Source organism: Thermobia domestica, chromosome 3 (genome assembly GCF_964235325.1).
Source record: "Thermobia domestica chromosome 3, izTheDome1.hap1.1, whole genome shotgun sequence".
Taxonomy (NCBI): domain Eukaryota; kingdom Metazoa; phylum Arthropoda; class Insecta; order Zygentoma; family Lepismatidae; genus Thermobia; species Thermobia domestica.
Window position 1 is genome coordinate 47,160,838 of NC_137456.1, and position 72,089 is coordinate 47,232,926.

The 72,089-nt window shown below is 36.4% G+C and overlaps 2 protein-coding genes across 2 annotated transcripts; one reads left to right on the forward strand and one right to left on the reverse strand.

Annotated features, from left to right (window-relative positions):
* Positions 1-1,417: 1,417 nt before the first annotated feature.
* On the forward strand, positions 1,418-34,043 carry LOC145681429 (TNF receptor-associated factor 3-like). The gene is made up of 7 exons (XM_081753074.1): positions 1,418-1,635; positions 9,702-9,866; positions 12,957-13,106; positions 18,318-18,768; positions 24,687-24,802; positions 26,181-26,336; positions 33,420-34,043. The coding sequence occupies exons 1-7, from the start codon at positions 1,522-1,524 to the stop codon at positions 33,594-33,596; spliced, it is 1,329 nt and encodes a 442-aa protein (XP_081609200.1). The 5' UTR covers positions 1,418-1,521; the 3' UTR covers positions 33,597-34,043.
* A 686-nt stretch (positions 34,044-34,729) lies between these two features.
* Positions 34,730-35,407, reverse strand: LOC145681764 (general transcription factor II-I repeat domain-containing protein 2A-like). The gene has a single exon (XM_081753376.1). The coding sequence runs from the start codon at positions 35,405-35,407 to the stop codon at positions 34,730-34,732; it is 678 nt and encodes a 225-aa protein (XP_081609502.1).
* Between the last annotated feature and the right edge of the window lie 36,682 nt (positions 35,408-72,089).

Genomic DNA, 72,089 nt, shown 5'->3' on the forward strand with positions numbered 1-72,089 from the left:
GAAAATTTGATACAAAAAGGGAAAATTTTGTGTCAGTTGAGGGAAATTTTCTTAAGAAAACCCACGTAATGCTTGGGCTCTAAACCAATCACAGCAATATTTTGCTTGAGCTCCGATGCATCGGAAAGCTTCGGTATAATTCGTGGAGCCGCTTCCCGAGCGCACACTTGCGGAAGCGTCAAACAGCTGAAATTAACTAACAATGTTGCCAAACTTTGAAGAAATAATAAATGAGTATTTTTTTAAAAAAACATTTAAAAATTAGCAATAATAACACTGCACAACAATAACCACTGTAACAATTACTCTAAAACGGTAACAATAACACGAATAGTAACAACGAAAATATAACGCAACAACAACAACAACAAATAATAATAATGACAAAACGGAACTTGGTGCCAAACCGACAACACTGTACTCTCGGGAGATGTTTTCCGTGTAGCGCGAGAGACGACACTGACAAAATTTGATGGGTTGGGGTTGACGACTGGAACACACCCTCGCGTTCTATTGGGTGGTGAAATAGATAGATCTAGATCAAGCTTCACGACTCGGTTCGAATACTTTTTTTTATAGTACGTCTGTCGTTCAGTCCGTTACTTCACACGATAAATTTTGAACGAAAGTAAATTTTTGAATTCGTTTTTTTTTTTTTAAATAGATAGTTGGAGCAATCATCTTGACCGAGTTCATTATTGAAGTAAATCCATTAAATCCTTCACAGATAACGACGACTTTAATGTGTTGCATAGTTTAAAATTCATGGCATTCCCTGCTTCTATGGAATGCGGACAACAGTAAAGTATTGTTGCTTGCACACAAAATAACACCAATTATGTGTTAATAAAATCACTCCATATTATAAGTAGACATGTCAGATTGTTCACTTAACCACTTCCATTGTAACAATTTACTGGAAAATAAAATCCAATGGGGCTTACGTAGTATCAGGCATATCTCAAAAACTTTAACATAACTCTAGCAACAGGACCATTGTGCTGATTTAACACACTTTTTTTTTTTTTTTTTTTTACGCAACGTACGTTTCGTGTTTCTCTGGTGAACATAATACAATTTTTGTATATCTAATATATAAAAACGTGTTACGTGTTTGGAAAGAAAATTAAAAGAGATTTGTTGTCCTGTTTCGTAAGGTTCTCTGGAGTGAATGGAATTCGTAAAAAATAAATAAATAAATAAAATAAACAAGAAATGAAACAAATATATCGTTTTTTCTTTGTTTGTTCAAAGAGATAATCGTGCCTTGTTATTTTTATCTCATCCTGGATATTATCTATGATAAAATACCAAAGTAAAGAATCATTTAATACGTCATATCGAGATGCGTTACACGAATTGCAATCTTTATTCACTAAACGTTATCTGCTTCCAACGTCAGTCGCATCAAGTTACAGCGTTGAACCATACACAAGGTGAACGAGAAGAAACAATTATTCACCTCGAAGTTGTATTGAGTGAAATTGTGTTTGGTTGAGGAAGAACTTCCTTCATAACATAATGATGCAGCAACAACAACAAAACAATGTTGCTGTAAACGGTAAAAGACCTCGCAAATACCGCCAAACTCCTTGTTACTTTTGTAAAGTGAAAATTCCAGAAAATGAACTACAGGTTAGTACAACAAATTCTTTATTATATATTTTTATACTGTAGTTAATTTTTGGCAGCTTAGTGAACTGTGAAAGCTGAAAGACATGAAAGTTCATTCCGTATCGATCTTCAAAAAAATTCTTGCATCGCAACGCAACGCTAAAAATGCAATAAACAATTATGACAGCTATGGTGATTATAGCAAAGTAAACATAATTTTGCCCTACATTGATTTAAAGCAATACGGAATGAAACACATGGGTAGCTCAAGTATGATTTATATCCGGACAGCATTTCGGGCGTTGTTTCCGTTATATTCCACAGAAATGTGTTACACATGCCAGCTAGAATGCTACGTTTTGTACTGACTTATAGGTATAGTCTATATTGCAAGAAGAAAGACTTGTGATGTTGGTTTAAATTTTGGAAAAAAATGTATAAATGAATCGAAGATAAGGAAGGTGAGGAAACACCTGTACAAAAGTAAGTGCCTCTACACATGTATGAGCCTATACTTTCCTTATCTAGCATATGTATTGTTTTGAAACTTTTGGAAACTTGCACGTTCGTTGAGAGCGGAAGTGACGAAACTACTTGACTCAGGCATTGAACAAGAGGACATTTCCTCTTCCTCGTTAATGTTGAACCACTTGTCAGCTTTCTTCATTTCTATGGATGGGTTTAGTAACTCTATGACGTACTTCCGGCATTATTTGTTTTCGGTTGTTTCCAAAGAGGTGCTCTACATATCGCACTGGCAATAGTTACCTTCTGTTTTAATCTATATGAATTATATTTGTCTAAATTCCCGAAGCAAGGAACTTTAAAGATTTAGTATATCATAAAGGTAAGTAAGGAAAAGGATAATACCTACACCAGGGGCGAATACAGGACGGACTCCTGGGGAGCACTTTGGTGAAATATTTTCAATTTTCTCTCTCCGCGGGATTTGTAACATTGATGCCTATGCCACTGAAGGAGGGAGAACACTTTGCTTTCTTTATCTATCCGCCATATTCTTTGGAGCCGAAAATACAAATTTCGGAACTTGCAATTTCTTTATAACCGGAAATGAAGAAATCACTCGACTCACCCATAGGGTATATCAGAGGTGCCCACAGGCGGTTTTTATTGCTCAAGTTACGCCCATGAGATTATTTGTGGGACAATTTTTCATTGTAAATGGAACAGTCAAAGTAGAGAATCGGTAATGTGGAAAGAAAATGTATATTTGGAGAATAGAATGGTAAATTTGATGGAAGAAATGTAAATTTTGGAGGAAGAATGGTAAATTTGAGGGAAGAAATGTAAATTTTGGGGAAAGAATGGTAAATGTGAGAAAAAAATGTAAATTTTGGGGGGAAGAATGGTAAATTTGAGGAAAGAAGTGTAAATTTTGGAGGAAGAATGGTAAATATGAGGAAAGAAATGTAAATTTTGGAGAAATGGTAAATTTGAGGGAAAACATGTAAATTTGGGGTAGGAATGGTAAATTTAAGGGAAGGAATGTAAATTTTTGGATAAGAATGGTAAATTTGAGGGAAGAAATATAAATTTTAGGGGAAGAATGGTAAATTTGAGGGAAGAAATGTAAATTTGGTTAAAGATATAAATTTGGGGAAGAGTGGTAAATTTGAGGGGAGGAATGGAAATTTGGAGGAAGACTGGCAAATTTGGTGGGAAGAATAGTAAATTTGGCAGGTTACACCCAACCATTTGGGAACATGGGCACCCCTGGCCTATACGACCAGACCAGAAACAAGTAACAAGTTCATGGAAGTAATATAAATTTAGAGGAGATAACTGTACCTTCAGAATTTCAGATAATGAAGGTATTTTAGAGCAGTCTTTAGCCTAATTTAAAAGGTGGGATAAATTTAAGAGGAACAGAATATCTAGCTCTCGGCTCGTTTAGTACCTTGATTGTACAGTACCTCTTGGTGGACGGCTGGCTAACATGCATGTTTTATGAGCGGGCGATCCTGGTTTCGATTTTCGGTGGAGGTTTCGATCTTTTTTTATTAAACTTGAACTCTAATTCTTGTCTGCTTTATGCGGCAATTACTATAGTTAAATTATCTGCATACGCAACAACTCTTGCAGTATCCTCCATATTATTTAATAATTTTAAGCAATGTCGATAGCAATGTTCCACAATACAGGATCACATACACATCCTTTGGTGATTTTCTTTTAAAAAAATTACAAGCCGATATTATTGTCGGTCTTTTGTCATCACAGTAATTTATAATTTTCAAAAGTGATTTCGGAAAATTTAAGTTAATCATATTGTTAAATATTGGCAGCCATAAGATATTGTCAAAAGCTACAGAAATATCTATAAATATTGCTGCTGTATGTTTATGATTTACGCTATAATTGTCGATTATATTAAATAATTTGTGTATTGCGTCTTCTGTGGATTTATTCTTTCTGAATCCGTATTGCATTTTGTCTTGATCTAGCTTGGAATTTGTTAATCTTGTTTACTAGTGTTTTCTCGTATATTTTGCCTAGAGTATTTAGAAGACAGATAGGCCTGTAAGATTTGTTAAGTGTTTTATCTTTATCTTCTCCTTTAAAGTAGTAATATGACGTTTGCTTTTTTTTTTTTTTAATTGTTGAGAAATTTTACTTTTGCATGTACAAGTTTAATAGTCTATAGATACAAGAGTTCAAAAACTCTTTCAGTTTTTCGAATATTTCATTTTTTATGATTTGGCTTTTTGTTCTTTTTTGAAAGATTTTTAATTATTATTTTTATTTCCTCATTAGTTATATTTTCTATTCCTGAAATATTGTCAATATTGTTAAATTTACTTCTTAGCTCTTTATGATATTCGTTTTCGTTATTTTAATTCATCTGGTAAAAAGGAGTACAAGAAGACGTTAGATCTTTCTTTCCAATTTTTGGTCATCAATCCATCCGGTTTCTTTATGGTTGATAATTGGGTTGGGAACTAACTTTTTAAGTAATATTCTTGTAAGGGAGACCTCATGGGTTGGTCTGTAAATTTTCTTTGACAATTTTTCCCTCATGAGCCTTGTTTTGCCTTAATAAGTGCTTTATAATCTTCTTTGTTTCTTCTATATTTTTTCAGACTCCTTTGTTTACTTAATTGATTAGATGAGTGTTGATAGCTTTTCCTAATTGCCTCCATTATGCTTTGTAATCTCTGAAGGTAAAGGTTCCAAAATAATTTTCTAAAATATTTGCCTTTGAATGAGCATTTTGCAAGAGTCTCCTTAATTGTATTTTCTATTTTATCTGTTATTTCGTTCGGGTTAGCCGTACAATTGATATTGGAAACATTTACATTCTTTGTAAACTTACCCCAATTTATTTTATTGATGTTATAATTAAGGCTTTTCACTGTTGGTTCACTTGTGTTTACATTTGTGTTCGAGTCGGCTAATGTGAATATATTTACATTATGATTGCTTGTAGTTGCACCTCCTATAACCATCCGGTTTTTTATGTTAAATGTTACGTCAATATGTCACCATTTTTATGTTTGTTTCTATATGTTAGAGGATATCTGGGTTTATTCTGCGTGTGTAATTTATGTTGCATTATAAAGTCTTCCAACTGGATTCCTTTGTCATCTAGTATTGAACTGAACCATAGTGGAGACACTTTCGTTGGCGTCTGTAGCTTATCATCGTGATAAGTATTGCATATATTGTGTAATGTATTTAGAAAGCCTTGAATTGGAAAGCTAAATTGGCAATATATACTAATTAATATGAAGATATGAATTTCCGTTTCAATTTCAATGCAGTATACCATGTACTGTATTTCTGTGAGATGTTAGCAGCTTTAATTGTCTTATCAGAGATGATTATTGCTGGCTTCGTTTACCTTATAAATTATTCCTGTTATAGATAAGTAGGAAATGTTTCCACGGCTCTTATATACTATAATTCTAATTTGATGTTTTTCAACTGCTCTTCTTAGTTTTAACATGACTGCATGGTTTTATTTTCATGGCTGGATGTTACGGTATCTTCACATGTATGTGGTAGTCAGGCCATTCTCTCTTACTATCAAAGCTCTTCTGCGCACTAGCCATTTGTTCGTAGATCTTCCTGAAATCCAGGATCTCGTCTCTTCTTATGTATACTTCATCGACAAATACAGAAGTACCTGTATGTCAGTTAGAATTTTATTACCTTTTAAATGAACATGATCAATCTTTTAGTATATTCCAAATATTATATCTCTAATTTTTTCACGTAAATTGCGTACAAGGACCCTGAACTCTGCAGTTAATAGCTTTGGTTCTTCTAAAGTCGTTAAGTTATAGAAACGTTCAATATTTTGATACGAATAGCTACAAGTTATGCTTTTCTTGTTTTCGTCAGTTTTGTTTTTTCGATGGTTTTTATTTCTTTCATTGATTTACTTGAACTTGGTATTTCTTCTAATCGTGATATAGATGTTTTTTTTTTTTCATTTTCCGGACTTGTTTTGAATTTAGTTAGGAATTGTTTGCATATGTTTTTTTTTGTTTGTTTACATTTAGTGTTATCTTCAGTAGAATGTAAGTTCTTGGTCAATGTGCCATCTTCACTTTCATTGCATTTGCTTATTGACTACTTTTCTAACTGTGAGTAGTGTAATTTTAGTTTTTGTTTTATTGCATTATCTGTTACATGAATGTTAAATTTTAAGTGTTTTATTTTTGTTTCATAATTTTCTATTATATTTAGAACATCCTGTGGCTCATATTTCCATCTATTCATTTCTATTGCCCCATATATATTTTATTGGGGTTTATGGTGCAAATATAATGAAATTTCCAGATCTTTGGATAGTCAAGCCAGGATGAAACAATGTAAATAAAGGGTGTTCTTGTTGTATTTTAGATAGAAATCTTGCTAATTCTTTATCATTAACTTTGATTTTATGTTCGCACTTTCAGCTAAATTAAATTCTTTGTCTGAGCTCACAACTTGTGTTGCGAATCCTTGCGGAAATGATCTAAGGTTTGGGTTTATGAATGTAACATCTACTTATCGCTTCTATAAATATTAATTTCTTAATTTCTTACTATTACCTTATTACCTGATATTCACTTATAGCTTTGCAATTTCTTTCTATCTAATCCAATTTTATATTTCAGTATTTATAGGAACGTCTGTTTTATTAATATTGCTTGGTTTAATTTTATTGTATCCATCCATTCTGCATTTGTCTCTTAGTTGTTTGGAAGGTGATTTTCTTTTTCCTCCATTGGTCCCCTAGGATTCAGTTGTCAATTTTGGGATACCTGCTTAGTTTTTATCTATAATTGGTTTTAAAGATTATCCTGTCACGAACGGCCTTCCAGGCAGAGTATTTAGGCAGAACAAGCCTTTTCCCGAAACTTACGAGGAATGGACGATGGGGAGTTGTTCTTGCAATCATTTTTTTTTTTTTTTTTTTTTTTTTTACAAGATTGGTATTACCGCAAAATACACATCTTGCGACTGAAGTGCTCTATTTTTCAATATGTTCAAAGTCCTGACATTTGTTATTTCTGGGAATACAAAAAAAAAAAAAAAAAAAAAAAAAAAAAAATGCCTGTGAGACACAAAATAATGTTATTGTTTTTACTATTAACTATGCATATAAAGCAGTAAAAATAATAATACTAATTTCCTATACTCACGAAAATGGGATACAAATCTTACAAACTGCTAAGCAAATTTGAATTTGTTACAGCAATTTGCGATTCAAAAACGCTAGTATATAAAAAGGTAACCAAGAAAGTTCTATCACTTTTTTACCCACAAGCTTCAAACATCGATATGTCACCTAAGAGGTGCCTGGAAGATCAAAAATAGTCCCCATCAGCATCGACGATCTTCTGCCAATGTTCTGGATGGCCATGAATTCCATCGCGATAAAACTTGGTGGACCGTGAAACCAAGAAGGTATCAAGTGCATTTTGCACCTCTACTAGGGATTTGAACTGACGTCCACTAAGGTGATTGTCCAAGGAATGGAACAGGTGATAATCGGACCTTGCAATGTTTGAGGAGTATGGCGGATGCAATAGTGTTTCCCATCCAAGGAGTAGAATGGTGTCCCGGGTCATCTTAGCCACGTGGATCTTAGCGTTGTCCTGTAACAGGAGGAATCCTTTGCGATTCAGAAGTGCTGGCTCCAGAGCATTGAATTTTTCTTGAATACTGCTCAACTGCTGACAGTATACAGTTGCATTGATGCTCTGATCAGCTGGTAGCAGTTCCCGATGCACGATGCCGCGAGCAGTCCAGCAAACACACATGAGGACCTTCTTCTGGTGCAGTGCTGGTTTCGGTTGTTTTGGAATCGGATGCTAACCAGTGATGACGGCGCCGTGGAGCTTGTACAGGACCCATATGTCAATACCCTGTCCAGAAATGGCTCCTTCCTCAGACGAGACAGCAAAGAAACACAGGTGTCTGCTCGCTTTGCCTTCTGACCCAGAGTTATATCATGTGGGACCCATCGACCCAACTTGTAGTGCTTCCCAAGTTTATGGAGGTGCTGCCGAATGGTTTTCCACTCATGCTGAATTGTAGTTGCAGTTCCTCACATGTCTGGCCACTGTTCGCCTCAATTGATGCCTGAAGATGTTTATTTTGTACATGTGTTGGTCTTGCGGCACGTAGTGCGTCTACGAGTATTTCGTCACCATCGTTAAACTTGTTAAACCACCGCTGCACTGTCCGCATAGTCATGACACTCTCACCAAAGGCCTGGGATATCTTCCGCCTCGCTGCAGCAGCGTTTGACCCCAGTTTGAACTCGTACAGCATACATGGCCTTATGACGCTCTCTGGATGTCCCATGTTTACTCTCCTTACGCAAGTTCACGGTGCAACTGAACTTCCACAGCCAGGTAGTATGTTGGATATACCCACACCAACAACTGACCTTCGCTTTATCTTTATTCACATTCAACTCACGTGTGAGGGCCAATTGAGCACAGACTTCCACAAAAAGCGACAGAACTTTGTTGATTACCTTTATATACATACAACCTATTACTAAGCTAATGGTCAACCTGGATGGGAATTGGAAATTACTAAAATAAAGTTGAAGAACACGTTGGTCTAACGTAGTTTAAAGTGTATTTGGCCAACTAACAATTTGCCGTCATTTATCCACAGTAGGCTAATAGGCGGTATGCCGGGAGTTAGTAATTGCAAAAATAAAGTTGAAGAACACGTTGGTCTAACGTAGTTTAAAGTGTATTTGGCCAACTAACAATTTGCCGTCATTTATCCACAGTAGGCTAATAGGCGGTATGCCGGGAGTTAGTAATTGCAAAAATAAAGTTGAAGAACACGTTGGTCTAACGTAGTTTAACGTGTATGTTGGCCAACTAACAATTTGCAGTCATTTATCCACAGTAGACTAATGGGCGGTATGCCCGGAGTTAGTAATTGCAAAAATAAAATAGAAGAACACGGTGGATTAATGTAGTTTCAAGTATATGTTGGCCAACCAACAATTTGCCGTCACTTATCCAACAGTAGGCTAATGGACTCTATGGCTGGAAGTTAGTAATTGCAAAAAAATAAAACTAAGGAACACGTTAGCCCAAAGTTGTTTAATCTGTTGCGCTAACCAACAATTTGCCATCAACATTTATCCAACAGTAGACTAATGAGCGGTATGGCTGGGAGGTAGTATTGCAAAAATAGAGTTGAAGAACACGTTGGTCCAACGTTGTTTAATGTGTGTTGAGCAATCAACAATTTGTCTCATTTATCCAACAGTAAGATAATGGCCCGTATGGCTGGAATTTGGTAATCGCAAAAATAGAGTTGAAGAACATGTTGGCCCAGCGTTGTGTAATATGTGTTGGCCAACCAACAATTTGGCGTTATTTATCCAACGATTTCGACCTCGCAGTTTCAATCAAAATTTTAATTCTTTTGTATGGACTACATTGGCAGTTGAGTTGGTTGGCAAATGCTCGGCAAAATGGTCAAATGCAACGTTGACAGATGGTTAGCTACTGTTTCCCCATCGTTGGGCCTATATTTTGTGCTGTATAGAAGTGAAAATGAACTCTTATTTAACAACCTTGTTTCTCTTTTTAATTCAGGAGCATTTTAAGAACTGTCAACAGGCCCCTGAAAGATGTTCGAATGGTTGTGGCAGCTATATCCAGAGAAGATACATGTTCCTACATTTGGAGAATGAGTGTGTGAATAGAAAGCGTGCCATATGTCGTTACTGTAACGAAACATTAACGGCTAATGCGTTACAGGTAAGTGTTTGCTGTTAGTCCAAGACTGAGCTCAAAGGAGGAATATTAAGTATCTGAGCCTTTCCCACAAGTATTATGTTTTTATAGGATATTTCATAGTTTATAAATCACATTTCATGACTTTCTATTAAGAGTTTTTGATTCCGTTCTTCATTTGGTTTTTTCTATACGTATGAGATAGCTCTGGATCACAACTTTCTTTCTTTTTTTTAATTGATATTATGTGAAAAGAAAAGAAATCTTACTAATTGTCTTTAAAAGAAAAGAGAGAAACGTTTCAATGGAGGTACAATGATTTCGTGTACAAGGACGAAAACATACTTACCCATGAAAAATTGGTATAGGGAAGACTGGTGTACTTTGGAACACTTTTGGAAATTATCATAATAAATTTATAGTTAATAGTATGAGCGTTTTCTTTTTATTGGATTCAGTTAATACTTCAATGCCTTTTGCACATGTTTATTCTCAGAACAATCCAAAAACTTACTTGAATTTTTGCTGGGACAACTCTATAAATTATGTTACATAGTGGACTATGATACGTATAATATGCTTTTGTACCTCAAACCATCCATCCTCTACCTCGGACCACACTTATAAAAAGAAAGTAAAATGGAAAGAAAACCTTGTATTACTTGAGTAGTTATTTGCAATATATGTGACTGTAATAAATAATTAAACATCGAGGTGACTCAGTGGTAGAGCGTTCACCTCCGGTGCTTGGGGTCCCTGGTTCGATCCCAGCTCGCGCCGTGTGGACTTTGTAGTGGACAAACACCGTGCTCGTGGGTTTTCTTAGGGTTCTCCCGTTTCCTCCCACTTTCTTCATTCCACCATTTCATTCATTTCTCATAATCACCGTTTCTTTTAACCTCACCGGCATAACCGTGGGACGTAAAACTGGAAGATTACATTTGATTTCATTTTCCATTTCTTGTATACAGGGTTTGTATGATAAGTAATGAGACCAGGTCTGGAAACATTGTTTTATTGATCTGATCTGTACAGGGACTTAAAAGCTTTCGAAGTACTCTCCTCTTGCGTCGATGCACTTCTGCAATCGATGTTTCCACGCTGCAAACGCCCCCTGGAAGTCAGCAGCCGGCATGTCCTTTAGAAATGTGGTCACGGCTGCTTGGATGGCTGTGACGTCTGCAAAACGGGTTCCTTTCAAGCGTGGCTTCAGCTTCGGGAAGAGGAAGAAGTCGGCCGGGCTCACATCTGGGCTGTAGGGTGGTTGTGGAAGGACTTCCACCCCAATCCGGGTCAAAAAGGAGGTCACTAAGAAGGCGGTGTGGGCAGGGGCATTGTCGTGATGCAACTTCCACCGGCTAGCGATCGCCGGTCTTTTCCGCTTGACGCTCCTGTGCAGTCTCTCAAGGACTTGTTTGTAGAAGGCGGCGTTGACGGCTTGTCCTTGGGGTACAAACTCCTTGTGGACCACCCCCACATTGTCAAAAAAAACAATCAACATTGTTTTCACCTTTGACTTCGACATTCTGGCCTTCTTGGGGCGCGGGGACGCAGGAGTGTGCCACTCCGCGCTTTGACGTTTCGTTTCAGGGTCGTACTGGAACACCCACGACTCGTCACCTGTTATGACGTCATCTTCAAAGTTAGGGTCACTGTTCATGAGGTTCAACAGTTCCTGACAACAATCAACACGTCGTTGCTTTTGTTCGTCAGTCAACACTCGCGGCACCAGTTTCGCACAGATTTTTCTCATTCCCAATTGTTCCGTCACAATCTTGTGCACTGTTGTGTGGTTCATATCGAGTTCATCAGCAATCAATCTCAACGATAATCGACGGTCTGAGTTCAGGAGATCCCTCACTTTTGCCACAGTTTCGTCCGTAGTCACTGTTGTCGGGCGTCCAGCCCTCTCCAGATCCTCAACGCTTTCCCGGCCGTTCCGGAACGCACTGTGCCAACGAAACACCTGGGCTTTGGATAGGGCTTCCTCTTTGTAGGCCTCCGTGATGAGAGAAAGCGTCTGAGTAGCCGTTTTCCCCAGGCGAACGCAAAATTTGATCGCATAACGCTGTTCGATGGAACCCTCCATGTTTGTTGATTTTCCGCCGTGACAAGAATGTTCACAAGGGCTTTGTCCAAGGCTTGTCCGCGCTCCACTAAGGCTCGGAGCCAACTGACGCGCGGTGCGTTGCTTTGCTCGGACCCCCCCCCTACATCCTCCATCACCGACAAACCCGCTCCAGCGACACGCGTGCCGCGGCGCGGCGAGTCTCATTACTTATCATACAGACCTTGTATAGTAGATACAAGAAAGCGAATGTATTAAACTTCCTACAAGCCAACGGATTAAAACCAAATTTGATAAGTTAATTCATATTACAAATACCGAATCCGATCCGTCATACTGTTTCAAAATAGAGGCTGTTTGAATTTTCTTTAAGTTCATAACTCTTTTAATTTTCGATCATATGATTAAAACAAAAATAATGCGATTTCTAATTTTGGTTTTGAAACACTTGAAGAGTTGTCTGAAAAGTTACTGAGTATTTTAATTTTCGAGAGAAAGCCACTTTGAGTTACCGCATATTGTTGTAAATTTGGTACATTTTTGTGTATGTGTTCAGTATCACCAACAACTTGTTTACATTTAAAATTTAGGAAACAAATAAAATCCCACACCAAAAATATACCTTCATTGCAGCCACATTCGCTCATTGTATTTCAATATGCAGGTTTTGTTGCATTTGTATTTTTCTGCTAATTCAATACGCAGTTCTCATTAATTTCATATCGTACCTCTTTCATTTAAATTGATTTTTAACCAACTCTGCACCTGTTGAAAATGTTTAGTGCACCTACTTTTTTGTTACTCTTAAAAGTACGTATAAAAAATATGCCTGTCCGAAAAAAAATTCAAAATATTTAAAAATATTTTCCGGTATTAGATTCAAATTATATTTATCTTCCGCTTATCTTCGCGACCTCCAGGTTGAGAAACCCCACAAATATTTTATATACAAATAGTATAAGGAGTGTTATTTCAGATTTTTTTTTAGTTTACACAACAAAATATTACTGTATTACACAAATATTTTTTATATTGTTTGTCTCCAGAAGCACTACTCCGTGTGTCTGCAAGTTCCAGTTCCATGTCCTAAGAATTGTGAAATTCGTTACGTGAAACGAATGGACTTGGAGAGGCATCTTGCGGATGGATGTGGAACTATAATCGAAACTTGTTTATATTCTGATTGTCAGTTCGAGGTAAGTGAATCAAAAGTATGCTAATTGATTTTTATTTAATATTCAAATTCCTTTGTATGATTATTCACAATATTTTCCTTGATCAAGATAACAAGTGCAGGCTAAACATTTCCATTATAATCTGTATAATAATTTATTTACATTGATATAACTACACCTGATATGGGATTTTCGTAAACAACAGTAACAAACGTTGGGGGAAGTTTAGACCCCTACTCATAGCAAAACATGAAAAACCAGTAGACGAACGCGAGTGTACAAATGAGTCATTTTGGAGTTATACCCCACCAAAAATTAAGTAAAATGTTAACAAAAAGTTGTGTAAGTCGAAAATGAAATGAAATCCTTCAGTTTTACGCATCACGTTTATGCCATGTAGACTAAAGCAGGCGATGATGATGAGAATGAATGAAGTGATGGTATGAAGAAAGTGGGAGGAAACGGGAGAACAGCGAGAGAAACACGTACATGGTGGTTGTCCGCTGCAAACCACACTTGGCATGAGCTGAGATCGATCGCGGACCGGCGCACCAGAGGTGAACGCTCTGATACTGAGCCACCGCGAGTGAGTAAGACAGTATTTTAGTTAAACAGAGATTATAATTTAAGACTTAATTATACTTTTAAGCTATGCCTCATTAACCGTATACTATATATTGTTGTCATACTACTGTCATACATGTCAGTTTTGGCTCAGTTTTCCATTTATTACTCAACATTTACAGTGAATGTTTAAAGAAGGAAACATTAACTGGAATTGGAGATTTTAAGATTAGAGGGCAGATCATTAACAAGATCAGGTATGCAGATGATACGGTTATTACCCCATCAGGATTCTGCCGCCTACAGTCGGACATTTGTCCATGCCTACCAGATGCCGCGGTCGGATTGCCGGCGACTTTCCGCGCGATTTTCGACCGCGACGAATAGTTACCTTGCTGAGCAGTCGGCAAACAGCCGGAAATGAGCATTAAATGCGTCGGCGCCGCCGTCGAAAAGACGCCGGCATAAGGAGTCGGCAGAGGGTCGGAAAGAAGCCTTTCCGACTGTTTTGCCGACTCTGACGCTCGGCAACAGTTGGCAAAGAGTCGGCAAAGGGCATTATATTTTACGATTTTCGACCGCTGGCCCCCTCGGCAGAAGGTCGGCAACTTTGAACAAGTCGATCGTCGTGCCACCGTCGACGGCGGCAATCACTCTTTCCGACCGCGACTTCCTGGTATAATTAGAACCGAAGAAGAACTACAGGAGATGATGGACAAAACAGATGACTGGAAAATAATATGGAAAGGAAATTAACATCGAGAAATCGAAAGTCATGGGAATATTCCATGGAAGTGCTCCCTTACGGGTCAGTGTAGAACAAATAGAACTTGAAAAGATAGATTATTTCAAATATTTGATAAGTATATTGACAAGAGACGTTTACTGCACCAAAGAGATCAGGTCAAGAATTACCATAGTTACAGAAGCATTCAACAAGAAAAAAAATCACTCTTAACTAGCAGGCTCAATATTGAACTTAGGAATACGTTGGTCAAGTGCTATATATGAAATACTGGACTGTGATTCAGAGACTTGGACATTACGGAAGTTAGAGAAGAAATATTTAGGGAGCTTCGAAATGTAGTGTTGGAGGGAAGATGAAGAGGACAAAATGGACGGAGAGATTAACAAACGAAGATATTTTCAAACGGATAGGAGAGAAGAAGACGCTTTTTAGCAAGCATTCTCTGTAGGAAGATGAATTGAGTTGGACATATCTTAGGAAGAAATTGTCTTCTTCATACCGCTATAAAAGGAAAGATGGAAGGAAAGCGAGGAATAGGAAGAAGAAGAACACAACTGATCGATGATTTAAAAAGTAGAAGAAAATGTTGGGAATTAAAAGAGGAAACTGAAGATCGAGAAACATGGAAGAAATATTTCCAGACCCAAACCTAAAATTAAAGAAAGAAAAAAAAACACTTCATTAGCCGCAGGACCTGCCAAAAGGCAGAATGTAGCATGGTTCTCGTATAGTATAAGTTTTTAGGTTTACAAACAAATCCTTTTTTCATTCTCTCGAAAACTACGCATGAGAATCCGCAATATGTTTCTTCAGCTTCATTAGTTCTATTGTTTGATCACCTGTTCCCTTCACATCAACAATTCCCCCATTACACATTCTGCTAGTCATAATGATCTTGGTGTTATCTTTGAATCGAAACTCGCCACATCTGACCACATCTCCTCAATACTTAAGAATTCAATGCGCATGTTGGGACTTCTTTATCGATTTACTGAACTACGCACTGTTTCATCCTTAGCAACTTTTTATAAAACTCTAATAGCGCCCAAGATCGAATACTGCTCTCCCTTATGGGCCATGGCTGCACCAACACATCTCTCTAGACTTACTTATATATATATATATATATATATATATATATATATATATATATATATATATATATATTTTTTCAATTCTGCGCTTTCGTATTCCCTCACTTCGAATATTACCTAAGGAGGAACTCTTGCTATATCTTAATATCCAGACTCCGGGAGTACGCAAAAATAACTCTGACCTGAAATTTCTTCATAAAATAGTTAACGGAAACCTGAGATCGGAAACATTACCTCAGGAACTATCCTGACGTGTCCCTCCCCGCATAATCCGAAACACCCACCCTAGGTTGGCAATTATACAGAGGTCTCTTTTTTACAGAATACCGAACTGTTATAATCATTTAACAACTAATGTGGACATTTTTTCGAGCTACCCAGTGTTTGAAAGAACAATTAAACGAATTATGGAAAAATAATATTACTTTTGCACTATTTGTTGACATTGTTTTTGGTGTTGTTGTTGTTGATTTCTTTTTTCTTTCTATTTCCTGTTTGTTAACATTTCCTGTGTAAAATGGCAAAGTTATGCTGTATCTGGGAATATGTTCAATAAATAAATAAATAAATAAATAAATAAATAAATAAATAAATAAATAAATAAATAAATAAATAAATGTGGGTCATGTTTGGATTTTTTCGTTAAATGCAAAAAATACACGTATTGTAGAATTTATTTACTATTCAATACTCATTGGTTTTCACAATTTTACTGAACTTATCTTTTGTGTTTAGGTAATGTTATCATCAATTTTTTTTACCTAATTCTGCCAAACCGTTCCTTTCAAATTTTACACGCAGGTTTATCATTAACGATAGCACAATAATTAAGCAACTCCGACCCAGGATTCACAGGTTAATTACTGCAAAATACACATTTTAAAAGAACTGAAAACAATCACACACTCAAAATGAGTTTATGAATGATTTTTATGAAAGTACTTCTTAATATCAAAACAAAATGATAGTAATAGATTAATAGATTTCATACTAATTGACAAAACATACAAAACGAATATTCTTTGCTTTTGAAGAATAATTTTATCAGGCTGGAAAAATTTAAATCCAACTGCCATCATAAAAGCTTCTTCGTTTAAGCGGTAGTTTTAGAATTAAATTATAATTCTAGTGAAACATTTTTTTTTGGTAAAAAAAAAGAAAGAAAAAAAGAAAGAAAAAAGAAAGTACAACTTGTTAGGACTTACATCTAATAATATTTTTGATTAAAAATGCTTAAATTTAAAATAGTTTATTACACAAAATAATTATACAATAATTACAGAGTACACAGAGAAAAATCCGTTCTCCGGACAGCGGTATATTGTACAAATATACAGTATCCTCTTGCTTACTATATAAATCTGTACGGAGCATACGTTATCCGTATGCTACATAGGCACTGCTCTTAGATGTTACATCATATCGTTGCAGGATGTCTGACATCTAACAGTTTTCCGTATATCACATGCATATACTTATGTTATCTTCGTCAGCTATATGTTATATACGTCCATTTGTATGTGAGATCCTGACCGCCTACATTGTTTCATACGGAAAGTACGTATAGATGGAACACTTATACGGAAAGTATTATAAAAATGCGTTTTCAGTTATACGTCTGCTGTATGTTAAGTCCAAAAACTACAGGAATTACGTACGTATCCTATCTTTTTAAGTACGTCACCTACAATTTTTTTCTCAGTGTATTCAGATATTGCAGAAAATCTCTCAAGTGTTTTGAAGTTTCTAAAACAAGATATCATATATACGAGGATAATTCAGAAAGTAATGTCTCCAAGGTGATATCTTTATTTGTGTTTGACAGATAGCACCGATACAGGTATCGGTGGAAAGCTTGCAATGCCAACTACAAATGATGGTATCATTTATCAACATAGTCTCCATTACGGGCAACACACTTGTGCCAACGCGAAACAAGGTTTTTCATGCCGTTGACGCAGAATTGTAGTGGCTGCTAACGACACCATTGCTGAATTGCTGCTTCTACTTACGTATCACAACTGTAGCGTTGGCCATTAAGTTTGGAGAAGAGCCAAAATTCACAGGGCACAAGATCCGGACTATAGACAGAATGATGCAGAATGTGAACCCAACACTATGCCAGCAGACAGGACAACTTTGAATTTTTTGGCGAAGGAAAGGAACGTGTGGCGGTACTCTATCCATTGACGCTTCGTTTCTGGGTCGTAATGGTGTATCCAAAGCTCGTCGCCGGCGATGAATGTTTCTGGACGCAAACCTTCCGCAGTCAGAAATTCAATGACAGCCTACTGTTTCAACTGGACGTCACCATTGGATATCACGGATTGCTCCATTACTCTGAAATGAGAAGAGATAGGAAGGTGAAACAAGTGACATTCTATAAACTAAACATCAGTGCATTAATAAGAAACAGTTCATAATGTTTGCAGTAGTTTGGCCGAGTACGGACTTGGAAGTATTAATTTCTGAATCACCCTCGTATATAAAGAACAAATTCAAGAATTGAGACTTTTACCTGAGTTTGCATAATTGACTCACTGTTTTCCTTTTTTTTTTTTTTTTTAAATAGGGAAATTTGAGCTCTTGGATTAAATCTAATTGGGAGATGGAGGAAAGTTTTTAAAATTTTGGAAAGTACTGGAGGGTTGACATCCCTCTAAAGGAAAGTTAGCACCCTAGGGTACATATGTCAGTAACTTAGCAGCAAATGAGAGTATCTAAGTTACACGTAGCTTTATGGTCGCTTAGGAGTAAGACGGAAGTGATATCTCAGATTTTGAGTGAAATAAACAAGTGAGTGAGCAATTCTTTCTTATGTTACAGGGCACACCATCTGCAGTGCAGAGGCATATGACGGAAGACCTAGCAGCTCACGTACATTTGGTCACATCAGATTTGCTCATTCAACGAGAGACATTAATTAACCTACAAAAACAATTCGAAGACGAAAGGGAATCCAGGCAACAATATGTAGAAAATGTTAATAGACATCTTATGTCTTTAAATAACACTCTAAAAGAAGAAAACGATGTCCTCAAAACGATGTGTGCTGAACAGCGAAAGGATATTCAAAGGCTACAGTCAATCGTCACAGAGTTAAGGCTTCGATTACAAGAAATCAGTGAGCATTGCCAAGGTGAAGTCAGAGTTGTGCAGGACAACATAAAAGAAGAAATCAGCCTTCGAACGAAAATGGACAATCAATTGAGGCAAGATTTGATGGACCTTAAAGATTCGTTCAATTTTTCACACAACATGAGTACAAAGGCTGTAGGTAAGATCTTGATGATATAAAAATTTTAAGGATTTCGCCTTTTGTTGCCATTTGTCTAAAATAAGGAGATAAGTATGAGCCCTTGGATTTGAACAGTTGTCTGAGAAGTCTACGTACTTGTCTCGAAAAATCTTAAAGGTTCACCGGAAACCAAATATACACAATGAATTTTACTGACCCAAAATTGTCATAAATTATTGAAATGAAATCTTTGAGTTTAACGTCCCACGTTATGCCTGTGAGGCTAAGGAAGACGATGATTAAAGTAAGTGAATGATGATGGTCGAATTGGTAGAATGAGAAAGTGGGAGGACACGGGAGTACCCTGAGAAAACCCACGATCACAATGTTGCCCCACAAACTTACTTGGCCGTGGATCAAATAAGAGACCCAACGCACCAGAAGTAAACATTCTACTACTGAGCTAGCATATTCCCTTTATAAATTATTCCCAATTCTTCAGACTATATGTATATGATGATCACAAGGCGAATGCTGGGATCGTACTCCGCCAATGTTTTCACTATATACCGTGATTCTAGTATGTCCGGGCTGATATGTGATAAATTAAATGCTGCAATATCAAAGCTAGGACAATATACACGTTATCAACCTATTACCGTCATTAGTTGACGACGAAAACCATACTGTATCTATATGAGAGAAACAAAAGTACTGAACCAAGAATGTATGAATGGCGGTTAATTATTAAAGATAAATAAGAGATATCTTATTCGATTAAAGTAATTGTTGGATATTACACTGTAAAAAATGAGGTGTTGAAACAACACAAAATGACTACCACTTTAGCGTGTTTCTTGTGTGTTAATTCAGCACTAAGACATCGCCTTCCGAGCTTATCAGAAATAACTCGTTACTACCTGATAGAATTTGCATTGGTATTTATCATTTAATATGAGCAAAGCTTTGCAAAATATCTTTGGCACTTATGCCAAGTAACGAATAATGTTCTATGTTTTCTGTAATCGGTCACAGTAATATTGTTGTAAACCTGCGAATCGTCTGACAACAATTACATAGGCAACAGTTCTGCCATCTTATGTTCATATATGCTAAGACACAGGAATAACAGATAAAGAAAACAGATGGAAGCACAGCTATCTATGTAACTGCTGTCAGATGATTCACAGGTTTACAACAATATTCTTGTGACCGATTACAGAAAACATAGAGTATTATTAGTTACTTGCTATAAATGCGAAATACGTTTCGCAAAATTTGCTCATACCAAACAATAAAAAACAATGCAAATACTTACAGCCAGTAACGAGGTATTTCTGATATGCTTTGAAGGCGATGTGGCTGGTGTTCGATTGTCTATACATCCCTTAGATCCTCTCCCAATATCCTTCTTCCACCCTTCGTCTTAATATCCCATTCCTAAAAGAGGGCGTACCCTTCTAAGAGGTTGCTAGCTTCCGAGCTAGCATTAAAAAAAAAAATGAATTGACACACAAGTAACACGCTAAAGTGGTAGTCATTTTGTATTGTTTCAACACCTAATTTTTTGCTGTGTACTATTTCTTAATCTAACTACTACAAAAGTATTGATAATAGAAAAGGAATAACTATTTTTATATAAACTAGGGGCGTAACTAGCGAGTACGTGAATGGAGAAACGCCTAAAAGGACACAAATTGGGGGGACGCGAATTTCGTGTTTAACACGGGTAACACACCCTAGTTGCGGGCCTGATCATACTGATGAAACCACACAATATTGTACTGATAGAATTTTAGAGTATTTCTATTTCTCTCTTCAAGTGAGGAAATTAAGCGAATATAATATTGAAGTTGTTTGAATTGTAGAAAATCAACCAAATATAGTGTTTGCTGGATGTGTACGGAGTTTGTGATATTAGACGCGAAACTTTAGCCCATTTCTGTGTTGAGTTGCGAGGTAGACTTCTCACCAGACGTCAAATTCCTTATTTAATTTGCATCAACCTAATACATAGTTACTGATCTGCCCAAGGGCGCCGATTTCTCTGTAAATTTGAGTTGAGTTGATATTGAGTTTAACGTCCCGTTCAGCAGCGAGGCTATATGAAACGTGGACCTACTAACTAACTTCGTTGGGGCTCAATCAGATACAGAAGGCATATATGAGGATTTTAAGACAAATCGCATTCAAATTATGCCAAATATTGTATATCCATTAATACAATAAGGGGGTCAACATTAGCTTTGGGGGGGGGGCCTCCTCGGCCCCCAGGATCGGCGCCCTTGGATCTGCCTCCCTGTTCTACAACTTTAAGTTGGAATAAGGATATACGAGGATAATCTCAAAAGTACACGATCTAACAAAGAAAACACTAAAAGTTTGGTAAAATGAAAAAAAAAAAAAAGTATCTTCATTTCTCAACTTAGTCTCCTACTAGCTCGATACACTATTCTCAGCAATGTTCAACAGCTTTGATACCCTGTTTATAATGAGAACTGTCGAACTACTCAAAATAGCCGTTAACCGCACACTCCACCTCTTCACTGTTTTGAAATCTTTTACCACCGAGCCACTTCTCCAAGGGGGTTAAATCTGACGAATGAGGTGCGATAGGAAGCAATTCCAACTTTAATTCATTGATATGAACTGGTACATTGTCTTCATAAAACAAAACTTTCTTTTTCGTCAAATGTGGCCGTGTTTTCTTGATTTCATCACTCAAACGCTACAATAAGTTCGCATAATACACACAGTTAATTGTTTTTTTTTCTTTTTAAAGATAATCAATGAAATTTATCCCACGCGCATCCCGAGAAACTGACGCCATGACCTTGCCAGTAGATGGAACAGTCTTCATTTTCTTTGGAGACGATTCTCCTTTCAATCAATTGTTTCGACTGTTCCTTCGTCTCAGGTGTGAAATGATGGACCCATGTTTTATCTATGGTTATGAATCGACGTAAAAACTCGGCTTTATTGCTGTGAAACATCGGCAAACACTGAACTGAAACATGTGGCCGCGGTGGCTCAGTGGTAGAAGGTTCACCTCTGGTGCATGGGGTCCCGGTTCGAAACTCTGCTCCGCCAAGTGAACTTTGTGATGGACAAACGCCGTGTGCGTGTTTTTCCTCGGGGTCCTCCCGTTTCCTCCTACTTTCTTCATTCCACCATATAACCATCTCCTGTAGCCTAGCCGGCATAACCGTAGGACGTAAAACTCAAAAATTTCATTTAATTTCATTTTGAATTGAAACATCCTCACGAAGCATTTTCTATTCCGTTGTAAGCAAACGCAACACCCATATCGCGCACGGCTTTCTCATGTCCAAATTTTCAGTCATTATGCAATGTACAGCACTTTTTGAAATGCCTACCCTGTCTGGTAACTCGTGAAATCTCAGCCCATGCTCATCCAATACCATTTTGTGGATTTTCTTCATCGTACTTCGCGCGGTCACCTCATTTAGTTGACCGCACCGATGTTTGTCTTTGTAGCTAGTACAGCCTCGTTTAAACTCCACCACTCAATATTTTACTATTGTAAACGAAGGAACATACTCCTTCAGAGTAGAATCTAGCTCAGCTTTTAATATTGGTTGGACTGAAACCTTTAAATGAAAGTATTATATCACATAACGATGATCCATTATTTCCATGTTTATAAATTTGTTGAGAATGTTCACTATCGATAGCTGCCACAACAAAAATAAACAACGTAGCGTCTTCAAACTTCAAATTTAAGTTTCATAAGGTTGATGCTTTTGACCAGGTCAGATCGAGTACTTCTGGGACTACCCACGTAAATGAAGAGTATTCTTGGAACGTTGAATCCATATCAGAAAACCTTTTTCTATTATCTCTTATCGTTCTCACTGTACTACCTGTCAACAGTTGAACGGAGAGGCAATCGTTACGTAAGATTTATATTTATGCATAATATAACTTGATAGTCTAAAAACCATTTACCTCTTTGTTCCAAACTTATCCATTTTGTTTCAAGGTCAAATTAACAACTTTTAGTTACTCTATACGTTACGCATTTTTGATGAAATGTAGTACATTACCGTCAGTAGTTCTGCTAGAATATTATTCTGCTATAAAGGGCGAATGGAGTTCTATCTCATAATCAGAATTCTATTTACAGGGAAGGGCCCAGACAATTTTCCACTCTCTTCTCTTACTGTAATCTCTCTTCCCAACCAAGGACGCCGATCCTGGGGGCCCGGGCCCCCCACAGCTCATGTGGGCCCCTTTGTATTTTTATAAATATGTATTTTTCTTGTTATATGTATTTTTTTATGAATAACCCCCCCCCCCCCAAAGTTACAGAGAAATCGGCGCCCTTGTTCCCAACCTGGAAAAGTTTTCGGTTCTTCTTAAACTTTTTTTTCAAAACCTCTTTCATCTTTCCTGTATAATATCAATAATTTTTAACTTTTCTTTATTCGATTTATATTTAATTTCTTCTCTATCACTTCTCCAAATAATAAAACATAAAAAGAGGTAGAATGTTTCATGGATACTCCGTCAGGGAATACGGATTTTTTTTTAAAAAAAAAAGAAAAATCAATACATTGCATCAAGGGCGCTCATCAGGGGGCAAGGTGGGGCGCTTGCTCCCCTTTAGAGGAAATTGTGCTTCGGAAGATCGAAAACCCAATAGATATTTTAGAATAGTTACCGCAAAATTTGAGACTACATTTGAAATGTCGCTTATACTTGCTCCCCTTGGAAACCACAACATGGGTGCCCTTGTATTGTATTATATTCTATTTACCATGGTGAAAGAAGACAAAATTTATCTGTTAGAAAATTCAGAAACTTCATAGATTTTTATGTTCTCCCTCTACACGAAAATTGCCAATAAAATACTGCATACAATCATGTAGTCTGTCAGAAAAATGGAGGGTTCAGCAGAAAGATCTTCCGGATTTAAAAGAGAAAATAAAACTGGAAAATACAATAACAATTACATTTCTGTTTATATTGCTACAGAACAACGTTTATCATTTGTCCAATTGATTGTTTTCATGATCCACTCTCCGGGAGCATCCCCCAGGAAGTTTTCAGGCGTGAATATACCGTTAATATTGCCTCATATCTCGGTTCTAATAGCATAATTAGTTTCTTAACTGTGACCTTTGTTTAGAGACGTGAGCTTTTACGTATGGACATTCACAAAGACAAAAGAAATACATAGAGACGTGAGCTTTTACGTATGGACATTCACAGACAAAAGAAATACATAGAGACGTGAGCTTTTACGTGTGGATGTTCACAAAAACAAAAGAAATACATAGAGACGTGAGCTTTTACATGGATATTCATAAAGACCAAAAAAAAAAAATACATAGAGACGTGAGCTTTTACGTGTAGATATTCACAAAGACAAAATAAATACAAAGATAGAAGCCTAATGAGCAAACCAGGTGTGCAATGTTGTCCATGTAGTGAAATGGGACAATCTGGAAATGTTTTTCGTAGAAATGCCGTTTGAAGATTTAGTTTGCTGCTTAGCGACGATGCTTGCCAAACGCCGTGATGTTCTGCGGGTGATTTTTTTTTTTTTTTTTAAATCTTAAAGTTGAACCTGCTTGAAGTTTCTAACCCATCCAATTATCTTATCAGGAACTCTATCGTGACGATCTATTTCAGATGAGTTCGAAAATACCGTAGCATTTCAATCACAAGGGGTTTATTTTAAAGAAAAATACTAAACCTCACTATCAAAAATGTACTATATTCAGCAATCTACATCTTGGCGGCAACTTCGCACAATTTGGCACCATTTGAGCTGCTCAAATGTGATGCTACACTAAGATATTCACGAAACGGACAGTTGAAACAAAGTGATAATCCTGCCGATCTCTGTATAATCTCATTATGATAATTACTATAATTGGAATGAAACATGTGTATTTCATAGAAAATAATTGAATTTGGTTTAATTTCAGGTCACCTTCTGTGGAAAATTGAAGATTTTGCAGTCAAAATGGAGAATTCGAAAATTAACGAGACAGTATTACACAGCCCAGAATTTTATAGTGCACCATTTGGTTACAGGCTTAGGGTAAGCTGTAATTATTTTCAAATCTAAGTTCTAAATATTTCAAAAAAATATCTAATTTGCTTTGTAATCTAACAGCTATTGTGGTTTATAATCGGCTTTATAATATATATTATGTCCAGAACAGCAATGGCACAGTAAATTGTGTACCGTATATTTGGAAAAATAGTTTTTAAAAATATATTACTAAAACCATTTAAAAATAGCTCATCTTAACATCAGTCACAATAATGATCATTCTTGTTAGTATGCCAACGAGACAAGTTATTTCTCGTGTCTCTTGTCGTAAATGTCTTATTAACAATTACCCAACAGTATGGCCTTATTCGTTTCACTCAGCAAAATCCACAAAATTTAGTTTAATAGTAGGACTTTGTTCTTCTTGGACAATTTTCTATACGGCAGCTTTAGCAATTCTGCGCACATTTCATACACAAATATGCCCTTGACAACCTTATAATATGATATACCGTATATTTCTTTTGGGAAATGCGTAATACTTATTTTATTGATAGACTTTTCTGGAACGAACTTTTCAAAAACGGTTCGTAGGATTATGTTCATGATTCATAAATAAATGCTCGTTGACAATATATATATATATATATATATATATATATATATATATATATATATATATATATATATATATATAGAGAGAGAGAGAGAGAGAGAGAGAGAGAGAGAGAGAGAGAAATGAAAGTGACTATGTTTGTGACTTTAATAACTCTTGAACCACCTGACCGATCGCGATCAAATCTTCAACAGAGATGAGGTTTGGTCCTGGGATGGGTTTTATCATTTCATTTTGACAGTGCAATTTAGGGGAGAGGGAGGGAAGATATAACAATTATCGAAAATTACCAATATTAGAGCCGAATCCAAGTTTTTGGGGTCGCTGAGATGAACAGTGACACTTCCGATGCCGTTTAAATCCAAATTCAGCCACGCAAGTTGGGGGAGGAGGGTTATATATATATATAATGAGCGAAAATGACCGATATTAGTGTCGTATCCATTGCTTTTGGGGTCACTGAGACAAACGGTGATACTTTCAATGCCGTTTAAATCCAAATTCAACCCCCATTAGTACTTTTCATGGGGATCGATGATGGTGACATGTAAACATAATTGAAAATGACCGATATTAGAGTCGAATTCATAGTTTTTGGGTTCTCTATGTTGATTGGTGACAGTTTTAGTGCACTTTATGCCAAAAACAAACCGTATTCTTCTCGTGAAAAGAGCGGGTATTCTGCTAGTAGCAATTAAATCGAAACGGCAAAATTAGTAAACACTTGATGATGTGAAACATGAATCGGCTTCTTTTGTTGTATAATATTCAATTCATAATGATTAAATTCTTTTGTTCTTTATTCAGCTGGAAGTTCATTTGAATGGTTTTGGCATGTGGAAGGATCGAAATATGATCGCTTCGTTACAAACTCTTGCTGGGGAATATGATAGTCTATTGGATTGGCCATTTAATCAAGCGGTCACTATCACAATGAAAGACCAGTCAATGTCCAAAGAACAGGTAATTATTATAAGTTGAGAACAAATACAAAACTTATCTATTAATAGAAAAAAAAAGTCTAGTATAATTTAAATGCAAATAAAATGTTACTTATGTATCACAAATAGAGAAGGGTGTTCGCTGTATATCCGATCATTTTCGATTAGGTGCTGTCACCTGGCGTATCGTGCTGGAACTATGGGTTTACTGGCGGGAGCAGTGTTGTTTCTGTCCTTGTAGGTGCGTGAGTATTGGTAGGAAGTGTTATCAAATGGCACCGAAAATCAACCCGTATCGGGTAAGTTACGTCATGACTCCTTTTCTATGCTGAATTTTCGTACGTACGCATTGTGAAACAGTGTCGAGAAAATGGGTTAACACTCGGGGTGAAGACTGCGAAAGCTATTCTAGCCCCGTCACACACAACAGGCTCCCCTTGCGAAACATTCATTCACGAAAACCACGTCTTCACAACTCGCCACCCATGCACTCTGGATGGTCTCTGGAAAGCTTGCAGGAAGGAGCGGGACAGAATTCCCATGCCTGTGCGGCGCCGAAGCTTGCTGCAATGGAAACTGCGATGCTATGTGATGGTCCACAATTTGGGGTGACCAATAGAACATGATCCGTTGTAGCAGAGTTGAATGGTCGGATATAAAGCGAACAACCTTCTGTGCAGAGTGCATTTTGTAACTTTTTCTTTAATAATGAAAATCTAAAGTTTAGTTTCTTAGATTTATAGGGCCTTATGCAGAGTCTTTTTGACGTGTGATTAGTACCATACTAAAGAGTTCGACTAACATTTGTTTCCTGCAGTAGTCAGACATTTAGTATGATGCTAATCATACGTCAAAACGTCTCTGCATAAGGCAGATAGTTTTTAATTGTGGGGTTCACTTGGGAAACGAAGAAGCTCCTCCCCCCTCCAAAAAGTTCAGATTAAATATGTTTAAAAAGATGGATATACTTGAAATCAGTTAATACACAGAAAACTTGCTAGATCAAATTTCATATTCAACGAACTGCATAAGCAAGTTATTAAAACATAGTCGTAATAACTAACTAGCTGTAACTTACAAAATCTGGAGAACCATGCTTCGTTCATGAAACCTTCCCATTGACTTTTATCCTTAGCCAACTACGTAGATCCAGTTTCTACTTTGTATTCCTATTTTTGTGAGATCAATATTTTCCTCCCACCTGGCTTAAGTCTTCCTAATGGTCGTTTTTCAGTTGGATTTTCAGTTAAAATCTTGAAAGCGTTCCTACTTTCATTTATTCTGGCTACATGACATACACACCTGAACCTCCTAAACTTGATGACCCTAACAGTGTTTGGTAAACGGAATAAATTATGCAGTTCCTCGTTATGAAGTGCACAGTGGCTCAGTGGTACAGCGTTCATCTCTAGTGCATGGTGCCCTTGATTTGATCCCAGCTCGTGCCGAGTGAGTTTTGTGGTGAACAAACGCCGTGTGCATGGGTTTCATCAGGGTTCTCCCACTTTCTTCGTTCCATCATTTCATTCATTTCTTATCATGACCGTCTTCTTTAGCCTGACCGGCATAACCGTGTGACTTAAATATTTCATTTCATTTTCCATTTCATTTCGTTATGAAGTATCCGACTTTTCCCATTACCGTTCTTCTTGAATCCAAATATTCGTTTCAGGATTTTATTCTCAAATACTTTCAGTCTGCGTTCTTCTCTCAGATTAAGCGACTATCTTTCGCAATTAGCTTCAAATTTCTCGCCAGAATTCGCGAAGACATATGATTTTGAACGGAATAATAATACGACTTACCTCCTTTCAGTCGACATTTAGTTTCTTCGTGAATATGGTTTTCGTCTCTAAATATATATTTTTAGTATCCACTTTGTCGAAAGTATTATTTGATATTTTGCCGTATCCATAATTTGCAGCATTACGATCCCGACAAACTTCAATGTATTTAGTTTTCTCCGCATTCACTTCTAAACCCATGTCCCTACAAGCTTTTAATGAAACCTCTGCATTTCTTTCAATTGTTCTCCTACCATATATTTTCAGATTTACATCATCAGCATACGCCTTAACCTGATGAAGACCATTCAGCTCTAGACCCTGATTGCTATCTTAGTTTCTTGTTTTAGTGTACTCAAGAACAAAGTTAAATAATAATGGCAACAACACATCTTGTTCGGGCCATTCTCAACACGAAAGCTCATGGATAAATATTTTCCTATACGGAAGTTACTTTGGAATTCATTTAAACTTATCCTATAAATCTGGTTACTTTTTTCGGTATTCCAAATTCTGTAAGAATGTTGTACTACGTTTCTTTCCTAACCGAGTCGTAAGCTTTTCTAAAATCAATAAATAACACTGTTCGACAAAATTCAATATTTTTCTTTTTTCTGGAGTTGCATTACCTAGTTGATTTTCATGTCAACGGTCCACCTAAATGCGAATCCGCAATTTGTTTTGTTCTGTCAGGGATAATTTTGGAAATATTTTGTGATATGTTTTACTATCTGCACTGTAGTAGAAGTTATATTACATCTGGTAGTACAAAATACACTTGACTTATGGTATATGAAATTAATACACAAAACACTATAAACACATATAATCACCATGAAAACAATGCAGGTATGTTGTTTGCTGATTTCAAAGTGAAAATAACTGTGACTGTAATTCAGGGAGTGACTTGTGATAGCCGTATCTATATGTGATATATTTGCAGTACAGTCTCTGGCAATCGTCCAGCAGTAGTCAGCCAGAAGTGAAGGCATCCGCTTCCCTGCATAACGTTTATCTAATGTTTGTATATCCTTATGGAACCTCTCACCATGTTCATCTGAAAAGACACTGTAATTAGCTGGGAAGTAATTCAGATGAGAGTGAATAAGGTATACTTTCACGGACATATTGCACCCTAAGGATTGACACGCGTTGATCATTTCTGTTGCTAAGTGTCTGTAATTGTGTGCCTATTTCTTGCCCAGGAAGTTGCATGTAACGTTCTTGAAACCAATCCATACACGTTTTTCCTTGTCCGTTAATCTGGCTTCGAACACAGGCTCACGTACTAGTTCACGGATTTGTAGACTCACAAACACGCCTTCTTTTATCTTAGCTGGACGATAACTTGGAAAGTTTGGAGAACAGATATTCAAAACCCTTGCCACTTTTGTTCATCGTCTTCACCAACTGTTTAATCAGTCCTGATTTAATATGAAGTGGAGGAATGAGGATATCTTCATGAACAACTAGATTTTGGCGCTGCAAATTTTTTCTCCAACTGTCCACTTCCTTTCAGGCCATCCCTTTCTTATGTAATGGGTATTTCGTTAATGACTATTCCATTCATAAAGAAAGCAAGCATATTTGATTTCGCTTATTGTATTCCCGAAATAATTGCAACAACCTTTAAGTCACAACAAATCTTCCATTTATGTGTATTGTATTGGATGGAAAGTAACATACTGTAAAAGATCATATGATACTTTCCCCATCGAAGCATATGCAACTAGAATTGAAGGAAGGGTATTACAATAATGGAGAAACACTCTTTCATACTAGTCTTGCATGCATCGATGAAGAGTCGCCAGTCCTTTGGGTCGTAGTGCATGGTTACAGCTGCCATTAAACCGTTTATGTTGCTGCAGAAGGACAATTGTTCATCGTAGGTGAAAAAGTGAAGAAATACTCATTCTCTGTGTCTGAAGCTGGTTATATTTGTACCTGGTTGCAGTAGATTGTGTTCCTGCAGCCCTGATGCTAGAAGTTCTGCGTTGTATTTAGATAAACTCAGGTCACGAACTAAGTAATTAAGATGAACTTGATTGTAAATGATTGGAGAACGAGATCTGGAGGACAACTGGCCGCCATTTTGCAATTTTCCGTCGGATCACCGCAAAAATCTACACAGCAAATTTCGTGTTTCTCGCAAGACTATCCTCAAAAGTATGAAAAGTGCGTCCTGTAGCACGGGAGACAGACAAACGAATAAACGTAGATCGGTCGTCCCAGGCGCCTGAATGAGTTCGACATTTATTGCTATAATCCGACAACTATCCCTGATACCCAACTTCTGATGTCATATCCGGATTGAGCACACCAAATTACATAAGACTCACATTTCTAAGTACCAGAAAAAATGTTGTCGAACAGTGTAATTAATGTACCGGGACAATGTATTCCCACTTCTTTCCTAGTATTTGTCGAATAGTAAGTACCTGGTCGACAGGTGATTGATTTCGCCCAAATCCGTACTGGATAATCTCCAACAATTTTATCTGCGTATGAGGTAAATCTTGTTAATAGAATGTTTGAGAGAATTTTATGGGATGTTGATAGGAGAGAAACACCTCGATAATTATTACAATCAGTTTTGTTCTCTTTCTTGTGGATTGGAACAATACTTTATTCCTTCCATTCTTGTGACAATTTCCCCTTGTTCCAGAAAAGGAGAATGAGATTGTGTATCTTGTTCCACAATTTTTCGCCTCCAACTAAAATTAACTCAGTCGGATTTCCGTCTACCCGGAGATATGTGTTTCTTTAATTTCTTTATAGCAATATCTATACTTGTTCGGTTAGGTTCTGGAATATATGGTTCTATTGTGTGCTTTTTACTTTCTCCACGAACATTAGTTTCTGTCTGTGTGTTTCCATCTATTCAAAATGCTATCTGTGTCAATGAGACTTTTAGTGGAAAATGACCAATCTCCTTTTAAGATCAGAAAGTCTGTGAAATAATAGCTATTCCTAAGGTTTATCGCAATAGAACAAGCAACATATTTTGTAAATGGCTAGTGGATAATAGTCTAATCGTGGTCACTTTCCCACTTTATTATTATTAAAGCTGTCACTAGTCGAGATTCAAGCAACGGTGGTTGAAATTGTAATGTAATGTAAAACAATATGCGAAGCATGTTCTTCACCGATTCAGCTTCTGACTGGCGTTTAAAGCGACACTTCCCAGGACTAGTGAAGGGCAGTTTAGTTCTTTTTCTGGAATCAATTCTTCTGAATTCATTACTCCATTCGTTTTCCGGACCAGGGCGAATCCTTTGGTCCCGGTAAGCTGTATGTTTGTTATCTGTTTATTTTTCTAATTTGATTCCTCCAAACAGGATTCGATCCTTCCTCTGAACGAATCCTTTGGTTTCGATGAATTGAATAATTCCAAGTTCCCATTTGGTTCTTCAACATAATAACTCCTTTTAGCCAAACTTGTCAGATCAAGCGATAATTAGTGAGATATGACTAAGAGGAAACCCACATAAAATGGCGAAACGCAAATGAATCAAATCTGTTTATTAGAGATCGCACCCTCCATACCAAACGACAGACTCTGGATTCAAGCATTGTGGAGTAATGACCGTGAAATCGTATCGAGCGCAATCGATGCGCCCGCCAAATATCTTTAAAATGAAATCTTTTTCAGTTATACGTCCTACGGTTATGCCGGCTAGGCTAAAGGAGACATTGATAATGAGAGATGAATGAAGTGGTGGAATAAAGAAAGTGGGAAGAAATGGGAGAATCCCGAGAAAACCAGTGCACATGGTGTTTGTCAACTACAAAGTCCACTTGATGCTAGCTGGGACGAACCAAGGACCCCATGCACCACGGGCGAACGCTCTAAAAGCGCCCGCCAAGTGTGAACTGCGTGACGTAATTCGATTTCTCCAGGTGGCAGCCCCCATTCATCGCCGAATGATTAAGAATTATGACGGAAGCTTAATAAGTGATTGATGTGTACACAAGTGATACAAAGAATTAAAGCAAAACATCACCCTAAACGAGGAGACAAGATAAAGGTGAATATCTGTGGCGGAAGAGACCTTGATGAACATGGGTCATGTGGTTCGTGAAGAGGGTGAAATATTATGGTTTCTGAACTGTCTGATCTTGGAATTTCAGGGAAATCAGCAGCCGTGTGGAGAAATCGATTTACACCATGTAGTTCACACTTGGCGGGCGCTTCGATTGCATTCGATACGATTTCACTCTCATTACTTCATAATAATTGAACACTAGAGTTTGTCTTTTGCAATGGAGAGTGTACGATTTTCCAATGAACGGACTTACTAATTTGCGTTCCGCCATCTCACGTGGTTCTCCTTTGGCGACTTAACGGAGGTTGAAGAGAAAGTCTCTCGTAGATTATGTAAGGAAAAAAATCCCAATGTTCAGAGTGTTCCCAAAGCTAAGGGTGTAAATACTGTTTTAAATAAAAACCTCTGCATTCTGCAATCATTTTATAGCTGTAAGCTGCAATAAAATGTTTTTCACCGGCTGCGTATTTCTACCACATATCAATGCATTAACTGACCCCCTTTATTAACCTAACCGATTCTATAATCCTTTTATACACAACTGTACTGACCTAACTTACCCTTCTATATTTTATCTTCGAACTTAACCTACTGTACTGTACATTACTTTCCTAACGGAGCCTACGCTAGTCTATTAACCTAAAAAAAAGAAAACAACCCTACTCTTCTTTACTGAGCTGCTCTACCTTACTCTACTTTACTGAACTACCCTACTCTCCTAATCTACTCTACTTTACTGCACTTATACTTTTTTGCATACATAATAGTTTTCATTGCACACCAGTTTGCTCGCATATTATTAATCTGTACGGAAGTATTGGAGCATGCGCTAGGAAAATAACAGTGAAGAATCTCTTAGGGAAACATTTGAATTTATTTTTTGATTTGAGGGACTATTGTTAAGTCATCACGATATTAAGTATTGTGTGGCACGTTTTAAATACCTATCAACTAGTACTAGGTATTATTTTACATAATTGTTTTTCATTCAAAGTGTTTTTAGTACATGATTATGCATCAATGCTAAGGAAGACGGTGATGAAATAGTAGTAGACGAACGTGGGAGGAAACGGGAGAACTCTAAAAGAAACACACACACAGTGTTTGCCCACCACAAACTCCATCGGACTGAATTCAAAGTTTTCAGAATGCAACAATGTACTTTATGGGGCAGGTACACTAAAGATTTTAAACCGGGGTGACTTGTATTTTATTATAATTACAGGCCTACTGTATTTTAAGCATTTATTTCTTCCTTATGTTATGTTATTGTAGAGAGTGGACATTTCAAAGACTTTTACCTCGAAGCGAAAAGACGGAAAGGATCAGCCGAAAGAGGACGAAGACAAATTAGTTGGTTATCACCATTTTATCCCTCACAAAACCCTAGAGAGCAGACAATATGTCAAGGATGATGTTCTCTATCTGGAAGTGAGAGTGGAGCAGCGTTAATGTCAGGGTTGTTTACGACTTGTAGCTACTTATCAATACAAAAACGTAAAGCAGCCATTTTCAAACGGTGTGCTCCTGTACACTATTCGCAGTGTTGTGACGGTATCCCTGGTATGTTGGGAATAAGTTAGTACATTGGAAGTTATAAATAGTACTGTAGAGATCCTACCACGGAATAATTATTTCTCATGTTCTAAAATAACATTTTCTATGCTTGAATTGTATTTCTTCTGTACACTATAATGTTTTTTTATGGTCAAAAGTACGAAGTAATTTGGCATAAGTATACAAAAAAAAGTTTAATTTTCAAAGTGTAACGTAAGATTTTAAATTACAATGTTAGTGCGCCAAAAACTGAAAAATTGTTAAAAACGTTGACGTAAAGTTTCAGTTACATACAGTATTATAATGAAAAATATCCTATAATTAAATACTTATAAGGTACAGTTACGGGCGTCAGAAATATCAAAACAATAAATATTTACTTGACATAAGTTTTAGTTGCATGTATGATACCATAAGTATTAGGATGGTCTAGACCAGTGGTGTCCAATTACAATGGACCTGAGGGCCATAACCATCTTTACTAGTAAGGTGGAGGGCCGCAGATGATAATAATAATAATAATAATAATAATAATAATAATAATAATTATTATTATTATTATTATTATTATAATTATAATTATTATTATTATTATTATTACATTACAAAAGAAAAATGTAAAAAATGTATTTGAAATATTACATACCTATTCAATGTGACAAATGAGGATGACTAGCAGCGTTTATAAGGGCTCGGATATCTACATCCATTTCTGTTGTTGGGAATCGAAGAAGATGTAAAAGAGAAGGATCTCCAAGGCAGCTTCTGAAGCGATTCTTCACAATTTTCCTTGTGGAAAATGCACTTTCACACAAGTAAGTACTACCAAACATTGACACTATTTTCCGACCAAACTCACAAAAGTTAGGGAAACGTTCGTTAGAAAGTAGCCTGAAAAAATCTACTCCTTTCTCTGTCCTTGTCTGAAAGAATGGATCAGCCTGAAGATCACAAAGTTCGAGCTGTAAGTTTGGAGGTTGTTCTTCGATGTCCGTTGTCAATGGATTTGTAAATAATGCTATGTCGTTTTACAGTTTGTCAAAATCTGAGAATCTTGCACTAAATTCATTCATGATACTTTCGATGTCTCTACAGAACTCAGAAAAATCAAATGCTTCTTTTTCAAAATCTAATGTCAGACGATTGCAACTTGGAAAGTGTGCTAAATTATTTTTCCCTAAAGCAGAATGGAAAAGCTTCAGTTTGTTCCGGAATCCATTGATATGCCCCATTAGATCAGAAACTAATTGACCTTTTCCCTGTAGTTTTTTGTTCAGTTCATTTAGATGCCCTGTAATATCTGTCAGAAATGCCAAATGTCGAAGAAAGTCAGCACTTCGAAGCTCCTCTTCTAGGCATGTGTTGTCTGATGGAACGAATTGGTTAAGAAAATTAGGGATTTCTTTCCTCAGTTCAAAAAATCTTTTAAGACAATTTCCTGCACTTAACCACCTAACGTGATTGTAAAGAAGTAGGTCTCCATATTCTGATTTCACGTCCTCTAAAAATTGACGAAACTGGCGATGTAAAAGAGCTCTATTACCACCCCTTATTATGTTGATAGTTTTGACAATCTTTTTGAGGACTTCGTCTTGCTTTAATGATTTGCCACAAAGGACTTCTTGATGAATAACACAATGAAATGCAGGGCAATTTATACCATTTTCTCTCAAAAGGTCTACTAGTCCAGACTTCTCCCCTACCATCGTTGGTGCACCATCTGTTACAATTGATTTACATTTTTCAAAACCACCAAATTTTTCTACAAAATTTTTAATTGCTTCATAAATATCCCTTCCCTTTGCGGTACCGCGAAGAGGACACACGTTTAACAACTCCTCTTTACTCGAAAAATCTTCCTGTGTTGTCCGTATAAAAATCAGAAGCTGACTTCTGTCTGATCGGTACTTTCATCAAGGCACAAAGAGAAGAAACGCCACTTCTCGATTTCGTTTGAAATGTTTTTTTCCACTTGGTCACCCATTTCTAATACTCTTCTCTGTACAGTCTGATGAGAAAGCAATACAGATTCGAAGTGATTCGCTAGTTTTGTGTCACCAAAAGCCTTTGCCATTTCTATCGCGCATATCTTCATTATAATTCCGTCACTGAAAGGCTTTCTGGCTTTAGCAAGCTCCAGAGAAACTGCATATGAAGCATGCATCGCACAGGTTTGAATTGTATTTACTTTACTAAACATACCTGTTTGATGCTTCATTTTTTTTCTTCAAATCTTCGTCAACACTTTTCGAGCCTCACCTTTGTGTTTATTGAATTTATTTTCATGCACAGTTGAATAATGTCCCTTCACATTGTATTCTTTAGGCACAGACACAACCTGCATGCATATTAAACATTGCAACTTTCCCATGTGATTTGTTATGAAATAGTCATTTTCCCAAAGCTCCTGATATACTCGATTTTCATTTTCTATTTTACGTTTTCTTCCACTCATTTCTCCAATGCAACAAATTCAAAACAAAACAAACACTTGCACAATGAACACTTCACTTCAATAGTCAATCAATCTGTGAAATGACGAGTGCTAGAAACCCGAAGACTACTTAAAAAAAGAGAAAGAATTAAAATAAAGAATAAAAACGGATACAGTTCCAAAACTTCAAACGTTATAGGACAGACTGCAGTATTGTTGTCACTACAAGCATCACACCACACGGTAAATTGAGCTCTGCCCTTTCCTGAACTGAAAACATGACAAGAGGGGGTGGTAAAGTTTTGCTTGACGTTCAACAATGCCACCTTCGTTTCACTCTAAAATCAGTTTGTGTGTGTGTGTGTTTATGACAGGAAGTGATGTATTCCTTGCGCGCTATGGTTCCTAGGCAGAGTTCGAGGAAGAAAGGGTCTGCTCAGGGCTGTCAACCGTACCATAATTATGGTACGCATACCATAATTTCAGGTCCTGTACCATGTACCATAGTACTTTCATTATGGTACGCAAAAGTACCATAATCCAGGAGACGCGACGGTCTTTTTGCTTCACTTAAATATTGGAAAATCGGAAGAATATTGAATGTTTGTATTTTTTTCCACATAGAATATAAAGTTATAAATATGACACTGGTTTCACTTTCTTTGTATTCTCTGTCTCCACCTTCTGAAGTACGGTACCATAAACATATACTATCCCGGAATGGCTTTATTGCCCTGTTTACCAAAAGGACAACTTTGCTCCACTTTAGAACGCAGTGACTGGGGTGGTTTTCTTTTCGGAAAACAGTTATTGGCAGATGAGGATTCTGTCTGTCCTTTAATACTTGCCTCTGCGCCGCATCGGAAACTGAGAAGGAAAAAAAAATGCAATTGCAAGGGTACCACTGTATTGTATTTGATTTTTTAAAAAATAACTTTTCTCATGTATTACAGACCTCAATAGTGATACGGAGGAGTTTTTAGGAAACTCCTTTAGTATGTAATTTTTGTAGTGCAGATTTATCGATGTAAATATAGATTTATTTATACACACGAGTTCTGAGCATTACTGGCATCTAAGGCCTTAAGCCCATCGTGTATTAGAGATAACGAATCTCGGCGATCACACTATTCGGGTATGGGGAAGGAAAAAGCGACCTGAGACCTATATGTTAGGTGCCATCTCGTCATTCGTGAGTTTGAATTACGAGAAACCAGGAAAAAAAAAAACAATTGTTACGCATCTTTACGACCGAGTGTCCCAACCAGAAATCAAACGCGGGCTGCTCGCACCAAAGGCGAAGACTTTAGCAATTACGGTACGCGGGGCCACGTAGTGCATGGAGCCATTCCATTTTGTGCGTGTCAGGGGCGGATACAGGACGGACTTCTGGGGGGAGGTGGGTTGTAATGCTGCTACTTAGAGCTACTTTTAAGAGCGCCAAACTCTGGGATGGGTTTTATTTTTATATAAAAAAAGAAAGTTTGCTCTTCTGGGGGGCGATGGCCCCCTGGATCCGCCCCTGGTGCGTGTTAATGTTATCCATTTTTTTAAAGTATAGTACGTGCTTGTTTTATTGGAGTTTCATTCCTTACAACACAGAGACATGTAATGTTGAATCTGAGCAAGGTTTGGGGCTGTCTCTAAAAGGTGCAGTGAAAGAGCTGTCTCGTCTAGAAAAAAATGCTGTTTTTACTGGAAGAGTTTTGTTCATCTCGTAAATCATCACGAAAATTCTATCTTCCCTTGTCTCGTGGGCAAAACTAGGTGCATAAATTTAATCGGGCCCGAAACCACATGAAATTCCATCTGAAATCAGACTGAGGTTTCAAGCATCTAAGGTAGTAACAGAGATCCTCTGCATATATATCACCGAACGAGCGTAGGTAACTGATAAGCGGGGCTTTGCAATTGGGAGATCCTGGGTTCAAATCTCGAAGCCGACTATTTTGACTGAGGTTTCCCATGGTTTCCTCACTCTCACCATGTGAATGCTGGACTGGTACCTTTAAATAGGGCTATATAGGCCCTGGCTGACTTGCTTCCAAATTTTCCTTCCTTAGTTATTGATAGGATTTGAGTGTAAAATATCCCTTCAGTTGCTGCCTCTGAAAACTTGGTTATAAATAAATATTAAGTGGAAAAGCAATCCTAAATGAGAGAGGTTAGTTTGCTCAAAACGACTGTTATTCTGTGCATGAGAAAAGAATTTGACGTCCTGAAATGCATTACAAATAAAGTTGTACAACTTTTAAATTTTATGAGGAGTTAACGTTTCTGTGAAGCCACAAAAATTCTGTGAGCATTTTAGCGTTTTCTTTTTAGGTTTCTCATAATGTAGCGTGATAAAACTGATAGTCTTGTATGTAATGAATCTAGTGCTCCTTCCGTACAAGACGGTGTAACACTATATATGAAACATTAGCCACTAATTTTCTTCCTTGCATTTGACCTTGAATAAAGTGATTTGAACTATATCTCGAATTCTGTCAATGAGTATTTTAGTTATCCTAATTTTACTGCACAATGTAGTCTAGCACATCATAAGCTTGAGACAATTTATTTCGTTCAGATGTTATTGTACCAATACGCAAGAGAAACGACGTTCATGCTATTGTCACATACTGCTATTATTATTACTATTAATAATAATAATAATAATAATAATAATAATAATAATAATAATAATAATAATAATAATAATAATAATAATAATAATAATAATAATAGAGCTCGAAACAAGTAGCTCTCCAATTTACAAATAAACAAATGGGGGGTATAAAATTAATTACTGTATATCACGCTTGATTTTTGGAGCGTACCATAATACCCTAGAAAATACCATAATTTTGACCATCATGCACAATAATTACCAACTACTTAGTTGGCAGCCCTGTGCTTTACAAAGCTAGACCAGAGGTATTGGTTTGGTTTGGTTTATTGAAGTAATCGTTCCTTCAGCAACGATGCCTTGCTTGTAGTTGCATTACCGACTTCAGTGTTGCCGTGGATGCCCGTGTCGTTTTGTTGTACAGAATCGCTAAATGGATGCATTATTTCGAAAGAAGACTGCAAAAATTAAAAGTATGAATAAATATAAATGAAAATATTATCATTAATAACAATTGTAAATCGTGAGAGCTATGCGGGCCGCAGAAAATGGTTTGGCGGGCCGCCATTTGAACAGCTCTGGTCTAGACATACGTTGCACAGTTAATGTGTCAATTTCGTACATATATAGTTCATTAGAAATACCTAAGAAATATTTAATAATAGAACATGATATAATATTTCAGTTGCGTATACCATAAACGTTAAACTATCCAAGTATTTGCTTCCTGTAGTGTTCCAGTTACTTGTCTTGTATCATGAACGTTAACATGCTAAAGATGTTTTAGAATCACATTGCTTCAGTTGTGTGCCAAATACGTATATTTAACAGCTTAAGAAATATTTATTTAAATGGTGGTTTTCAGCTATACATATTAGAAAACGTGAAAATATGTTAGAAATGCTTACAGAACAGATGCAGCCTACTTTCTATCAACCACACGTTAGAACATACTACGTACAACGTTTAAATATAGTACCAAATTATCAGAGGAAGTATGTAACTTCAATTTCAAAAGCTAGAGCACACACTTGGATTATCTTCTCTAATACCTTAACACTTAACTGTAGATTATTTTAATTATTGACCAATAGTAGGTTCTATTAATAAATTATAATTATTGTTTTAGAGATTTTTACGTAATTACATTACTTACTAATAAGTGAGTGATGTTTCCATACACATCTTGAAGAGAGAAGCATAAGGTGAGTAAATTCACAATTAGCTGCAACTACCGTCACCTATTTGCGAGCAAATTTATTAACAGTCGCATTGCAGTTTTTTTTTTCGCAGTTTGTGAAAAAATTGCCATACATATATATATTGATCACACCGGCTTTGCCCTCACCCAGCGTTCAACTGTTCTCTATGTTTCAGAACAAGTCTCTCAACTAGGACAATTCAGCCGACAGAAAATCTTCTCCACGTACATTTGCCTGTTAATCATTTTAACATGAGCCCTGGCATTATCGTTTTGGGAGTACCAGTGATTCATACCTTAATACCTCCCGGTGTTCGAAAAATGTCACAACAGGACTATGCAGTCATTATGTCATAATGATCTGATTCATATTTTATTAGAAGAAGCCACCCTATGTGGAATCCATCACAGTGTTTCCCACAAGACGAGGAGAAATATCTTTCAAATTCCAGACGAGATTAGAAACATGACAATTCCCGTCTCATTTTCGAGACGAGACAAGTAAATTTCACGAGGCTTGTGGACAACACTAGTTCAGCCAAATCTTAGTCCTCAAACATTGTTTTAGTGTTACATGATTCATAGTATTGTAGGGGGCCCGAATATGGCCCACCTTAACTTCGTTCAATTTTTTTCATAAAAAAACTATTTCTTCGTGCGAATTGACTGAGCTATCAAGTTGGGTGATTATTTGGACAGTTGGGTGGGATTAGTTGGGTGACAAATTAGAATAAGTAGTCTGATTCAGAGAAATGAAGTATGAAACTTAAAAAAAGTTACAAGTGGGCCATATTGTGAACAAATATGGTCCACAGGAGGATATTCTCAACATGGCTCGCTATGAAAAACAAGAATATTATGTTAATACATTTGTGAAGTGCAAGAAAGTGCTATTAAAATGCAAAACAAGTGTGAGGTGTAAGAAATAGTAACTATTGAATTAAAAGGGTACAGAGGAAAAATGACAAAATCCAAAAGATGCAAAATCGATCCAAAAGATATTGGGAATACTCCATGCCTTTATGGTGTTAGTATCAGAATATCAATGTTTATATAAAAAATATGAGTACCGGAATATAGGGTGTCTTAAATCCTGAAAGTAACATGAACTCAAAACGGAGGAAAACTACAAGTGCTGACCAAAAAGGCCCATCATGGCCATATTGCGCTGTACATGACCTCTTCACTTCTGTGGTTACTTGCTACTTACACAATGCAATACATTGCATCACACATATTTTATGCTTACGTTTGAACACATAGCAACACTATCCAAGCATAACACTGATTAGGCTCTTAACAATAGACACTAAAACAATACATTACTCATTTTTCTAAAATAACAAGAGGATATTTTTTTCTTCCAGTTGACACTATATCAGGAGCTACTGCCGATCATTCTACTCGGAAACAACTGAGTCGCACAAATATGTTTTCACTTGTCACGAGAGTATAGTTCATATTGCCATCTAGTAGCACCAACGTAAATCTGCAGAGACATGGTGGGAGGGCCATATTGGGGACCGGGCCATAATCGGTACACGTATCTTACAAAAACTATATATGTTGACTAAGTGATTGTACGAATGCAATGAAGGGCATTTATCAAAGTAAAAAGGTATGAAATTCAGTACACAACATACTCCAATAATAAATACGGTTTAAATGTTGTTAAATCACACTCTTCGTGAACTTCTCATTACGCTCCAGGATTCCGATAACTTCTGGAGGAAATTAAGAAAAAGATCAGGGCATTTTGTACATAAATTTATAAAGTGAGACGAGATTTCTTGAAATCAAAATGAGACGAGATTTCTACAAAACTTTTCGTCTCGTTCTCGTCTTTTGTACAATACTTTTCACCATCACCGTATTTCATGATTGACACCAGGCACTCTTATCCGATATGTAGAGCTAACAACACCCGTCCATCTTCCATTCCGTAAGATAAACTCCTAATTAACTTGAGGAGATTAAGCTTTGCCACTATCTCTCAGCTCGGCTAGCAGCCTTAAAGTCGAACCCAAAAGCAATTATTTGTATTGAAACCCCACGAGTCCTGACCTATATGTCACTTACATGTCCCAGACTGTGAGTCTGTGGTTACTGTTACTGAAATACATTGAAGTTACATACCTCACTGAAATGATCCTCTTCTTGTCATAGGGTTACTCAATTACTTCGTAATTAGAGAACTAATTTGGTGTAATATCATCAGTGCAATTGAATAGACATGGAGACAATCCATGTAACCAAAGTTCAAAATAAACCTTCGTGTTATAATGGTGAAAAAATAATTGCTATTGAGTAAAAAACTAATTGTATACAATATTTTGGGTCTAGTGTGAAATATTTATGTTCCTAACTTATTTTATTTATTGTATTAAGCATAATATCGATTGTGAATATTTTGTAAATAAGTTCCAATAAAAGAATTTTTATGTGAATAATACCTACAACTTCTTTTCTTTATGTAAAACTTGGTATTACAATGTGTTTATAAGCATTTTTTCACATAAAAGACAATAGTAAAACCTTAAAACCTTTTCATCATTCCTGACAAGTGATATAATTTACAACAAAGAACCCAAAGCGAATTACCAAAACACATGAAGAAAAAGGAAAAAAAAAATATACTGTAACATAGTCAAGGTGAAATTTGCAAGCTCAGGTAAGAAAAATTATTTTAAAAAGACTATAGTCATTCAGTAACTTCGTTGAAAACTCAGAATATTGTACTTACGTAAAACCACGGTAAGTAAAATTAGATATTTTAATGTACGTTCAATCAAACATGAAGATGAAGGATTTAGACAAACTAAAGGAAATATTGCTGCATTTAGTGCCGTGCCATGTGTGTGTGGGGGGAGCGGGGCGACGGCCACGGGCGCCAAAGTAAGGGGCGCAAAATTCTTGAGAAAAGAAAGAAAAGAAAAGAATGAAAGAAAAAAGAGAGAGGAAAACTTATTTGGAATATTTTGGATCAACTTTAGATAATGTTACTCATGTTAGAAAAATGCATGTGCACAAGTCAAAAAATAATAAAAAGTGCTCAAAATCAAGGAAAAGCAGAGTTTATTTTTGAAAATTTTCTTAACGCTTCGCGCCAACAATGGTGACGCTTTGCAACTGGTCTGTCGACCTCACTCGTATGTATGGGGACGCAATCGTATTTTCTCACCCCGGGCGATGACTTTTCACGGACCGGCACTGGCTACATTGATTCTGTTTCTTAATGTTTAGGAGAGTTAAAGAATGTCGACTATATCATTAAGCTAGGTAATAGCTCATTTAAATTCAAATAAACTCTAGGATCTTTACGCGAAACTTAAGGCATGTACCGAATTAAATCTGTCATTTTGAAATTAATGGAGTACTTTTATTACGCATTGTACAAGTTTATGTTTTACATGTATTGATAGCACGTACATTAACTTAGAAATTGATATACTTTTCATTGTTTTATGTTGCAGGGTACAGATACAGCAATGAATGAAAGAGATCGCCGTCAACGAGTCGTCGACAAATGGCTCCAAAATCCTTGTCGCCCGTGGAGTTTGATTGCGAAGGACCTGAAAATGCCGCGCAGAACTGTCCAAACCGTACTGACACAGTACATTACAACTCAGTCGATTGAACGACAACCACACAATCGAAATGCTTACGGCCCACGTGACCCTCGGCTTCACAAAAGATCGTGAGTGTCATAAAGAAGAATCCTAGTGCTTGGGTCAGGGATATTTCCATTAATTGCAATACAAGTGTTAGCATGGTACAGAGATCGAAGCAACGCGAAGGTATGAGGACATACAAAAAATAGAAGGTGCCAAGAATTTCAGAAAATCAGCGCACCATCATCACATCATGTGCTCGCAAACTCTATGACTACTTCGGACGCGAAAATCGCCACATCATTATGGACGACGAAACCTACGTCAAGGCCGACTTTTCAGCGCTTCCTGGTCAACAATTCTATACTGTCTTACCTGGACAGCATCTCCCAGGATCCGAAACAACAGTCGCAGTGCAGGAATTGGACGAGAAATATCTTGTGTGGCAGGCGATCTGCGAGTGCGGAGAAAGGAGTTCAGTGTTTGTCACGAACGGTACGGTGAACGCACAAGTCTATGTCCAAGAGTGCTTACAGAAGCGACTGCTGCCACTAATTCCAAAGCACGATGTCTGCACTATATTCTGGCCTGATCCTGCCCGAGCCCACTACGCCAAAGTGACGGTAGAGTTCATGAAAAACAACGGGATCGAATTTATCAAAAAAGACATGAACCCATCTAACGTCCCGCAGTACCGGTCTATCGAGCGTTATTGAGCGCAAGTGAAAGGCGTTTTGAGGAAGACAGGTGAGGCTACGAAAACCATTCAGAAGTTTCAGCGAAAGTGGATTACTGCTGTTAAGACGTTCAATAAAGTGTCTGTCGAAATCCTCATGAAGGAAATCCGCAAAAAGCTGTGCCATGAACTCTTTGCAGTGTTTCTTTGAGCATACTTTAAGTTAATGTACTTGCTCTCAATAAATGTAAAACAGAAACTTGCACAATGCGTAATAAAGGTACTACACCAATTTAAAAAGGGCAGATTTAATTCGGTACATGCCTTATGAATGAAGTAGTCAGTAATCTATGTTGATATTTCAAGTAGTCCATGGTAAAGAATTCAATAAACAACTTTTTTGTAAGACTAGCTTGCAAGCTAGCAATTTCTTAGAGGGATAAGCCCTGTTTGAAGACGTATATTGAGAGTGGGTCTAAGATAGGGTACACTTTCAATCTGTATGACAATTTATTTCATCATTCATTTGAAAATAGGATATGTGCAGAACAAAATATAAGAATTCAAAGGAAAGCCTTAGAGAACGTTGTCTATTTAAATAGCACAAACAAAAACAAGAATGTGGTCACAAAAGACCATATTGTTATCCTAAACCTGATTAAAGTTTCTAAAAATTCTAAACATTCTCTAGTCTGAGTATTCTCATCAATTTTCAAGAATTTACCGAATACCAAGCAGGAGTGTACAAATCTTTGCAATATGATAGAGGTGAGCGTGTCTGATATGCAAGATCGCCAGAATAAATTTCTTCGATTAGTACGCAACAGAACAGAATTGCTCAGAATAAGTTTTATTGAATAAGGCTTATTTTCATGGACTTGGTTCCAACCTGCTTGCTAGTGACAGCGCATCCGTTTAGCGGAATAGGTACATAATCTGAGCACGGAAGATATTGCTACAGTACAACATCTGCAATTACGGTGTACTTGGCTCCTATGTTACCATGTTCCTTTTCTTTAATGCTTACATATCCCAGTACATGATAATGTCATGATGGCATTCTGTTTTGATGGTATTTCAACAGAATTCTTACACGAGGGAGTGTTTACTAAACACATTCTCCAGGCTTTTAATAACGCTTTGAGAGTCGGTGCAAATATAAACACACGACAGCATAGCGTTGAAGTACGGACGTATGCTGTTTAGCATATAACAACAACCTAAGATCAAGCATTGACCTTTGACAACAGCAATTATGGAAGACCACAAACCTGTAGCAAAAAAAGAGATGGCTACACAATAACACTTTCATCGGTGTGAATGTGAACGTACCGTGGGCGAACAGCTTGAGCACATACTGTATAGCGGTGGTAAAGCAGAGGGAAGTTGCATGCTACTACCTCCACAGGAGAGGAAAGTTTCAGAGATAGTCGGAAACACAATGCATGAGGGCTGCATAATCTCCGAGAAGTATCCCACTACGATACGCTAAGGAAGATTCTTTTGCTTCTACATAAAGGCTAGTAACAGGACTAGTGCGGAAAGCAACAACAGCAAAAACTTAGATGATACCTAGGTTATAAATGTATCAAGCTGTTTCAGCAAAGAGGAATGAGCAGTTGAATAACCATACAACCATAGTCTAATTTGGATGAAATTAGACTACGGTATAATCGTAACAGAACGTTAAAATCAACACCCGAAATATTTTGTGAAAGAACATGAAGCAAATTCAGAGCTCGTAGAGAAGAGTACTTAAGATTATTAATAAATGATTCAAACGTTAAGCGGAGATCAAACATTAACTCCAGAAATCAGACTGTGCCAGGAAATGAGAGACGAGTACCATCGAGATCAACTGAGATTAGCAAGTCACGTTCGTTGGCGGCAGAAGCATACAGACTGTCTTCTAAGCGGGAAACTGAACCAAGCAAACAAGATGTCTTAAATTAAGTTGAAGCTGTCGTGTAATACCATGAAAATACCTAAAGTGACAATAAATAACAAGATGGTCAGTGTAGAAAACATCAAACACAGAAGCCTGCGATAGCAAACAGCGTGACACTGGGAATACAATCTTGAGGAACACCATTTTCCTTCAGGAATCGCTTTGAAAGGTTTGAACCCACATTCATAATTAAATATCGTTCATCCAGAAAGCTTTTTATACATCCTGCATCTCAACAGCTAGAAAAAAATGAGCGATCTGATATTAAATTACGCATAATCATAGAAATAATATTACAATATTTTTCATAATCCAGAGGAGAGAAGATCGAAAACAAATCAAATACAGAATGGTAGAAGTTTAATGACGCGAGCAGTTGTTCCTCTTTTAATGTTAAGACTTCGAAACTATGCTACCCGCAAGTGTTGGAAGTCTTATACAACGGCTTTGTCTGTCTATCTGACAGTCGACAGGTACCAGAGCCAGGGACGTAAAATAAGGGCCCCGCAGACCCCGCATTGCGGGGGGATCTCAAGCCATAAGGGAGCCCCAAATTGTGAAGTGGGACATAAAGAAGGGGCCCCACTCCGCGCTGTCTGCGGGTAGGCCCCCAACCCTTTAGTTACGTCACTGATCAAAGCTAAAACTGTAAGAGATATTGAGATGTGATTCTTTTGTAATAGATTAATCGTCCCAAGGATGAGTTCCATCTCTTTCGATAACTTTCTATTCAAAACAGAAGTGGTTCAAATTAGCCATTTCCAGTTTCAATGTTTATTGCCAAAGAACAAAAATGACAATAGATAGCGCGAAGCGGTTTCCAATGTATCCACACAACATAACATGACTATCCCGGACACTATCAAAGCCAAAAGTGGTTCAAATTTACTATTACTTCAAGTTTCTATGTTGATTTGTACAGAGGAAAAATTGTAAGATATATCGAGATGCCCCAAGAGCATCTGCCCCGAGATGCCCTGCAATCGATTCATTGTCCCAAGAATGTGCTTAATCTTCCTAATTAACCCTCTCTTCAAATGAGTCGTTCAAATTAGCCATTTTTGGTTTCAACTCTTATCGTTATAGAACAAAAATGGAAGTAGATAACGACAAACGGTTTTCTACGATAGATTCAGTGTCTCAACAGAGCATATCACCACCACCCGCAACAGTCTATTAAAACCGAAAGTGGTTGAAACTTACTAGTAATTCCGGTTTCAATATTGATTTCCGTGGAGCAAAAAATGGTGAGAGATATCGAGATGCATTTTTTTTTCAATCGATTCAGCTTCCCAAGAGTAGGTTCTATCTCCTCCTTTATCCATCTATTCAATCCGGAAGTTGCTCAAATAAACAATTTCAACCTTTATCGCCATAGGAATAAAACAGTAAGGCACAACGAGTAATAGCTTTTTGATATGGATTCAGTATCAGAGAAACAGGTTCTATCTTTGATCTTATTAATCTATTGCAACCACTAATTATAGAGATTCTACTCTTCAGGTTTAAGTATTGAATTCATATAGTTTGGAAGTCTACCTTAGTCTCAGACTCTGAAACGGAACTCATTTGTTTACAGTACCAAACTTGCTAAGCGTAAGTATCGGAAGTCTTATTAGTGTTCATCCCGGCGAAATTAAAATACCGCTAATTTTACAGTAATTATGTGATATCTTCAAATAGATAAAAAAAAATCGAAATGTGGAACAAGAATGCCCTAGACAATATTATTTTACATGAGATACCGTTATCACGACTCACTTATCTGCTTTCGATTTCGAGCCATTTTGAAAATCGGCATTTATTTTCGCGTTTCTAACCAGCTGAAAACGGAAAGCCACTAGGTGACTTGTAATAACAGTACCTCACGCAAAATAATATTGTCTAGGGCGCTCTTGTTCCATATTTCAATTATCTTTTATCTATTTGAAGATATCACATAATTACTGTAAAATTAGCGGTATTTTAATTTCGCCGGGATGAAGACTCTTATAGAATGGTAAAGTTCATCTGTCCGTCTGTCTGTCGACAGATATCAGAGCAGAAAAGTTACGACATACCGAGAAGCGCTATTTGTAATCGATTCAATGTACACTAGCCCTCTATTGAAACTGGAAATACTAATTTTCGGTTTCAAGTTTGATTGCCATACAACAAAAACGGTAACAGATAACGTCAAACTCTTTTTTTTTAAATCGATTTCAGCATCTGAAGAAACAATGTTATCTTTCACTCGTGTATCTCTCCGATTTCAAATATCTATAAATCAAAAAAGTGTAAGTGATCAATCGGATTTTTTTTACCCCCGCATCGATTGAGTGTCTTAATAATAAGTTTCATCTATTGCATCTACTGTCTAGTCAAACCGGAAATGTTAGAAATTAACTATTTCCAGTTTCAATGTTGATCAGATAGCAAAAACGGTAAAAGATAGTGAGTATTTTTTTTTCTTTTTTGAATTCAGCGTCCGAGGAACAGGTTCTATCTTTGATCTTATCTCTCTATTGCAACCAGAAGTTAATATATGTAATAGTTCAGTTACAGCATTGGATTTGGATGTCCATACTTTGGAAGTCCACTCTGAAACGAAATTCACTTGTTTAGACTTTCAAACTATGCTGAGCGTTACGTATGGGAAGGCTTAAGAACGGTTATATCCGTTTATCTGTCGATTGGCATCACGCAAAGACGCTAACAGGTAAAAAGAAACGGTTCTCGGATTCGATTCAGAGTCCTAAGAATAGGTTCCATCTCTTCCATTTTTAACCCTCTATTCAAACTGGAAGCAGTAGAAACGGTCCATTTCCGGTTTCAACATTGGTCACAATAAAACAGAAAAACGGTAAGAGATAATAAGGAGAAGTAGTTTTTGAAATCGATTAAGCGTTTACAAGAATATAGATTCTATTTCCATCCTTGTATTTATACTACAACCGAAAGTGGTAGAAAGAAGTACACTTTTACTTCCGGTTTCATTATTGATCAACATAGAGCAACAACGGTAAAAGAGAGCGAGAAATGATTATTTGATGTAAATTCTTCGTTCCAAGAATAAGTTTCGTGTTGATCTTTATCCCTCGATGCAAACCATAATTGGTGAAAAACTATGATGTTTGGTTTCAACACTGATTCATATATTGAAAAAACACTGTAATAGATAGCAATAAGTACTTTCTTAATAAGGAATCAATATCTCATGAATACACTTGATCTTCTAACTTCTTTTCCTCTATTGATACCGGAAGTGGTAGAAGTCTACTACCTCTTCCGGTTCCAATATTCTTTTCAATAGAGAGATAACGATAACAGGAGGCAGTTATTCACTCAAATTCATACGTTATCTGTCTTATCATCACGGGAAAGTAGAAGAATCGTTTTGAAACGAAATTTCAAACATAATTAGTACTTGGATTAGTCCGGGATTTTGTCAAGTTACTTGCATTACAATGTGTAAAACCAAGAAGATGAAAAGGAAGTTTAAAATGTATACCAAAAATAGAATATGTCATGAGCCCTTCATGTTAGGAAGAGGAAACTTGGTATATAAAGTTCTTATTAAGTCTCCCAGCGTTTTTGGAAATTTCGCTTCTAAAATGGCGGAACAATTTCTATAATATTTTGTCAATGTATAAAAACAACCCAAATACATCTTTCAAACATTTTCCATAAACATAGTCTTTTCATGCGAACTAGGGATGCGCACGAGTCGAGTCGAGACAGAATTTTCCCTGAGAAAATTCGAGTCGAGACACAGCTCTTCCAATAGAAAAATATACGTTTTTCGAGTCGAGACATCACTTTTACAGCACATTTTCGAGACGAGACAGCCTTAAATCTTGTCTCGTGCGCATCCCTAACGCGAACAACGTGCATTTCAGCTAATTACTTAATATTGTCAACAAGCATCTACAAGTTTAATTAAAGGACCAGTTACTTGTTGTTTATTCATGGAGAAATGCCAATTCCTTTCTGTACTGTGTTATTCTGGTAAGTTATTTTTGAAGTCACGTGCATATTTCAAAATGCATCATAATTTCAACGAGGTCTTACCAAAGTCTTTAGAAGAAGATAAATAATATTCTTGACACAAATGAAAATATAAAGGCAAGATAGATAAGATAATCACTTTTGAACTAAAAAAGAAAAAAAAAAACATTAATTCTCTTTAAATACGATCAATCATATGAAGTTTATCTTAAGTTTAGAATAAGCAATGTCAAAGAAGTCTTGAACAAAAGTCGAGAGCAAAAGGACGTTATTGCAACAGAATAATTGAAGGATAAATTCCAATCGAAACTACTCGACGAAAATGTTATACTTGAATCCCCTACGTATATAGCCGAATACTTAACGTTATGATCCGGGATTTGTTGTTCGGTACAGTCACAGAATTTTCAGCCTTGATCAGCCCCGTAACTTGGAACTTTTCCTGGGGAAGAAAGTGTTAATATTTGAGTCCCCGTAGATAAATATGAAGTTGGGCCTCTTAGGAAAATATGAAATATGAAATGTGTTAAAAACTCAATAAACATTTTTTATTATTTCTAGAAGCCCCAGCTGGCGTTTCACTGGAATGGGGCCAAACTACATTTATGCTTCATTTTAGTGGAATATGTTTTGCTCAATAGTGAGGTAGCAACAGCACTTTAAATTATTTTCAGATCTCTTGGAAATGGTATGGTTGGCCAATTCCATACCTCACTAGTTAAATTGAAAGTGGCAATAAAAGCCTTAAGAAACATATATTGTATTTGAGTCCCTGTCTTATATTGAAATGGAACCTAATCATATTTTCGTTTCATTTAATAGTTTTTTTTTTTTTAAATTGTTTCTTTGTTTCTGGGATCTGGCAAAATTATTCCATGCTTTATTTTATATTCATGTTCGTATCGTAATACATGGAGTAACAAAGTTTTATCTTGAAGTGTACCCCCTTTGAACGATGGGGAGCTTAAATGAGAGGGCCAGTTGCCACTCCTACTGCCCCTCACAAGTTATGGCACTGGTTTTTAATCCGGTTTCATGAAGCAATCCGGAAGCCATCTCTACCAGAAATGAAGAGGAAGGAAAATTCGATCTAGTAAACCAGATTTTAATGTTGGCGTTAGGATCTAATGCGCTGACTACGGCTCACCTATCAGCGGCGCAAATCTGTCTTCAGCATTGGGGGGGGGGGGCGAGTAAGACAATTTCTTTTCTTTTCTTTCTTTTTGTTAAACGATGCTCAAAATATTTGTGAAGTTGAAAAACAATCCTGTGGAGGATCAGGGAGCAAAGTTGTCTTCATCATTGGGAGGCGGGCAGATTTCAGGCTCATCCTGGGGGAACATCAATTTCATCTCACTTTCCTTTGTGGCAATCGGACACAAATCACACTTCCCCCCCCAAAAAAAAACACACTTCAAATCGGATTACTGAGGAGAGATAGTCCCCTCAGTTCCAAGATTGGAGGAGACATGCTCTCTCACCCAGTCTTGGGAAGAAACGTAATGCAAGTAACGCGTTACTTTTTAAGTAACGTTTCCTAGTAACGCATTACTTTTTTCCAAAGTAACTGTAACGGTAACGCGTTACAAATTTTTAAGTAACGTACCTAGTTTGCGTTACTTTTTTCGCGTTACATTTCGGATGAGTAATTACAATATATGTTTATTTTTCTTCAGAAACAAATGTTTCTTTCCTGTAAATGAATTTCTCAGAATGAAACAATCGAGCACGAACTACGTATGTCAGTGACCGACAGTCACAGACACACGGAGAAACAGATAAGTTCGTAGTACCACTTGCTGTTTTTGGAAGATGAGGACAGCTTTAGGGAAATCACGTGTACTGATTACAAGCACCTGGAAGATTTCGTCGTAGATTTTGACAGCTCCAAGATGGAGAACGAAAACATTTTACCGTTCGAACATTTGAAAGAATACTTTTTTTCTTAAGAGCTGAGGATGATGGTGGGCAGAATTTAAAAGTAAAGTGTGTGAAGTGCCCCGGCAGAAAATATTTATCAACAACTAGGGTGCCATAATTAACGATTTACAGTAAGGGGTTAATATGAATAAACTGTGTTCTGATGAGCAGGCCTACTTTATTGCTAAAAAAATAGTTTGCTGATGGTATGTAATATTGGAGTTCTTTCAGATCAGTTTGCTTATCCTAGAGTCCTGTTGATGATAGAGTTTGAAACTAGCCTTAAAAAGCATGTATCGATTTTAGAGTTACTGACAAGTTTTGATTCACTCCCAGTTCATGTGTTCTCATTTGATTAGTTGTAGTGTAATGTTTTTCTATATTCTGTATTTTTAATTTACGTAACAACATTGTTATTATTATATAAATAGTTTAGCACAATAATAATATAATAAGCAACCATTTTTCTAACGCATAGGGATGAGCACGAGTCAAGCTAAACTTGACTCGACTCGAATTCAAGTCGAGTTTCGAATCAAGTCAAAGGTAATATCCTCGAGTCGAGTTCTGGGCCGTTTCAGTTTTTCGCGTCGAGTTTCGAGTCCAGTCGAGTTTGATAAATGGCTTGTCTTTTTAACTCGTCTTGAAATTATGGCCTGATTACACTGGAAAACGAAAGCCATGAGAAATGTAAGCTAAACAGTAATATGGAATACTTTTAGTGTTGCTCACGAGAGGGGGCACCGCTTGCATCTCGTCTCGTCCCGATAACGAGACCACAAGAGATTTTTTATAACAAGCACAGCTCGGCTCGGCTCAACTGAGAAGATGGCTCGAGCCGGCTCACTTGGAGTGAACCATCGGCTCGAGCAGGCTTGGTAGGGATGAGCCATCTGCTCGGTTCGGCTCAATTGAGCCGAAGGCTCTAGCCGAGTCGGTTGGGTGAGCTGTTGGCTCGGCTCACTTCTCGGTTCGGGTCGATAGTGAATGAGCTGTGAGCCGAGCTGCTCGAGTCGTTGACAATTCTAAACCCGGCCGAGCAGTTTTGAACATATTTGGCCAGTGCCCTATAACTTTTAACAGTGTTTGGCTCGAGCCCGAATACTCAACCTAGACCCTCAACCCAAATTCAGAAGCTAGTGAACAATGTCCTTGACTCCTAGACTTCACGACTACCGAGGTTGGCAATCAACTAGTGTTTTAGTATTCAAATACAAACCGCCTATCTTTCATGTTTATATACAGTATTATTATTATCAGGGACGTACGCAGGAATTTATTTCGGGAGGGGTCCAAAGCTTTTCGGGGGATCCAAACACCATTTCAGGCTAAATTATATTAAAAATTGTAAAATTACCCCTAAAATTAGACTAAATTTAAAAATAAATCCGGATTTCGGGGGGGGGTCCAAACCCCCAGGACCCACCCCCTGCGTACGTCCCTGATTATTATTATTATTATTATTATTATTATTAATAATAATAATAATAATAATAAATATAAGTTGTAGTAGTAGTAGTATCATTGATAATAATTATACTGTCTATGTAATATACTGTGTATGTAATATACCGGATTTGGCTCGACTCGACTCGAAACTCGACCCCAATTCGAGTCGAGTTGGAGGAAATTTTTCGAGCAAAGTTCTCAGGTCGAGCTCAAAGATGTCTGTTTCTAGTGGAATCGAGTTTCAAAGAAAACTTGCTCGAACTCGCTTGTGTCTATCCCTACGAATAACGCAGTATGGCATTTTATCAATGTTACATTATATGAAAATGTTCATATATCAAGTAAAAATTTGTCCTTGCATTTACATAAAGCGATTCAGAACATGCAATAATAATAATAATAATAATAATAATAATAATAATAATAATAATAATAATAATAATAATAGCGGTAGTAATAGTAGTACGGAAAATTGAAGTCATAATTTTTTTCATATTTTTAAAGTTCGGACCTAAAAGTAACGCGTTTCGAAGTAAAGTAACAGTTACTTTTTTGTTGCAAGTAACACGTTAGTAAAGTAACTTGTAACGCGTTACATTTTTACAAGTAACTTACCCAACACTGCTCTCACCCCCGGGATTTGCGCCAGTGCACCTAGTTGAATCTCAATTATCTACTAGGCCATATCTCTTCATGGGGTGTGTAACACCAGCAAGTTTTAATTATTATACCCTATATACATTGCATTCACCATTTATATTGATACGCCCTTGTAACTTTTAAACTAACTGACCAAGAACGGTGAAATTTTGTACCATGCAAATATCGGAAGGGGGGGCATTATTTGGTATATTCTTTAATACCACAAGATTGACAATGCTACCAATCCAATATAAGGTTGATTTTTTTCAAAAGACATTAGGTCACATTTACAATTTACATTGAAAATGAAAATTTACATCACATTTATTAAGTGTTGCAAACTAAGGACGCTACACTATCACGAACTTTGAAAAACAATCAAAATTTGGAGGGTTCTAAACCAGTAATAACACAAAGTGAGATTCTGTAGTTAAATTAGTATATTAATGACGTAATTAAAATTGTATATCAACAAAATTAATTAATTTGAAGTTTTCGCAAGAATTCAGCTCATTTCCGTCACACAAAAACGTACGTATTAAGAATTTTTAATTGCTATTTTTGCGTTCAGGAGAGGCTATTTACTTAAAATGAAAATCTGTCTTGAATTTATCTTAAGTCAAAACGGTATAAACTGACATAACACTTGACGTTGACGTTTCTACATGACGTTGTTGGCGTCTATATGGCTTTTCAGTGAACATCATCATGAATCGTTTCAATAGTGTTTATTTCTGTCCATGTGGAAGACAAAAAATACAATTCGTTGACTAATGTTCTAGTCATTTATTCTACGTACGTATTTCTCAAATTCTTCTTTGGCCTACAGAGGATAATTTTGGGAAGCAGAACTCAATAAGTTAAATAATGAAGTAGCTCGGCAGCCAGATAATTTTAAGTTCAAGTTATCTCGATATAGGTTCTGATGTCTGGTTGTCTATACTCAGCTTTCTTCTTAAGCTGGTAGCTATGACTGAGCAGCTATGTGTGGTTCAGGGGTTGGGAAAGCGATCACGTAGTTCTTGTAATGTCGTTCAGATGTCATACGTGTAAGTCGCTTCAACCGACCTCTAGTGAACATCGCTGGAACTAGCTTCTCGGAAAAAAGTCAAGTGTTTCCACCCTTATATACAAAAAGAAGTCATATTCTATTACAGTATCTCAAACTTGTTGTTACTGCGACCCACATTAAATAATAAAAGTACTCTGTGGCCCACCTACATTTATTCAAATACACATAAACATTCTTTCTCAATAACTGTATCATATGAAATTGTACGCATACGTAAAGACAGTTAAAGTGTTTCCATAGAAAGATAACACAGAGCTAACACTACCTTACCCCGTGACAGATTTTGACTTACCCACTCTCTACCCTAACCCAGTATCTCTACTGACTGTACAACAGGGCCTGGCTCTGAGTAAACACTTAAACTTTACCTCATTAACAAACGCTTCCAATTTTTATTTCCTGAGTAGTATTTCACAACATATGTTTCTGCATCAAAATAAAATTTTTATAATTAAAAGGAAGAACTTCTTGCGACCCACCAAAAAAAAAAAAAAAAAAAAAACGGCCCGAGACAAACCAATGGGTCGCGACCCACACTTTGAGAAACACTGTTCTATTATAATAAAATAAACATGTGTTCAATCATAATTTATAAATGGTTTTTACCGATTGTGGTCATTCTTCGCGCTACATATGGTCTTTGTCAGGGCGCTAGAAACGCAAGGAAACACGGACCGGAGAGGTCCTCATATTAAAAGTCAGCACCATCACGTAAAAACAATCAGGCCTATTTTTAAACATTTTTAGTATAAAGTTAGAATTTTACGTCGGAAAAAGTTTGCAGATAAATATTTATCTCAACATTTGTTTCTTGTAACTGCCCTTAGTTCTTCACTCTGGTCTTGATATATATATATACACAATAAAGTAATAACTTTTGAACTTGTGATACTAAATCTAATTATCAATTCAGTGACTGATAAAACTTCTTATCGCCTGACTATTAAGACGTAATATGGGTACAACATATTATAATAAGAAAGAACTAGATCTACAGATAACGAACTTACCTATTTAATATAAACTTATTAATTGAATGATCGTATTAGAGGTTACCTTGGCATAATTAGTTTTGAATGACGTTTACATATTAGATTTGCATCACTAGCAGTGACTATGTCGAGGAGCAGAAGGGAGTGGAAAATCCCCTATGTTTTATCTGTCCCTACAGTTGCTCTACAGATTTGAAAAGGTTTCAAAATTACATAGGATTATTTGCTTTGATAGATAAAAAGTAGCTTCTAACGAAAAAGAATTAAGAGTAAATCGAAAAGAAAAAAATCTTTTTCCTTTTACTTCGAAATCGGAAAATCTGGGTTCGAAAAATTTCTTTTGGAATGATGTCAAAATTGCAACTTGATAATAAGATCTGCGCCCATTGCGATCAACGAGGAAAGTGCACTGTCTTTATTTGAAGACTCCAGTCATAAATGCAATCAACTGGAAGTGTCAAAATACAGGGTGTGCATAAGTTATCTCTACAATCTTAAGATTTTGTTCCAAGCATATACGCAGTGGTAGATATATAGAAATTAGTCACATGGTAACAGTTCATCACTTAATAAACATAAATATGGGGACCATTGGTTGAACGAAGGACATCAAGGTGAAATGTGGTTTCCTGAGATGTCCGCTGTAGCATACCCTTACCAATGGTGGTAATGGTCAGTAGAAACGTACTTTTCTTGGACACACAATGTTCGTCACATAGCCTGAGCTCCCTCGTGGCTAAACGGTTAGTATATGCAGTTTTGGTGTGGAAGACCCAGGTTCGATTCCCGGAGGGAGCTCTTGTGGTTCGGATTCCAGGTTAAGCTGTAGGCCCACATCTTATATAGCATCGCAGCTGAAAAGGAGGCAAAACTCAAATATCAAAACAGATCAAATGTTTCACATAACCCCACAGAAATAAATTTAAGTGCGTTATGTCTAGTGAATGAGATAGCTAGGGAGTTGGGCCATCCCGTCTAATTCACCGACTGGGAAATGTTTCATCCAGGAACTCACGAACATGTATGCCCCAATGGGGTGATGCACCATCGTGTTGAAATTCAGTCAGTTGTAGTGTCATATACTCAATCAAAAATTCAAGATTCTCTGAGTTACTGTGATACTCATTTTAATTCACTTTTTGCTTCGTCCAAAACTGAGCCTGTCTCCATGAATTTCTTGTGCAATTCGAGAGTTGATGAACGTACCGGTAATGGTTGTTGTTTCCCGTGGATTTTTATGAAATTTCACTAAGTCTATGTGTCCGATTTTGCTTCAATGACCCACCCACACATTGTGCTTTCTTTTTGGGAGTAGAATTTTCAAATGTGGCGCTCTCTTTCTTTACAATTACCTGAAACACACAAATTGACTATTAACACAGACTTTAAAACTAAGTACAATTGGAATCATACATCTCATCAATAGTATTTTTGAGGAATTTTTAATTAGATATAGCAACATTAATAATAGAATACCAATTTCTCTCACATTTTTTCTTGGCTTTCAACAGGCAAAATGGTCGAAACCCCGAGCTAATGCGCAATTACATATTTTAGTATGTTTAAAATAAGAACTATTTTCGCATTTTTAACAGGCTGACTGCCAAGGCATTATCGTGGGCATTGCCCCCGAGGCCACAATACTTTTTTTTTTTTTTTTTTTACATTATCAGTTTCGTTTTACCCCGCAATTTCAAAAAGTGCAGACTTTGGTGATATATCACGTAATTATGCCACAGTACCATCTTTGATACTCATGGCAACCGAGATAAAAATTTGCTCTTTTCCTATGAGTACCAAATTTGTACTCGGGCATAATTACGTCATCAACTTGCATATCCAGCCAAAGAATGAATCCCCAGGGAGGAACAAGGGGGAATTTGTCCCTCTCATATGGAAATGAAAATACTGCTGATTTTATGCAATTTTCCTTTCGATGTGAAGAATCTGTACAATGGTTTATACTTTACAGTTTTTTGTCCTCTTGATAAAAATCTACGGATGCCCATAAATCGAAGTCTAAATTCTGGTGAGTACTGAGTACCAGATTTTCCAAATTTCAGTCTTTGGTTTATGGGCGCCTGTAGATTTTTATCCAGGTGGACAAAATACAGTAAAGTACGCACTATTTTACAGAATCTTCACATTAAAAGGCAAATTGCATAAAATCAGTAGTATTTTTCATTTCCATATGAGAGGAACAAATTCCCCCTTGCCCCTCTGTGGTGATTCATTCTTTGGCTGGATATGCAAGTCGATGACGTAATTATGCCCAAGTACCAAAGATGGTACTCGGGCATAATTACGTCATCAACTTGCATGTCTCACCAAAATCCGCATTTTTTACAATTGTGGAGTAAAATAAAACTGTACATGTAGAAATCCAGTAATATACGGACAGAAAACTCTTATATCTATAATGCAATATCTTTCATAAAAACAAAGATATTTGAACGTTAAAGCTACCCTTTTAAAGCGTGATTTTTACACTGTCCAAATACAGGATAACATATATGAAAATTTAGTACCGATATAGGTCCACGTGAAAGAAAAGAAAACAAGTTGCGAGTACCAAATTTGGTACTCACGGCAACTGTGGCAAGTAGTGTGAGTACCATTATTGGTACTCATTGCAGTCAACCTGTTAACCTTATTATACAGGGTGTCCAGTATAGAATGCAACCCGGAGTTTGGGATAGTAGAACTTTTGAACCTGAAGTGATACACAAATAATGGTTATACCAAAATGAAGCCTTGTTCATGCATATATTTTTAAACTAGGAAGCAAAGATTGAAGTACACTAGGAATCACACAGTGTTGCCAGATGTAACCGAAGGTGTAAATCTTTTTTCTTTTTTGCAAAACATGTAAATTGACTTATAACTCATACGTATGGATGTTCTGTCGTTAATTTTCAGTTTGTTTAGTTGGAGTGGCTTGGAAACTATGGAGTAGAGAAAAGAATGTTTCATTTCCACCGATAACTAATCGGATGAGGCCTCTGTAAGGGGAAACTAGGGAAATCGTAGTTTTCATAAATTAACACTCTGAATTGGCAACTTTGCTGATGTTTCAGTGCATCAAAAGGTGTGTTAAGGATCTGTCTACATTATGCAATTCCTGAAAACAATGAAAAACAAACTTCGAAATTATCATGATAAAACGTTTACTTACATGCACCCGGCAACACTGCTACTATCAGAAATGAGTTACCAGCTCTAAAGCGGATGCTGGGAGTGTGACCTGCTTTGATTCAAACACTGGTTCACACATTTCATCAGGTTGGCAGCAACTTTACCAAGATTAGAAGTGTTAATGTTCTTAATGGCACTGCGAATGTTCGTTTCCAGGTCTTGAATAGTTCGAGAATTGTTCTTGTATACCTCTTGCTTTAAATAGCCTCATAGAAATGAATAGCAGTGTTACTGGGTGCATGTAAGTAAAAATTTTGTCATGATAATTTCAAAGTTCCTTTTTCATTGCTTTCAGGAATTGCATAATGTAGACAGATCCTTAACACACCTTTTGATGCACTGAAACATCAGCAAAGTTGCCAATTCAGAGTGTTAATTTATGAAAACTACGATTTCCCTAGTCCCCCCTTACAGAGGCTTCATCCGATTAGTTATCGATGAAATTGAAAAAAAAAAATTTTTTTCTCTACTCCATAGTTTCCAAGCCACTCCAACTAAACAAACTGAAAACTAACGACAGAACATCCATACGTATGAGTTATAAGTCAATTCACATGTTTTGCAAAAAAAGAAAAAAGATTTACACCTTCGGTTACATCTGACAACACTGTGTGATTCTTAGTGTACTTCAATCTTTGCTTCCTAGTTTAAAAATATATGCATGAACAAGGCTTCATTTTGGTATAACCATTATTTTTGTATCACTTCAGGTTCAAAAGTTCTACTATCCCAAACTTCGGGTTGCATTCTATATTGGACACCCTGTATATCGTATATGAACAGGGAGGCATCAGCGTCAAATGCATTTTCAATTTCACCGAAGATTATGCATTAATCCAGCTTTTGAATTCTTGGGTCCAAGCTCTCAGGCATTTTATGAAATTGCTAGTAACTTCGTACCTCTGAGTAATTCTCTCAATCCTCTCATCACTGTGTAGGTCTATATCGTTTCTTTCTTTTGATCCCTTTTAAGTTAAGTTTGATTCTCATGTATACTACATTCGTTCTTTCTACTTAAAACTTGAGTAAGGAAATCAAATTTAGAACCTTCAGACAGAGTGCGCTAGCAATGCATAGTAGATAGAAACTGTCGGATTTGGGCTGACTTATGAAGTCAGAACATGTGACGAATCAGGTGTCTATGGTCTATATGCCGGTTCATAGAAAAAAAGGTTCTTCTATGAACCCTTTTTCTAAGCTACTTTTTGGTGGTAACTTTCTCTTGTTCCTGACTGGTTGATTTTAGTCACGTGATCTTCGAATCAGAACCAGATCTTCTTTGGTCTTGAAAAATGGTGAGAGGTAGAGTAAATCTGACATCAAAATTGATTCGTAGAACTGTGCAGGGATTTATTTGTAGCCAGGGAAGCCTGGGAATTTCCCCCCTTCTAAGTTTTGGTTTCCTTGTTTCTAGATTTAATTCTATCTTCCCAGCCTGGGAAGATATTTTCCACCTTTCTTAGGCTATACAATCTGTTTTAAAGTACAATAATTCAACTCAATATTTTAGTAACAATTCTTTACTTTTTTAGTATGTTTATTGTCGTGAGCTATGCTGGTCTTGCTTATAGAATTGTTTCCCGAAGAAAAATCTTGCAGCTGATACCAATGATTAGCAACTTAAAAAGAACATAAGGAAATGGATATTAGACTATATTTTAATAAAAGAAAAGCTCCTGACGATTAAAGGGCAAGCAATTCCGGTACACAAAGTAAGAAAGTAAGAAGCTTTCGTGTTATTTGTGAATGAAATTCGTGTTAAAAAGACAACTGTGATATTTAGAACTGCCTGTTTATTGGGCAAAATCGTCTCTTGTTTACCGTGCATTTTATTAAATAGTAAGAAATAAATGGAATGAACCTCGAACAAGTTCTCTACTCTAATGTTACGTGTTCAAATATTATTGACTTTGTAGCTCAGAAATGAACGAAAAATGACCCAGTATCTTGCGAATTCCGATGAATCCTTCGTGCTAATAATGGACGAATCCTCCACTGTGTCTCATAAATCTGATTTCATTGTGTATATCCGTACTGTAGTTAATCAGGTGTGTAGCAATATATTTTTAGGTTTATTTGAATTATATAGGTAACAACAGGCAGAGGGGTTTGTAATTCCATAGTTAAAATATGTGAAAGTATGAATCTTTCCAAAATGATATTACGGGAAAGACTTATAGTAGTTTGTATTGTTTGCCCAAATAACATGCAAGGCGAAATAAACGGTGCTGTTTCTTTACTCCAGAGAGAATTAGACACCAATTTATTCGTGTTTCACTGCATGAGTCATAATCTGGGACTGGTTGTTCATAACGTTGTAAATACGATTTCAGATATGGTTCATTTTCAAAGCCTTGTAGAGCGATTGCACAGTGTTTAATCAATGTCCCCCGAAGAACAGGAGAGAAATCGAATTAATATCAGGAGAACTAAGGATTCGGTTCTATAATATTACCGAAGTTTTTGATATACGGTGGTTAGGCTCTTCATACCGTTCAGTAGAAGCATTGCGGAAGTCCTACCCTGCGCTAGTGGAACACTTTCGAGAAGCTTCTACAAATTTGCAGAGAAGCTTTCAGCAGCGTGCAATATTTTCAGATCTGTACGTAAAACTCACTAAGTGGAACGTTGTTTATGAAATGTCCATGATCCGAGATGCGCTGGAACCTCTACATATCCTTAGCCTGTTTCTACAAGAAAGTCTGCATTCCTTGTACAGGTAATAAGCAAAATTGAAAAACTGTAAATGTTCTGGAAGCGTTGAAAGAAAATGGCGGCGTGTCCATGGAGCAATTACGTCAGTTTGAAGAAACTGGTCAGTTTTGTGAAGTCTCACTGGCAAAACCCTTAGACAATTCTCTTGTGAAGTACCAGAAAATAAGATTGCAAAGGTCTAACAGATAACATACGCTCGAAACATTCAGTGGGGCCGAGGTTGTGCTACAATCCAATTGTCGAGAAGAATTGTCTGCAAGAAAGCTAAACGGCGACAAAGAAGTAATGCAAATTTCAAAAAGAAAAGAAAAGAAAAAATAAAAATTAGAAATAAAAGAATTAAAATTTTCCTCTGATGATTCAGCCAAAATTCTGCAGGAATTTGGAGAGCATAAGATGAAACCTAATATTGGCCCAAATCTACAAAATCTTAACATGGAAATCAGTGTTCTTCCAGTTTCTTCTGCAGAGTGTGAGAGAGGCTTTTCCAGCTAAAACTTCCAACATACTGATACTAGAAACCATTTATCTGTAAAAACCCTCGAATTTATTATTTTCATAAACGTTAATGGACCAGATATTACCTCGTTCAATGCAGAAAAGTATGCCATCAGCTGGATAAAAAATGGACATCAACTTGGAAAAAGACGGTATCCGATGTAAAACAACCTCGTATTGCTACACTATTCTACGTATTGCTAAAGTGAGGTACGGTGTGAAAGTATTGTTAATTTCTAAAGACAGTGTTAGATATCATGCCGTAAGTCATGATTCAGCTTAGCCCTGTCTTTGTTCAATTCTGGATTCATTTTAATACCAGTATATTTTGTTGTCCAAAAGTTTACTTTTAGCAGAACATTGATAGGTGCACACACCCCTGAATCTAATTTTATTAAGTACAAGGAGCAAAATGATACTAAAACTTACTTATGATAATGAGGAATGACATTTAGTAGCGTCTTTCTCCTTCTATTTATTAAAATTAGGCTCAAGTATATGTACACCTATCACTGTTCTGCCCAAAGTAAACTCTTACCTTTTGTTGTATTTATTGTTCGGGCTGGGAATTTAGTCTTTAAGGACCAAATTAGAACAGACTAAAGAATTACTTGTCGTAGCAAAACCTTTTTACGTAGGAGTGTGATACTTGCTATGACAAGGTGTGCAGGTTGCAATGCAACTATAATATAGGGCTTTTAGTGGATGCTCTACACTTGCCCTCAGCAGTAGGACAAAAAGTAGTAAGGTAACTAACGCATGCAATCTAATCTACCTAACCAAATCTTATCTAACGTACCTATCCGTATTTATCATAAAATTGTTTTTAAAAAAGTTTAAAAAATGATGAACTTGGAGGTCTCCTATCAAACTAGTACCATAATTTCAAAGTAGGTAGGTTTAAAAATATAGTTGTCCCAACCCCACTTTAAAGTTGTTCTGTTATACGGAACACAATCTTGCATAAACATTCCCCCCTTCTACAAAATCCACAAATAAATCACTGGAACTGTGTACAGGTCCGGCGCGAGGGGGTGTCGAGCCGTACCACCGCCCAGGGAGGTAAGTCTGAGGGGCGGCAAAATTGGAAAAAGAAAAGAATACAGGAGTGGCAAAATTTAAGAAAGAAAATAATAAAGGGCCGGCATGTGAAAGTATTGCCCAGGGCGGCAAAACTTCTAGCACCGGCCCTGACTGTGTAGGACACCGTTGCGCACCGCATAGGGTATACATCTAACATGATGTTTCATAAACCAGATGAAGGTCTCCTTTATTTTATTATTTCATCCTTCTACAGAATTATTATTCCTGTGTCTCCGCTGGTAACAAGTCCATATATCCACAAAAATACCTTCTCTTTCCAAGTCATTGATGTAGAAAATAACCCAACGTTCTTCTAACTCCCTATCAGCCGAAGTTTCACCATGGTTGAATAACCAGCCTTCATTCACGATCCCTGGCTTTAAAAAACTAGAGCTGCACATATTTCAATTGTCAACTATATGTAATCACTATCAACGGCACCCACTTTCCAAAATTTATGTGGGTGCGTATCAATGGCGGGACGTGTGTATGTTTTCAGGGAAATCTCAATATTTGATTTATTTCTTTTTAGTTACAATATTTTATGAGTACTGTCATAAAGGGCTGTGCTGGAAAAAGTAAAATATACCAGTACTATAAGGATAAGTTGGGGCTCTCCTAGCTCAGTTGATAATACGGCTGACTTAAACGAAACGGGTTCAAACGCGGGTCCAAACTAAAAATCCTGTGGGTGCGCCGCACCCACAAGATTATTTGTTTGGGTGCCGGAGCCACAGAGCACCCACGTAGTCGGCGCGCATGATCACTATTATCAGGGCCCAGATTTGTATGTGCTAAAAACTTAATTTATTTTTATGTGCTAAAAAATTTTAAAAAATGCTAAAAATTATAAAAAAAAATTAACAAAGTAACAAGGAAAACTATGAGAAAACGCCCAACATAAGAAAAATAAATATTGTTGCTCACCAATGGCTCATATTCATCAGATGTCGAAATTCCATGGGCATTGTAGTGAATAACTTACGTCTTTTCCAAGTTGTCCATTGAAAAGCCATGCCTATTGTCACGGAATAATGCCCTTATATTAAGAAAAGGAACGTTCTACATCACACGATGTTAACCTCGCATATTTGAAAAGAGACACATCAAGAATACACACACCATCAATTTCACTTGTGTTTTGGCCTTCCAACACGTCAGATATTTTACATAGGGTTTTATAGCCAATGTTTTTCTCAAACTAATCCTTAATTTTTTTTCTTACGACTTCAGCTTTTGAAGCACAAAGAACATTCAGCTTTCTTTCAACTCACTGTACTTCTTTAACCGAAGTACTCAATAAATCTACTGTAGTTTCCACATCCTTTATAGAGTGAGTCAACAAACCGAAATTGGCAAATATGAAAGCCAAGTTACATTTCAAGCCACTGTCACTTACTAGATTCTGAACAATTTCAATGGATGAAGCATCTCTAGTAGTAGAAAATGGATCGATCTGGCTCAGACCTGGGCCAGCGTTGAACAACTCACAAGCCCCTGGGAAATTGACCACCGTGCACCGTGAGCCCACGGTCTTTTACGACCTCCATTTTAGGGGTGTATTCATTCTCTTTTATGACCACTTTTAAGGGGGTGTATTCGTTCTCTTTTACGAGCCCATTTTAGGGGGTGAACTCATTCCCTTTTATGAGCATATTTTCCAACACGAACAGATAGAAGAGCACATAAAACTACAACCTCCATTTTAATGGGTGTATTAATTCTCCAACCCTTACGAACACATAGCAGATCAGATAATACATAAGACTACGTAACATAACGAACATACAGAAGAGCAAATTGAACTCGTTCCCTTTTTCAACCCCTATTTTAACATAGCAGATAGCACAGCTAATAAAAGAGCATGGCGTATTTTCCAACCCCTACGAACACAGAGAAGAGAAGATAACACATAACATAGAAGGGATGTATTCGTTTTCCAACCCCTATTTTAACATAGCATAGAATACATGGAGACTATGAACAGATAACAAACACAACCACCTCCATTTTAGGGGTGTATTCATTCTCTTTTATGAGCATATTTTCCAACCCTTATTTCAACATGACAGAGACTACGAAACATGGCGGACATAGCACAGGGGGTGTATTCATTTTCTCCACCCCTAATTGAACATAGCAGAACTAGTAAAAGAGTATGACTTATTTTTCAACCTTAATTGAAGACAGCAGAGAATAGATAATATTCAACCCCTATTGGAACATAGCAGTGAATACATAAAACATAGAAGAAGTTACATAAGACTACGGGGGTGTATTCATTCTCCAACCCTTACGAACACACAGAAGATCAGATAATACATAAGACTACGTAACATTTCAAGGGTGAACTCGTTCCCTTTTCCAACCCCTATTTTAACATAGCAGATAGCACAGCTAATAAAAGAGCATGGCTTATTTTAACATAGCAGGCCTCCATTTTTAGGGGTGAACTCGTTCCCTTTTATGAGCACTGTTTAAGGGTGAACTCGTTTTCCAACCCTTATTTTAACATAGCATAGAATAGGGGTGTATTCGTTTTGGATTCCACCCTTATTTGAACATAGCAGAGAATAGAAGTGTACTCGTTTCCAACTCAACATTATTTTCTTTTACGGGGGTAGGAACACCCCCAACCCTCCTCCTTTCTCATCCAGGGCTTGGGACCGGCAATGGCGGAGTTTAAAAAAAAATAACATCATCATACTCTCATAAATGAATAAAGCATAATATCATTAGCATCAATAGTAGTGAGTGAGAATTTGTTTAAAAAATCCTGCATCGAATACCCAGGTGCACGACATGCAAAATATAGGAAACAGTAATGTCCACAAAATTGAGACAAATCACCTTGAATACGTCTATTATTCCATGTATAATACAGACAGTTTCGTTTTAAAAACCTTATATGATGTTGTATATAGGGAGGTATACCATAGCTATCGAAATACTCTCCCACACACATATTAGATATATAAACAGCAACCCAATGTTCACCAGGCTTATCACTAGAATCAGTGTTTATAATTATGGCGGCTGGAAATGTATGAATAAACAAAGGTAACTCATCAGCAGCATATACACCAATAAAATGATCTTTAGGCAAATTTTGTTGTAATGCTTCATAAAGCTCAATTGTATTTAACATTTTCTTTAATTAATATATATTTTTCTCTGGAAATCAATTTCTAATTCTGAAGAGAATTCACCATAAATAATTGTTGTTACAGGAGATGGCAGTGCTTCTTTAAAATGAACCTCTAAACGTACACTTCCTTGCCGTTGTGGACTAGTATGAAATGCAGCACTTGCGCTTGAATCAGGAGTTAAATCAAACACCAGTAGAGTATAACCATTAGGATATTCAGCGAGTGAAATATTATTAGCTTGATTAGAATAATAAATACCTGAACCTGTAAATAACGTAGAATATGCTTGTACATATAGCTTATTATCAAAACCTGGTTGTAAAGGTTTGAAGGGCATTGGATTTCCATCAACATACAATGTAAAAAATGACATACTAAAATGTTGAAAATTGAATGGATTTGTTTGATAAGTACCATTGAAAGCAGCATTAGTAACAAAACCAATAATAATACGTTTAGGCACTATGCCTGAAAACAGATCTGGAAGTGTACTATCCATAATTCCTTGTGGCAGAGTTTCTGTCTTCACCTGCACTTTTGTTATAGGATATTTTATTCTAAATTTAGGATTTTGTAATACTTTATTTTGTGCTATTTTAACTGTTGGTGATACATCAACCTTTTTCACAAGCAATGTTGCATCTGTAATTACAACTTTTCCATCAGCATCTGCGTCACCCATTAGACAAAATGTAGGTTTAGCTGGAATTAGTTTAATACGCAATTGTACACCATTCAGTAAAAATTTCTCCTGATTGAAAATATCAGCATGAATATAACCCAATAATTCAAATGACTGACTTAAAGCAGTGAGAAGAAAACGTTGTTTAAATCCTACATTAGCATCGGCCACACTGTCCATATGCCCTGCCGTATCTTTAAACCACATTGATGTTTGAAGATGCGTTGTTTTAGCTTCAGTATTATAATTTAGTAGTTTTTCAATATACGATCGATATGGATATGTATGTGAAGAGTAGGAAATAATTTGATTATTTAAATATAATTGCACTTCACTGAACATTGCATTGAGAAAATCATTTACAGGGCCGATTTTCTTATCGGCAGAAGTTAAATTAGAACCATCTGATTTAGTAATTTTACCTTTAACATATAACATTGTGTGCGGTAAGTCAATATAGTCATCCCCATGACCGGGGACTACAAATTCTATTGGTGCATTATCAGCTATTGAAGCCACAGGTTTATATGGAACTATTTTATTACCTATAATACTGGTTTGAGTGGGTAAACCAGCAAATAAATCTAATTCTGATTTCATACACTCACACTGCATTTTCGTTTCTTACTATTAATATTCACACATGGTAAAATTTACAATACCATATTACGTCTACGAAAATGTAATTTTACACATACACTGCCATATTGGAAAGGAAGTGGATTACGTGTACTATCTCTTAAATCAATAATAATTTGATCAAATTGTTTACGTTGCACAGTGACATAATGAGGATTATCAAAAATATGTACATTATTAATACCATGCTCTGTAATATTTGTATTTATAATACGTAACAACGGAGCTACGGTGTCACCCACCATTTGTGGTTCTACAATATCACTGTAAATATACATAAGTGTAGGTAGCGCTTTTTGTAAATCAGGTGGATAACGAGCATGATGAACAAGTGCAATATCTTCCTGCTGTGTATGATCAAAACCTAGTATTCGGGCTAGTTCAGGAGATAGGCGTACTTCTATATGCTTCTCTTGATCTTTTATTACTCTATTAACCTCAATTCGTTTCACTGATGCTTTGACTTTTAATTGTAAATTTAATATATCACTTTTATGATTAATTTGAGATAGAATATCATCAACATGATAATAGTGGCCTGGTAAGATTTGAGTTATGTTCCAGTTTTTTGTATTCATGAGACGATAATAAATATTATTTGTATATTTGGAAACATTCTGAAATGAACTTGTATAATGCACTTCAACAACAGCTGTTTCCCACACTCCCTTCTCCAGTACAATAGGTTGATATAATTTAGTAGTATAACAAGCAAGAGTATTTTGAGGAAAATATTCCATAGAACTATTGCTAGGAAGTGTGAGATAAAAACTATCACTTTGCTCCATAATTAATCAATCAAAGATATCTTTGGATCTTTTTATCCGTTTCACACCAGCACCACCACTAAAATGAACTTTCTTTCTTTTTCTTCTTCCAGATCCTTCCAACACTTGATTTAATTTATTTTGAGCTTTATTTTTTAAATTTGTTTTAGCTTCTTGCCATCGATCATGCAAAGACTCTTCAATAGGTCTATTATTATCTAGTACATCTCCTGCTACATTAATTCCTGTACGTATCAATTCTTTACCAACAGTTTTTGCACCTTGTTTTAATAAAGGAAATACAGTACGAAATAAACCTCCTAGAAAACTACCAATGCCATAACCTTCTTGATATGCTGTACCTCTATACACGTTATAATTACCTCCTGCTTGATATATGTAATAATTGAGGTAGGGCTCATTCATCTTTCTTTCTTTCTATATACTTAAAAATATCAATAGATAACAATAGAATATTATTAATATTGCTTATAAGTACACCATTTGCGTTTACGGGGTGGAGGACCATCCTCTTCGTCTTCTTCGTCTTCTGTTAGTTTTCTAATATAATCTATTCGTTGAGGATTACCAATGTACTCTAAGGGTATATTGGCTTTTGCTAATAATGTAGCAAAAGGTTTCCAGCCGGCAACTCAAATATTTTTCTTACGACATCTAACAAAATCGGATATCAAATCCACTATATTTGCACCTGGAATTAATTTATTATTAATATTCACATTTCCATTATCGTCCCATTGAATATTTGGATTTTGTTTCAATTTACGTAATAAAGGTCTCGCTTTACGTTTACAAATTTCAGGGAGAGTAGATATTATTTCATCATCCTCCTCTTCCTCCTCCTCGTCCTCTTGTTCTTCTTCCACCGTAGTAGTTGTTGCTGTTGTTGTAACTGCTGCCGGTTTTTGAATTATATTTAAATATTTTTGTAAGACTTCTCTATATTTTGTCCATTTTTCTTCTACATTTAAACTTTTATTATTTAAAATTTCTTTCATTTCATCATCAAGATTAGATATCGTTTGATAATGATGTAATTTTTCTGGTGCGATTAAAATAAGTTTTTGTGCGTTTTGCATAATTATTTAATTAAACTAGATAGTATACCTCCAATAATAGGTGCAAGCAAAGCAGTAAGAAAACCACCTTTTTGTATAATTATTCGTTTTTTCTTTTGTTTTAATGACGGACCTTTTTTCACCAAATATCTCAGTTCCTTTTTATATTTTTTTAGCTTATTTATCTCTGTTTTATTTAATGGAACATTTCCCTGTAATATGTTGTAGGAACATTCACAAATAGAACGAATTAAATCAGGATCTGCATTTTGTAAAATTGCCTTACGTGCTCTCGGTTTTGACTTTGCTAAAAGTTTTAACATATGTGCATTTTCCTTACTAATAATTTTTTTACGGCTATTAAAGCATAAATAGTTGTTAGAATATAAACCATATTACAATTATTATTTTTTTTACAGGTACATAAACATAATTAAAAGAATCTGTTGGAAAGATATTTGTTCGAACTCGCTGCTCATCAGGAGTATTTTGTTTTAAATCAAAGAGTAAATAACCATGTGCAATTCGAGTTGCATCTTGATATGCTTCTTGAATAAATTTTGTATTACCTGGATACAATTGTCGTGCGAGATAATTAATTTGAGCTTGGTCTCTAGGATTTTTAAAACAAACAATATAATGACAATTTAACGAAATATCCCGCATTCCTTTTTTTTGATGGAAAATATTCTGTGTGATAAATATTACACTTATATTTCTATGATGGCTACCCTTAGTAAAAATATCTACAATCCGATGGTCACACTCACGCATTAAATCATCTATAATGACAAGATGTGGACCCTCATGTGCATGAAATTCATTATTTTGAGGTAAACCTTCTTTAAACGTGCAGTTTGAAAGAGTATCATACAACGGTTGCCATTCACCATAACACCATACAATATTTTTAAATAACTTACTATAATGGTCAAGAAATGTTTTAACAAAATATGATTTTCCACAACCTGTAGGACCTGCTATCATACATGTAAAAGGAATTTTCCATTCCATTGCTAGAATTTAAAATACTTGTGACGACATGCTTCACCTATAAATTCTTGACTTCTCTTTTTTTACAATATAGTATGTTTTAAATCGATCCAAGATTTTCACTTTTTGGCAGACCTAACCATTTCACATAGGCCTTATTATTTTTCTTTCGCAACACTTTTTCAATTAAATATGTTTTTGGAAATTTCGTTAATTGTAATTCGTGTCCGTAAAATCTTCCTTCAATAGGTTTATTATTTGAGTCTACTAAGTGATATGTCGGAGGATTAGTGAAGAAAACTTTAGCAATTCGAAAAATTTCTGTACTCCAATTGCGTGTAAAACCTCTATCAAAACCAGGACGTTTAAGTTTACTAATTCTTACATATTCACCTATCTTGAATTTACTTTTTCTTTTTATCACAGAAAACTTTTTGCAATAGATGTTTGTCAATAGATGTTTTTCATTTTCTTTTTTAATAGCGTCGATAGGTTTCATTTTAATAGTGGAATGAATAGTATTATTATAATTATGTAGTAATTCCGGTAGAATGCCAATCCATTTATAATTTCCCTGCAGTGTAAATTTTCTCCACATTAAATTACGTAATGATCTATTAAATCTTTCAATAATACTTGCTTTCACATCACTGTACGTGGAATAATGTTTAATGTTATTTTGGTTCATCGCCTTCTGAAACTCTGAGTTATAAAATTCTCGACCCCTGTCAGTTTGTAAAAATTTAGGGTTTTTGTTTGCTTTTCTCAGTACTGTTATAAATGCTTGTGTAATTTCTTTCCCAGTTTTATTTTTCACAGGAATAGCCCAAGCATATTTCGAGAATGTATCTATCACAGTTAATAAATATTTGAAATTTCGATTAATTTTTGCTAGACCTTTCAATTTTCCACTATTCATTTCAACTAAATCAGCTTGCCATAAATCATGAATCCCTTTCGTTATAACAGGTATTCGAGGATAGTTTCGTCTTGCACTTTTATGTAATTCTGCAACTATTTGTTCTCGAACTGATTGTGACATATT

Excerpts from the sequence above, each read along its gene's own strand:
- LOC145681429 (XM_081753074.1), top strand. The coding sequence starts at position 1,522 with ATGATGCAGCAACAACAACAAAACAATGTTGCTGTAAACGGTAAAAGA. Across the intron at positions 1,636-9,701 it reads TTCCAGAAAATGAACTACAG|GAGCATTTTAAGAACTGTCA; the intron begins GTTAGTACAACA and ends TTTTTAATTCAG. Across the intron at positions 26,337-33,419 it reads AGTCAATGTCCAAAGAACAG|AGAGTGGACATTTCAAAGAC; the intron begins GTAATTATTATA and ends ATGTTATTGTAG.
- LOC145681764 (XM_081753376.1), bottom strand. The coding sequence starts at position 35,407 with ATGGTAGGGGAGAAGTCTGGACTAGTAGACCTTTTGAGAGAAAATGGT.